The 68,940-nt window shown below is 38.4% G+C and overlaps 8 protein-coding genes across 11 annotated transcripts; 6 read left to right on the forward strand and 2 right to left on the reverse strand.

The window, feature by feature from the left end:
• Positions 1-14,204: 14,204 nt before the first annotated feature.
• Positions 14,205-17,886, forward strand: LOC134006559 (protein boule-like). The gene is made up of 11 exons (XM_062445475.1): positions 14,205-14,225; positions 15,168-15,314; positions 15,548-15,639; positions 16,103-16,157; positions 16,282-16,357; positions 16,513-16,691; positions 16,759-16,834; positions 16,913-16,956; positions 17,039-17,134; positions 17,299-17,391; positions 17,746-17,886. Exons 1-11 carry the CDS (start codon positions 14,205-14,207, stop codon positions 17,884-17,886), a joined length of 1,020 nt encoding a protein of 339 aa, XP_062301459.1.
• A 4,947-nt stretch (positions 17,887-22,833) lies between these two features.
• Positions 22,834-24,280, forward strand: LOC134006621 (gamma-crystallin M2-like). Of its 2 annotated transcripts, none has more exons than XM_062445555.1 (3): positions 22,834-22,842; positions 22,941-23,183; positions 24,005-24,280. In XM_062445555.1, the coding sequence occupies exons 1-3, from the start codon at positions 22,834-22,836 to the stop codon at positions 24,278-24,280; spliced, it is 528 nt and encodes a 175-aa protein (XP_062301539.1). The 2 variants fall into 2 exon arrangements, with proteins under 2 accessions (XP_062301539.1, XP_062301540.1); XM_062445556.1 differs by having other exon boundaries at positions 22,941-23,180.
• Positions 24,281-24,495: 215 nt separating this feature from the next.
• LOC134006622 (gamma-crystallin M2-like) lies at positions 24,496-25,275 on the reverse strand. The gene is made up of 3 exons (XM_062445557.1): positions 25,267-25,275; positions 24,857-25,099; positions 24,496-24,765 (listed from the first exon to the last, which is right to left on the reverse strand). The coding sequence occupies exons 1-3, from the start codon at positions 25,273-25,275 to the stop codon at positions 24,496-24,498; spliced, it is 522 nt and encodes a 173-aa protein (XP_062301541.1).
• Positions 25,276-27,745: 2,470 nt separating this feature from the next.
• On the reverse strand, positions 27,746-32,397 carry LOC134006560 (beta/gamma crystallin domain-containing protein 1-like). Its single transcript, XM_062445476.1, has 6 exons — positions 32,364-32,397; positions 31,767-32,086; positions 31,401-31,674; positions 28,723-28,756; positions 28,161-28,389; positions 27,746-28,021 (listed from the first exon to the last, which is right to left on the reverse strand). The coding sequence occupies exons 1-6, from the start codon at positions 32,395-32,397 to the stop codon at positions 27,746-27,748; spliced, it is 1,167 nt and encodes a 388-aa protein (XP_062301460.1).
• Positions 32,398-33,008: 611 nt separating this feature from the next.
• Positions 33,009-34,720, forward strand: LOC134006620 (gamma-crystallin M3-like). Its single transcript, XM_062445554.1, has 3 exons — positions 33,009-33,023; positions 33,134-33,382; positions 34,442-34,720. The coding sequence occupies exons 1-3, from the start codon at positions 33,009-33,011 to the stop codon at positions 34,718-34,720; spliced, it is 543 nt and encodes a 180-aa protein (XP_062301538.1).
• Positions 34,721-37,892: 3,172 nt separating this feature from the next.
• On the forward strand, positions 37,893-39,414 carry LOC134006619 (gamma-crystallin M2-like). The gene is made up of 3 exons (XM_062445553.1): positions 37,893-37,901; positions 38,023-38,265; positions 39,139-39,414. The coding sequence occupies exons 1-3, from the start codon at positions 37,893-37,895 to the stop codon at positions 39,412-39,414; spliced, it is 528 nt and encodes a 175-aa protein (XP_062301537.1).
• A 2,982-nt stretch (positions 39,415-42,396) lies between these two features.
• On the forward strand, positions 42,397-44,700 carry LOC134006618 (gamma-crystallin M2-like). The gene is made up of 3 exons (XM_062445552.1): positions 42,397-42,414; positions 43,626-43,868; positions 44,428-44,700. Exons 1-3 carry the CDS (start codon positions 42,397-42,399, stop codon positions 44,698-44,700), a joined length of 534 nt encoding a protein of 177 aa, XP_062301536.1.
• A 4,446-nt stretch (positions 44,701-49,146) lies between these two features.
• On the forward strand, positions 49,147-56,611 carry LOC133976527 (ETS translocation variant 5-like). Of its 3 annotated transcripts, none has more exons than XM_062414748.1 (13): positions 49,147-49,231; positions 50,895-50,965; positions 51,085-51,169; positions 51,364-51,429; positions 51,542-51,592; positions 52,969-53,077; positions 53,172-53,438; positions 53,523-53,800; positions 53,974-54,039; positions 54,129-54,197; positions 54,307-54,458; positions 54,747-54,848; positions 55,011-56,611. In XM_062414748.1, exons 2-13 carry the CDS (start codon positions 50,918-50,920, stop codon positions 55,242-55,244), a joined length of 1,527 nt encoding a protein of 508 aa, XP_062270732.1. In that variant the 5' UTR covers positions 49,147-49,231; positions 50,895-50,917; the 3' UTR covers positions 55,245-56,611. The 3 variants fall into 3 exon arrangements, with proteins under 3 accessions (XP_062270732.1, XP_062270730.1, XP_062270731.1); XM_062414746.1 differs by lacking the exon at positions 49,147-49,231 and adding an exon at positions 49,277-49,530; XM_062414747.1 differs by lacking the exon at positions 49,147-49,231 and adding an exon at positions 49,277-49,530 and having other exon boundaries at positions 51,364-51,411.
• Positions 56,612-68,940: the final 12,329 nt, after the last annotated feature.

Genomic DNA, 68,940 nt, shown 5'->3' on the forward strand with positions numbered 1-68,940 from the left:
TCAAAGGTGAGCGACACTGACCAGACAGACACAGCTGAATTCTTTACACAGGCTAATATCAGTCTAACTCTAGTGTAAGCCAGTGGAGTCGTAGAGGAAGCACAGCTGGCTGGGTGGCTGTGGTCTCCCGACACCAGCTGCAGACTCTTGTGCAGAAATAGCCACCAGGTGTCTGGGATTTCACGCTCCTTCCCTCCTCCACTGGTTCCCACTGCAGCCTGCTGAAGCATTACTGGGTTGAATTAACACCAGCTGTTCCTCCACGGTGCCGCCACGGACCCACAGCTCAGCACCGGTGCCCCGGCTCCCTCGCAGAAGACAGAACAGGGTGTGTTTGGATTCATTTTCAAGTTTACTTTGAGTCACGATTCTGCAACCTTTATTAGGTGAGGGGTGCAAGCTGTTCTCAATCTGGGGGCTTTCTCCTTGCAGACCAGCTAATCACAGTTGTTTCCACTCTTTAGGTACTTTTGCCAGGTCATGGAAAATACTTTCTAGACAATTCAATCAAATATAATTGAGAATAAGTTGTAGGATTAGAAGCATACTCATAACAATGCTTGTTCACCCAAATGATGAAAAGACACATTTTTCCACTTACCTTTAGTGGTATTTTACCATGAAAATTGGTTTTCTGCCTGCATAAACCTACCAAATCTTAACCATCGAGATGATTAGAAAATGCTTTTTTTAAATACAGTGTTGGTTTTGGAAGGCACTGACAAATTATATTCAAATGATCAGAAAACACTTGTCTGGAGGGCACAGACAAACTGCATTTTCTCATTTAATATTGTTAACTTGAGTCTAAATTTACCCGCATTTAATACCTGGAAAAATAACACCATTCTGTAGATAGACTGCAACATGATTGGTTGGTGTGGTGATTGAGCGTCGTTGCCAGACCCGACCTTTCTGCCCTCTCCTAATTTTTCTTCTCCCACCTTCCTTCATTATTTCCTTCTTCCTTCCTTTCCTCCCTCTTCTCTGCCTCTCCTCTATCTAATCACGAGTGTTTGAAGCTTAACTGGGATGTAAACAGAGAAAGGAAGTCTTCAGAGTAGTAATCACAATCTCAGATCATGCACACACATGAATACATTCACATACACACACGCACATACGCACACATAGTGGTGAATATAGTATACACATAGGCTCATATTATATCCAAAGAAACAAATACTAACCATACCCATACAGAACTTCCAGTCCAAGCAACTGCTAACAATTACAACAGTTAGTGGTTCGGCAATGCCAGCCAGCCGCACTGCCTGTCTATAATGTGATCGAAAACAAATGTCATAACAGTGAAGTTTTGAGACAATCAAGATGCATTATCAACATGATCTCTCAAAGTCAGAGAGAAGGTGAAGCAGATCTGCACATTTAACTGAATCCTCCGCGTGTGTAGACATTTATATTTACCATAAACTCCAGAGATAAGTTTGACACACAGGAATTTAAAGAGCTAAAAAAAGGTGAGACTAACTAAAAAGAATTACCTGTGTCTTGCCCCTTATTGTCAATTACCTGATCCTTTAGATTCGACATATTTTTTGATACATAATCCATCATGCACTCTTCAATCCACCGTCATCCATTCTGATCATGCAACTGGAAGGCAGTTAAAACTTTATTTATGTAACACTGTTCAAAACAGCAGTTATAAAGTGCTTCACAGTTGATAATAAAAATACATAACAGCATTAAAACAGCAAGTAAAAAAAATTCAATTTATAAGACGGAAACAGACACTCAGCAATAAAAGTGATATAAACAAACAAAACAAGATTAAAAGACAAATAAAACCAATAAGAATTGCAGAGAAACAAACTTATAAAAACGCCTGCCTATACAAGTGGGTTTGTAAAAGTTTATTAAAATGTGGTACCAACTCAGCTGACCTGACAGCGAGTAGGAGGCGATTCCATAGTGTTGGAGCTAAAATGGTAAAAGAACAGTCCCTTTTTGTTTTGAGCCCTGGACCGTGGGACACGTAAGAGCAATTGGTCAGAAGATCTAAGTAATGTTGGTGCAGAGTATTTAGTTATAGAAATATAAGAGGGTGTCAGACTATGGAGGGCTTTGAATGTGATCATGAGGACCTTGAACTGAATTCTGAAGCAAATAAGAAGCCAATGAAGTCGGCCAGAATCGGGGTAATGGCTCCCTTTTGTTAAGTGTTTGTCAAAAGCCTGGCTCCTGCGTTCTGGACTAGATGAAGTCGAGCACTCGCAGACTCGCTTAAATAAGAAAATATGGAGTAACAGTAATCCAGGCGGGAGGAGATAAAAGCATGGATGATTTGCTCTACTTATGCAGTGCTGAACTGATTTTGGCAATATTTCTGAGTTGTAAAAAAACAAGATTGAACCAATTTCCTAATGTAGTGATCAAAATGCAGATTTTGATTAAACCCAACACCAAGATTTATCGTGTTTGGGTTTATATTCCCTGCTTAATGCCTGGCATATGGACTAATACTCTTTAAAACTTGGTCTGGGACAATGACCAAGATTTCTGTTTTGTCCATATTCAGCAGTGACATAATTGATAGCAATGAGGCAACAGTGGAGGGTATCAAACAGACCCATGAGCCTCACGGAAAGTAAAGTTTTTAACACAAAGGTTAAATGGGAAATGAATATTGACTATGCTTTCAAGGACTCAATCATTCTACTGTAACAGTGGACACAAACTCTTACAGTTTAACCTCACACAAAGGGATCACTTGACACCTCAACGCCTCCACAAGATGAGTAACAGCTACTCAGAATACTGTCCCAGATGTAAGTCTGAAACAGGGTCTCACTGTCTTTCACAATAGAGAGAAGAGATGGAGTGTTGACTTCTAATACCTCTTTGAACAATCTGGGCGGTAGAATATCAAAGCCACAGAGGGATAAGTGCGTGTGACACAATATCAACATATTATTCTGGAAAATAGGGATACATTCATTTAACAATGAAGGAGGCAAATGGAGATGTTATACTTATCACAATCAGAGACAGACAAGGCCGAAACAGTTGAAGGAGGTGCTTAGTTTTCTTCCACCTTCATTCTGCTCCTCTACATGCTCTTTTTAATCGACTATATCCTCACTTACCAAAAGTGATGGATTTGACTGGTGCCTTGACTTTGCTACAATGGAAACAATGTAATCTGAAACTCATGCACATAAAACATTAAACTGAGTATTTCAAGTTATTTATTTCTTGAAATTGAGTTAAGCTGCTTCACTGAGCAAAGGCCAAGAGGTCAACAAAATCATTCAAATTCATCCAGAGTAAGTTTTGGAAACTTGACTTTGTAGAGCAAAAGAAAAAAGCAAGATAAAGGTCAAATCCTCAGTGCTTAAATGATGTGGCCGCAGTATCATGTCACATTCAGGTGGAGAGAGGATTCGGCTGCATCAGAGCACAGCAGGAGAGCATTAACGGCTGCTGCTGGATTGAGCAGTTTTAACTGGATTAGCCAGGGGAGGAGAGCTCGCAAGTGACTAAAATAAGGTTAGTGGGCATGAACAGGAGTGTGTGTGTGTGTGTGTGTGTGTGTGTGTGTGTGTGTGTGTGTGTGTGTGTGTGTGTGTGTGTGTGTGTGTGTGTGTGTGTGTGTGTGTGTGTGTGTCATGACTCCTAGACCGGCCTCGCTTGTGCATTACTCCTTCAAAAAACTCAGAAACCCACACACACACACACACACACAACTATGTAATTTTATTTCTAGAGGACAAACATAATGGGCCTTTTTCACGGGAGACATTTTGACATGTCACAGGAGGAGAAGCTCAGGTGTCAATAATAAAATTAATGATGGCTGAATTCCATTTAGCCGCTTCAGTTTCAGGGTCCTGCTGCTATTGTGCGTGCTGGCCTTCACACTGTCACACTGTCAGCGGCTTATTGGGACACTTGAACAGAGCAGAGCCATCGTTAACGTTATTAGTGACACCTTCTTTTCCTTCTATGAAAAGTCAAAATGCATGCTGTGAAAAAAGGCATATGGCTGAGCTAACACACAGGAACACACTGACTACACTGTTTTATTAGACTTCTTATTAGTTTTCTCACATCTGCTCTGTTCAGACACTGTGGTCACTGATATATAGTGACGTGTAGCTCAGGAGTTCAACTGATAAATGAAGTAATCTGCACAAAACAATGCCATGTTTAATTCAAAACGTACCAAATTATTAATTCATGTATCAATATTTAATATGCATCTGTATTCGTATAGCATAACTATTTAATTGTATTAAGTCCATGGGGAGTCTTCCTTTTGAAACAACTAGTTATGCTGTTAATTCTTTTATATATATATATATATATATATATAGTATTTGGCTGGATTAACACAGATATTTTAATAAATACATTGCTTTATGTGAGATCACCATTTATTAATGAATTAAATGTCTTGTCATGATGTCATTGCAGCACATTGTTGGTCTGAAAGTTTGGAGATGTTTCTCTCTCATGCCCAGCAGTAACGTCTCCATGTTGGCCATGCAGGGTCACGGGGGTGCCACTGTCTCTGAAGGCATGTGTTGCATTGGAGTGACTAGCATGAGCTGGTTAGCTGCAATTGTATGTTCATCTGGGATGTTACTCTTTTTTGGTCAGCTTTCAGATCTCAAATAAAAAGTTGCACAAAACTGTGAAACGACTGCAAAACTGTTTTACTCAGTTATCCGAGTTTTTTCTAGGATCACCGTCCCAAACTCGACAGTGGATCGACAATGATCCAGCTACATCTGTCTGTCCCGTTCTGTCTGTCCTCTTCGATCTCTCCAGTCGTCTATCTTCCTGGCAGGCAGCAGTCTATCCTACACTGGGACCGAAGCCTCCTCGGCAGACAGCGGCCCTAATTTCATTAATTATAAACCAATATGCTGCTGGCAGCCCCTCTGGAGAGGACTTTACCCAGCACTGGCATCTGTTCAGCACAAACACAGCGAGGGATGCGGGGATGGAGGGAGGAGAAAACAAGGACATCTCTGACTCCCGCCATGGGTGAAGCATGGTGCTGTGCAGGGGAACGCATGGGGCAGGGGGGGGGAATGGTTGGTGGGGTTTTAAAAGTTCACGTTTCTAACATTGATGCTTAAAGTAGCATCCCAAGATAGTTTCCTCCAAATAGGGAGACTGTGATCAGACCAAGTTTAGGTTTAGGAAGAAGCCTCTTCTCAACTTTATTGCAAACTCATTATGTTAATGTAGACATATCACCAGCCTTTATCACAAGAGTCAAGAAGAACCTGTATTGAGAAGGGAACTTTGGACACATCAAGCCAAATAATACATTTTTATTACTGGAATTTAACAATCTAGAGCTCAGACTTTCCATAAACTTTTAAAAGTTTTTTATAAACATAAAAGTTTTTCATTGTATTCCGATTGTCTTCAGAAGTACTTTGTAGTAAATTCCCCGAAATCACAGCAGGACATGAAACTATATTGTTGCTTTGTGAGTTATTGCACTACAAGAATTATGGATGTTAATTTTCTTGTTTCTTCTACACCTCTCAGTTTTTCACTGCTGATTCCTTGTGAAAAAAAAAATTCTCCTAAATGCTTATCAGTGCATACCGTTTGCCTGTGGGAAGCCACTGGCACTTTCCATTGTTCTCATTTGTGAAAACAGCAGTTGCTGACGCTGCAGATAGTGAAATGGCAGTTATTGTTTTATGTTTGTTGTAGTGATGTGACGGCATATTTTCTTCTGCAATCAGGATCAACATCATGGTTAGAAGTCATAATTTAAATCACATTAAAAAAGCAATGTAATCCCATTAATCTATGAAGTAGAGGAGGCTTGGTTGGTCAGCACTTCATGTGTGTGATTCCATAGTGTCCAGATTATAATTGGGCAGATGTTGGGATGAAAGCTGCATGGTAGCACCCAACCACAGTATTACAACACAGTATGATAAAATGATCCCTGACCTTCCATTTAATACAACCAACAGACCAGATGAAAGGAAACAAAGAAAGAAGGAAACAAAGAAACATATAAACAGGCTGCTAATTGATACACCAGCATTGCACACATACACATACACACATGCATTCAAAGTGCAAAAGCATGTTGCCAAAGTGGAAGCTGTTTACTTCCTCATCATTCATAAATTATACACGTAAACACACACGTTCACACACACATGCGCAGGATCACAGACAAAAGGTTTTGTTTTATTTCTATAAACAGCAGGACAAAAAAAAAAGATGAATAATCATTAGCGTTATTGTCATTGCTGCGGATTAACATGATGCAGCAATAGTGTCATTTGAATTAAATACACAATACACCAAACTTCTGGAAAATTGTGATTCTTGATTTGTAATTATTTTCAGCTAGTTATTGTTACGTGTTTGGTACTGTAGCTGGCAGGTCCCCATGCACTTCAAAAACACACCCAACCGCAACGAGTGATGGGAAAAGGTGAGCTACTTCCTGTATCACAGAGCAGGTTTAATGTGATTTTCAGCTCTAATTAGAGTTAAGTCACTTAGTGTGTTGTAATGTTGTTTGGCTCACAGAGCAGCAGACGCCGTCCATCAGCCAAATGAAATATTAAACTGACCTACCGCTGGATGGTGTGTGTGTGTGTGTGTGTGTGTGTGGATTCATATTTGTAGCTGTGTCAGGAGACCTCTATAGCACACTATGCGTCCACATACAGTAAGCACACATACATACACACACACACACACACCACGACGAGAGACAGACAAACACATACACAAATTTCTGACCTACATTCACCATACACAAACAACAGGGTGTCAGGAGGGGCAGGGCAACAAATGTGTGTGTGTGTGTGTGTGTGTTGCGGGTGAAAATCTGCTGGTGCACTGGGCCGTGAATCTAATGCAAAACTAGTGTTATCCTGCTGCCAAATAATTCATGATCCCGCATCTGAAATGATAGCAGAAGGAGTCGACATGTCATCCCCTCGGTCTTTGTCACTCTCCCCCATGAATGATGTTTTATTCAAAATGTCACATGAAGCAGAAACTAGTAAATAAGTACAGCTTCAATTGGCAATTCTCTGGTTTGGTCCCAAATGACTTTTAAGCCTGATTTCAGCAACATACAATATATAAAACCTTTATTTATGCAGGATATATAGGTAAGTATATACGGATGGACGATATATATGGATGTATATGCTTTACAATACAAAACGCCTCATGTAATACCATTTTTTACGGACTCAGAAATGTAGAAAAAAATAGAAAGCAGAGCTAAAACACTTCTTTTTGTATTAAATTGTTAAAGGTTTTGTCGCTAAGAGTCTACAAGTACTGGTACCCTCATCTGTTCCAGAGGCGAGAACCATCACTGTAGGCTCATCATCACATCATGCATCATTATCACTTTTCACTTTCATTTAGGTCTTATTGTATTAGAATGTATCATACAACCATCAAAAAGAAACTTTCAACCAGAGAGGGCAATGAAGCTTTGCCTTTAATCCCCCTATTTAGTAACTCTTTAAAGAACAACTTAACACCTCATTGTAGACTTGAACTAATCCAAAAAATGTGTTCAAACCCAAACACATCTTGTTCCCGTCTTGTGGTACAGTGTGTTTTCTCCTAGTTAGGAATGTCCAGTTGTCTCTGCACCAAAGTCGCTATTTGTCACTGCTAACTCCACTGTTGGCCTGTTGAGAGCTGCAAAAAGACATATGCTGCTTCCATGGCACAAGGTGTCACGGGCAGCCTGTTACTTTCCACCACTTTTCTACAGTTGTTATTGCTAATGAAAGGATGAGAACCTTCTTTTGACTTACCGCATGCCAGTACAATCAATTAGCATCCTTTAGAAAGCAAAGTTAAGCAAGAGGTACTACTGGGAATCAAACCCCAACTCTTTGTGGTGGTAGATGGTGGAACTTAAGCAAACAGTAAATGGCTGGGTCAAAAAATCACTACAGATAATATTATATTATATATTATCACAATCAAGTAATCTAGCAGGCATGTGTGATTTCATGTATTTGATTGGTTAATTCATTGCATTTCTAGATATTGCATTGAGTTGAGCCAGGCTCTACTTTTTTGCTGGCCGACCCAACAGCAGTCTGAAAATGACTTATGACTACTCGAAACTACTCTTCAATCAGAAGAGGTCAGCGAAACAATGATTTTCAGTTTGGCTTTAGGTCATTATAACATATCCTTCCTCCTCTGCCATCAACTCATCTACTGTGGGCCAATAGTCAATAAGGAAGTAACGATAGACTGATAGAACATGCTGATCCTTTTGGAAGGAACAATCAGGAACCCCTCCCCTGATAATAGCGATAATAACCGTTACCAGTTAAGCTCCCAGATCAAATAATTCAATGACTTGTGTAGTGGGAGTCACATAATTATCTCCAGCTGGATTGACTTCATGTCACACAACCTGACTTCATGTCACACAACCTGACTTGATGGGTGGGTGCAGTGACATCACAGTTTTGTACCTGCTAAGTTCAATAAAGGAACTACGAGAGGTAAAAGAAAACAGCAAGGAGAGTTGGCTTCATTTTTAGCTCACTGGCCAGAGCCCAGTTGACTGTGTTTACTCTATTATAGGTCAGTTTGCGTGCACACCCACTAACTATAGCCAGGGCCCCAGCATATAAAAACCCTAAATAATATGTCTACATTTAGAGAAATCATCGGGTGTCGCTGTGGAATGCAACACCATTGTGGTGAAGCATTTTCACAAAGGAACAAACAGAAATCCAAAGGAGGGACGATATATTGTAGTTATATAGATATGATGCAACGTGACTGACACGTATCTTTTATAGATTCCAGTCTAGTCTACGTGAATGCCAATAATGCATGTAGTCATATTATGTAGTGTATTTCTTAATATTCACTGCTTTTTAAATGTGTGCTTCTCTGATAAGAACAACTTTGGAAAATTAGTTTTATTTTCTTAATACCACTTGGAATGAGACAGTATAATCTGTGAATTTGATTATTAAAATGTCAGGTGAGACAATGTCATTATAGCATTATTTTTTTAAGCATATTGTAGCTTAATGTGCCACCTTAAACTTGGGAATTTGTTGTAAATATTGCAATGAGCATCAGTGAATGCTCAGAGAAATATTCATAATATTATCTCCCTAATTCTTAGACATGTTGGTCCCAGCAGCACAGGTGTAAACAATCAAATTAGCAATGGCTGACTTAGCTACTTCAGTTTCAGGCTCCTGGTATTGTGCATGCCGGCTCGCTGTCACACAGAGCCATCGTTAATGTTATTAATAACAGCTGTGCTTCTCCTACTGCCACAAGTCTGCTGGGGAAAACAAGACCTGTTATCATCCTCACTCTCTTTATTTTCTGTCATATTTTCTGTCTGTGAGTTAACCACACACTCTGACCTGCAGCCCTGCAAGGTTTTAACCTGGTTTCACAGAGATCCTTCACAAGACATCATACTGTATCTCAGCCATGCTACACTGCCATCTCTTGGGCACTGAGAAGATGGCAGTTTGCCATACATACTGGCACATAAACTTAATCTAAACTAAAAGAAGAAAAAACTGTATATATTGGACATTGATGGAAGAAGTAGGCTAGATAACTTTACATGAGCTAGACTGACTCAAGACTCTTGTGATAATGACACAGTCTCATTCATACAAAAACTGAAGCGTCAAAATGCCAAGTTGTTGTCTTAAGGCTGCAGGGCTTTATGCTAAGCTAACTGTCTCTTGGCTGCAGCTTCATATTTAACAGACAAATCTGGGAGTGGTGTCAGTCCTCTTTCTCCTGATACTTTTTAGAAGCACAACAATAATTTGCATCATCAAAGAGTACAGATTGTTTTAGTTCAGGTTCAAGTTCATGCAAGTTCAAGTGTATTTGTTATTTCCAACCATATCTATTAAACACATATAGTGGAAGGAAATTGCATTTCTCTTGCATTTATCTTACATTTCCATTTTAAGGAGTCAGTTTGATAATTCAATATATACAGAATACAAGAATAACTGAAGATATATCCTGTATAAAATCTGCACAACTCCTACAAAGATTATATGCAATAATCAGAAGAGTTTAACATAAATGATGTGGGTCATCTAGTCCTCTGCTGCAAAGTTAAAATGATGATTGCTTTATTCATTTCCCCAATGCAGCATTGTATGGTTACTGGTGGGAATGAGGTGGGTATGAGGCCTGGATGCTACGCAGGCTACATATAATCTTTGTTTTGTCGTGACCAACAAAAGTTGACTAGAAGCACAGTCAATAGGAAAGCCTTCTTTCCCTGATAACCTAAACACACTCGCATGCAAAGACACACATGCATGACTGCATATCATGTTCACACTCAGGGCCACATGTCTCAGTTGATCATATTTGCTAGTGCAGTCCCATGATTATAACGTAAACAAAATGGAGCACAAAGAGGGAGGTCTGAGCCCTGTAGTCACCTGAGTATTCGCAGACATGGAGGTGTGTGTTTACGACTGTTTTCTTTTGCCCGCTCCCTGCTTGTATGAAAACAGCTGACCTTGCTGTGCTCTGCCCGACTACAAAGTGATTTCATCTCGGCTTATACAAGTTCTTTTGTTGAACCATCACATCTTGCTCGCCACCACCCCTCCACACCTCCCCCGGCAAACCCACTGCCATTTAGAATAACAGATGAATAAATGGACGAGGGGGAAAAACAGTAGACTGAAACCACAGTGGAACTCAGTAATGGTCAGCCAGGCCCACCACGCCTCAGCAAATGTTTGTCCAAACCTGTTATTTCTGGCATTGTACTGTCTCAAAGAGATCATTTTATTCTCCGAGAGGAATGCAGCAGCTATAAATAGTCTAGAGATGAAGGAGGGGAAATCAGAGATTTGTAGAGTAATTACAGAGCCAGAGTCAAACCCTTCTGTTATGGCTCATTTTTCATCAACCTCTGTCTCCACGACTGTCTGACTGACTGACCAACTGAGGTAAAAGGGCCATTTTTCTCTGTGGGAAATGTGTGTCAGACCTGATATTTGACCTCGATTTATTCTATATCTGTTGAGAAAATACTCATATGAATTACTTATATAACAGTCACATGTTGTAGTGATTTGAGAAAGCAGTGACAAATGAAGGCTAATACACTATGTGTCATTTTGGAAGGCAATGACTAACGACATAGCATTTAAGCCCCTGAGAACTTGGCTTCAAATCTTAAGTATTTCTCAATAACATTAAATATTAATGACTAAATAAGCAAAAATAAAAAAAATCAAGAGTTATTATTAGCACTCAGCAATCAATTAATCTGCTTTGTCAGGACTATGTAGGTGAGTTTAAGTAAGTGACCAAGCAACCCACCAAATGCTCCAAAACCTGATTGGTACATGGAAGTATGTGACATAACTTTTTTCCAGCTGAGCCACTACAAACCAGTGAAAAAAGCTTATAAAAGTACAAAAAAAAAATAAAAAATCTCTGTAGCAAAATAACCAAAACTTGGGCGGAAAATTGTGTGTTCATGTCGGACCCACATCACTCACAATAAGAAGTTGATTGAGAAGTTTTAAGGGCCTTTAAGTTTGGAGGACGTGTTGTTATATTTCACCTATGTTGGCACAAAGACTCAAAGCAGAGAGAAACTGCTGCCTTTTCATTTAGTCCAAAAACATGAACGCCAGACCCCCAATTTCACAAAATAAATGCTGTTTGCTAAACAGTCGAGACATAAAACATTGCCAACTTCTAAAGACGCTGAGGCTAATTGGGATTTACCTGAATTCTAATTTTGAGGGGGGGGGAGTGTTTGGCATAGCCGCTTGGCCTGCTTGTGTCCACTTTCTCAGCTCAACGCTCACTTCAGAGCCTCATTACTCACATCCTGACATTTCAGGTAAACAAGGCAGATGACGAAATGAATGGCTGGAAACAAACGTTTGTAATGAAACATGAAGTCAAACTCAGAGATTTATGTCCAAATAAAAGGCTTTTCACACTTTTGCTCTAAGTAAAAGAAGAACATAATAATAACATAAAAAGAAATACACAATATTAACATGAAATCAAGCTGGAAACGAGTCAATACAAAAAGCAGAATTTAAAACAGCTGGAACATAAAACCCTGACACACATTGATAGCTTAATCTTTTTTTTTAAGTGAAAAACTCAAACAGTCAGGCATGTTGCCGTGACAGCGCTTGTGTCTTAAATCATCTTTGTGGGGTATAAAAGGACTTTTAGCTGGTAAATTGCTGTAATTATCAAACATGCCCTTCTCATTTTGCACAGTCAGACCTCGTTGGCAAATTTAACCGGCAATTAAGAAAAGCTTTAAATGAATGACAAGTAATGGTGTGGCCCACATTACTAAGATGAGGACAAACAATTTGGAGAAAAGAGGTTGCTATGACGGGAAATGTGCAAGACAGGCGGAGGGGGGATACTGTATACATCATGAGCTTTTTGTTGAGGTTTTTAAAATATTTATCCACAATAGTACATTTTTTAATCTTGTTCCCCCTGTTACATGTTTTTCATTCATCACTGGTATTACCAGCTATCAATCGGGTTCCTTTGTCTCAGTTGGAGACATTTTGTAGACTTTGCACTGTCGCTTTGTTGTGGTCTGAAGGAGGAGGAGGAAGAGGTGGGGGGCAAAAGATGTAAATGACAGTGTTTCAGAGCACTCTGTCGCCAATCATAAAGAAATTACAGCCCTGTCAGTCTTGTATGCAATGTCCAAAGTGGCTCCTTAAGGAACGAGAGGAGAAAAGTTGAAGTTCCAGCTGGTGTACATGGATTTACATGAACTCCTGGAGATTTCTCTTGCCTGTGAAATATGTCTCTTAAATCCTCATCTGTTAATTATCAGTCCAAAGTAATTCAGGTAACCCTTTCCTGATGTTAGGAAGGAAGATCTCATATTCATAAGTGAACTACATCTAAAAATATATATTTTAGATGGTAAAAAAAATCTTTTCAATTTACAATATTTGGTCACTTACAGGAAGATGATTTCAAGATGATTTTTGAAAGGGGTGTAGTTAATAATTGTGGGTTGACTATTCCTACAATAACCATCTTTAATTTCCCAACAAAATGGGTGAGAAAATGTATTGATTTGAGTAAAAGGAGAACAGTTTGAAGCTGTAAATACATACTTAGATCCAATTTGCAAAAGCTTTGACGTCACTAAAAATGTGTCAAGCAAATTAAGCCTTTAAAGAAACACTAGAATATTTGAATACTTAGAATTTCTTACATTTAATGATCAAACATACACAGTACATACAGCATAAAGACTATCTTTATGATGTTTATTCAGAGAGAAACAGCGCCGCTGTGTGGGGAGTTTATAATACTGCACACATCTGGCTCCTCACAAGACAGTTATGAATTCTTTGCTCCTTATATTTCCCATCTCTTTTCTAAATATATACATGTGTGCACAGCATTTGCCACAATTTAAGTTTAAACATGTATTTTTCTTGGATTTGTATCATCTCATTTAGCTGAATATCATTTGAACATTGATTTAAATGAAACCATTTGAGAAGTTTAGAGGTAAAAAGCATGTTTGGTGGAGCTGTAAACAACTTATAGACATCGGAAATGTGACCCAGAGTATACACTGCTTTTTGAGGGCTTGAGTAGAAAATACAATAATTCCCTTTGAAATGTAGAGGAATAAAAGTATAAAGAAGCATCAACTGGAAATACTCAAGTAGCCTATTAGGTCTGTGTGAGTTATTTTTAGTATTTAAATCAGGGGTGTCAAACATATGGCCCACCAAGGGGTCTGATCCAGCCCACTGGATAACTTTGCAAAGTATTAAAATTGCAGAAAAATAATTTTTTTCCCACCCAGACCAGAAAACAATTCTCTGAAAAAACTATGAATACATATTGTGGTCATATTTAAACCATGTATATATTGAAAATTGTGCAAAATAATCTGGAAAAAATCTGGATCAATGTCATTCTGACATGAATTAAGAGAAATAAACAACACAAAACATGAGGAACAAAGTGAACAAACCCCTGAACAGACCCCTGGACAAACTGGCCTGACCTCTGACCCCTGGTGGGCGGGGCAGCCTGGGGCAGCTCTGGCCTGGAGGAGCTGAGGAGCAGAGGCAAGAAGCAGAGCTGGAGGTTTTTAATCAGACATGGATAAATGTTTTTAAAAGGAAGACGTTGAGCAGATAAATGTGGCTATGGAAGAAGAGAGCCAAAAGGTGAGTGAGATACCAGATACCTTTTACTCTCTTGGTAGCAAATCAGCTAAATTCCGTCATTAATTAAAACGTCACAGTTAAGTTTTTTTTTGTGTTGTGAGATTAGTTTATCATACATTATAACTTTGTGAGATTAGTTTATCATACATTATAACTTTATAAACTGCATTTATTCCCACTCCTCACCTCAGTTTCTAAAAATCCGCAAAGAAAAAAAATACTAGTTTAAGTTAGCTTGTGCGGCTAATGCTAAGTGGTTTAGCCTGCTAGCTGTTAGCATTAGATAAGCTAAAAGATTTCATTTTGAAAGTTGCTGTTTGGCTGATTAAATATTGATGGTTGATGATTAGGAAGCTTTTGCAAAAACAGTTTGGGACTTTTTTGGCAGAAAAATATTCACGGTGATTCATTTTGTTGTTAAAGCTACCCTCCAAATAAGCTAAAAAAAAAAGGATGCTAGCTAAAGGAGAAGATACACTTTATTGAATAAGTGAATTAATTATTAAGTTAATTTTGTGTCTAGTCAATTACACTACCCCATTTTCATTGGATTTATTCAGTTTTTCTTGGTGGTTTGTATTCATATGCTTTATTAGATTAGTCAGCATCAAACTACATTACTGTCTATAATTTGAAGCTGCACCATTGAAATAAGAGGATGGTTTAAAATAGTGCATAAAATGAAAGATGTTGTAATCTTAATCTACTGGCTGCAGGTGCATCAACTATGTGTGACTTGAAAGACTGAAGGACTTAGTGTTTATAATATCATCAAAGACACTCTTTTTTCTTTTCTTTTCTTTGTTCTTTTTGTGCATAAAGTCTATTGGTAGGGTTATTTTTTGAGTGGGAAAGCGTATGAGAGGCAGAGAACTACACCACATTGCCTTGCATTTACAGTTGCTTTCTTTTCCCAAGTTGACATCCTGCTGTCCATCTCAGACCTGCAGCAGCTCCTCCACCCCTGATTTGCCCACTACTGGAAACCATAGCAGCAGCAGCAACAGTGACAGCACGACCCACCACCTCCACCCCCGCCTCGGCACTGTCATCCCTAATCGGATTTTTGTCGGGGGGATTGACTACAAGGTGAAAAGTGAAAACTTGGAGCATTGATTCACATTTCTGATAAGCGTACAAACATGCAGGTTTGGACACTAGAGAGCAGCAGAGCATGTGTATGAGCTACAGTCTCAGAATGAGAATGTTGATGTTATTTATGTAGATCAGATGTCTCTTGATTTGAAATCCAATCAGCGACCAGTTACTTTTGTGGTGAGAACAATGTGTGTGTGTGCATGTGTGTGTGTGTGTCTCTAAAGGTTAATGAGAGCGACTTGCGACACGTCTTCTCTCAGCATGGTGCAGTCAAAGAGGTGAAAATTGTGCTAGATCGCGTAGGAATGTCAAAAGGGTGAGTAAATTTAATTGACGTATACAGTGTGCATGCAACCATGACATAAAGCTTTATTCACACATTTGACATCATTCACTTGTTGTATGTGAGAGAAAACTTGCTCAATATACACATACACAGTTGCTTTAACAGTACTGAAGCACTGTAAAATCCCCTTTTAATGATTGAAATCATTGAAAACAATTACAAAAGCGCTCTGTGTGATCGAAGTCTTAGACATCTTTTTTTCCCCATTTGCACTTAATAAGCGTCATAAATTTAATATCTTTGGAGACATTATGATATTCAATGTGTTTAAAACTTCTTTGGGTTTGATCAGTGTTTTGGCAACATGTAGTCAATGAAATACCAATCAATAGAACCCAGAACAGCCAGTTTTTCTATTCTTTGTTACTGGCCACTGTCACAATCTTGTACTGTTTTTGGCCACTGAGATTCACGTTTCTGTCTCTCTGAACAGATATGGCTTTGTTACATTTGAGACCGAAGAAGATGCACTGAAAATCCTTCATGATGTAAGTAAAGCAGGCCATGACCGTATAATGAATATAAATCTAAACAGCATTATTTATATGTAGCTTATCTGCCAGACCCTATCATCTAATGTGGTTTCTAATCCTTCGACTGTTTTTTTTAAAGGCCAATGGAATCTATTTAAAAGACAAAAAGCTCAGCATTGGTCAGGCTGTCCGGAAACGGCAACCTTCAGGACAAAGTAAGTACCTTTTAAGTGAAATTGCCCAAAAAAAGTAATTGAAAATGTTTTTTCATTGGGACCACAATAGGAACCCTGAATTGAATGTTCTATTTTCTAAAGCATAATTTGAAAGGCTCAGTAAAAGATTCAGTATTACTGCTTTCTTCTCACAGCTAAAAATGTCCCTCTTGCTGCTCCCGACCATGCCGTGCCTGTTCCAATGTCTTGCGGGACCCTGCACCTGACCACCTCCACAGGTTATCCCTACACCTACCACAACGGAGTTGCCTACTTCCACTGCCCCAACATGAACCCTCCTACCCAACACTGGCCGGTCAGTTCAGAGCAGAAGGTTTTTTTTTGTCAAGGGAGCACCGAGATCTTTAACCAGGTATTGTGTGATTTTGTTGTGCTTGCAGCATACTCCTCCAGTGATGCTTCCTCAGTCCCATCAACCTGTCTACCAGCAACCAGCGTATCACCAATACCAGGTCAGATCCCGTGGATATAGTAGTGAGTAGCAGTTTACTGTTGTGGTTGAAATCAATTAATACTCTATTTCTCCCTCACTCCCTCTCCAGTGTGTCCCAAACCAGTATCAATGGAATGTCGTCCAGGTAAAATAAAGCTTTACCTCCCTTTTAAGTTCAGGAGAATTTGGTACATTGTTAATCTGTTGTGAATGTGTCTCTCATCCAGCCGCAGATGCCCTCCAGTCCAGTCGTGTACTCCCAGCCGTCAGATTGTCTGTACCAGCCCACTGATGGAGGCTTTGTTCTGGACCCCATACCAGAGGTAGGATGGTTGTTTGACCACAGCCGCAGTGGGAATCTCTCTTCTCTTTTTTACCCCTTACCTGACATAGAAAATTACTTAGAAGCACGTGCATTTTATTGTGACACTGCTGGTTATATGATTTGTCGTGGAGCTCACTTTGTTGTATTCTCTTCATTTTGCAGTTTGTGGAGTCCACAGCGCAGCAGGTTTACTCTGCGTATCCTCAGAGAACAGAGGGAATGACTCCCATTGCTCCGCAGCGTGATCCTGGAAAGGTAACTAATGAAAGCACTGAAATAACAAATACCTTACATTAGAGTGCATGGATTTGCATAAGTTTAGCTTCATTAACTTACCAAATAATGATGTTCAGTCTCTGTTTACTGTACTAAAAAACCTTACAAAGATGATACAAAGAAGAATACTTAAACACATCCTTTTAAACACATACATTTTTCCTCATTAAATTTTATCAAAGCAACATCAAACAAGCTTTTGCCTTCCTTAAGGTAGGTTGTAACCTTTTTATACAGAAAAATGTAGAGAAAGAAGACTTAAGTTGTGTTCAGCCTGGTGTAAGCACTGCTGTTTACTCAGTTTAAGAAATAATAATAATATTTTCCCCACAGAATCAGATGTTTCCACACTCGCGGATCCACCTGAAGTCAAAGTACCGCCGCTACGCCCATCACAAGGACTACCACTACCTGCCAGAAGCGACAGAACCACTCGACGCCTCCATGCTCTACACTTCTCAACCGCTTATGTAGGCTAAACCCACAGACAGCCTCTCAGGGGATTTCATAGCCTCTTTCTTAAGGTGATCATTTTGTTTCCCATCAATTCTCCACAACCAAGGTAAGCTTTCACCTTGTAAGCCTCACAGGTGTTACATAAACTCACAGCTCTGATGCTTTGATCCAGCTGGTTGAAGTTTAGTCCACATTACAACAACTCACATTGCACACTGTGAATTACAGTTAAAGTGGTCGCCCTTGATAGAACGCATAATATTTAGCAATTATACACATGCTTTTCATTGAATCAAACTCTGCATTAGCTAGTAGACATCATAACTTATCCATACATCATTTCTAATTATAAAACATAAATTAAAATGTCACTAAAAATCTGCAAACAATACTTTCAAGCAGCTCAAATCTACCGTCTCTCAATTTTCACTTGAACTTGAACTTTCTTTGTTTCATTTTATTGTTACAACAGCGTAAATCTCATAAAGCTCCACAAGCACAAACACCATGATGAGAATACCAGAGATGTATTTTCTTTATTTATTACCATGTCAGCTTGTTCTCTTTCTATCTTACTGTACAATGGAGCAATGCTGTCCACACTCAGTGTATCAGTGACCACATTTCTATCTGGAAGGATATGAAAAAACTAAGCTAAACTAATCAGGCTCACTGATTAGTAAAAGTTACCAGTGTCAAGTCAGCGACTCCCTGATTGGTCAACAGCTAATTCATGTTAAAAACAGTATTTTCTACAGTTTTCCAATATGATGATGTGAAGAAATGTGGTGTGAAACCTTTTGCGCTGAAAATGTACAACCAAATAAGCAGCTGTATCCTGCAGACTTGCTGAATTGTAATGTTGTAACAGTAGATGTTAGAGCAACATGACTTCTACAGTACGTTTTGTATATTCTATATGAAGCACACTGATTGTTGCATAATTAGCCGTTTCCAACAGTACGATTTAATGAGGATTGGATGAGTAGAGAGGTTACTCAGGAGTTTTTTATTTGAGAAATCATTTTATATTTGGAAATACATGGAAGTGCACTAAAAACAGAAGAATTGACAGGTCAGGATTTTAAAGTGGGGTAAGAAAAATACATTTTAGAGCTAGAGTGCCTCCAGAGAAACTTTGTCTCTTTAGTGTAATTGAGTAAGCAGAGGGACTCCTTCTGCATGCTGTCTTCAAGCCTGCTTACCTACATAGGGAACTTTTTTATTGTTCTTACACCAAATTTGCAAAATCCACTGGTTTTGACCCAGAAGTATCAAAACAGTCAGCAGTTGTTTGCAACCTTTTTAAATTGTTCAAGGGCTCTGAATCTCAGAAAATCTGTTAGTGCAGATTTGTTGCTCATTGCTCTCTGAACTTTATATTTTTTATTTCAGTTTGAATTTGTTTGTGCTTCTAAATAGTTATGTCATGAATAACGTTCATTAGAAATACGTAATTGAGTACTTTGAAAGAGTAAGTAGTTGGCAAATCCTTTTTTTTTTTTTCTTGCAAGGTTACATAATAATATCTGATTTTAATTTTTGGAGAATTGTCTTTCTCTCGTGGCTGTCCCTTGTTCCATGTCATTTGTCACTGTAAATTAGTTTGTATGTTATTTTTATAGTGTTATAAAAGTTCCTGCTGTGGTCCAGTTCAAGATTAAAACGTTATGTTGTTGAGTTCAAATGGCGTTTTCAGGCATTTTTCTTCCCATTACTGGTGCCTTGACTCTTCATATATAAACATTTGTATAATCAGTACTATATGTTACAAGAAAGAAATTTAAATAGTTTTTGCAGTACAACCTGAGCTATTTGAATATATATTCTGCAGTGATATCACATGACATAAAAATGTATAAGACTAAGTCAAAGAAAAAAAGTTTTTTCAACATTTTATACATTTTTCTACACAAGCTAACTTCACTATGTTCAAATGTTTACTGTCTTCACATTTCTAAACGTAGGCGTCAGATGAAAAACTATTCATAAAGTCTACATTACACAGAAAAACTGAATTATTTACATTATTACCAAAACTGTCCACTTTTGTGTTTTTATGTTTTGTTTAGATTTTTTGAAATGGAAACCAACATTTGCCACTTCACTCCCACTGAGCTGTTTGTTCCATTGTTTAGTTATAAAATATTTGCAAACAAAATAAAACATGTTTCACGATATTATAAAAAAAATTAAAACAAAATGTAGTGTAAATTTTAACCATTGACATTTATTTGCTTCAAATTTAAGAGACTCAAAATAACATTACATTTAATTTGAAACAACTGTGTTTTACATTCATGTGCAGCTATTCTTAATTTAAGTATACATTATATTACATTTAGTTATGTATAACCATTTAATTAAAACATATTTTCCATAAACATTTTACTGCAGAATCATTTGGTCATATTTGCTCAGTTTTCTGAACTATTAATGTTCATGATTCAGGTAAAATGTAACTAAAAGTACTACTGCATGTGTTAACTTACATATATGTATTTTTAGTTCAGTTTGGTCCTGGCGCTTGAATGGAAATAAATGTTTCCTGTGGTGTAGTGGCTGTGTTTTACATAAACAGCTGTTCTACATTTGTGATTGATTGATTGATTGATTGATTGATTGATTGATTTATATGAGAGAATGGAAACCAGTTGCCTCTGATCTGTAATCAGTTTGTTTATAGGCTAAAAAGTAACTAATCTCAGTGAGATTTAGGATGAGAAATGATTTATTTATATGGGCGTCCTATGGTATAACAAGAGGTGGGGGTCAATAATGTGCAGTCTAGCTCATGTGCATTGATGAATCAGGGTTTTTATCTGTATGAATGGGATCAAGATCTTGGCAGGGTGGCAAAAGCATCAAATGCTGGCTCATTAGAATGACAAAAGATGGAATCCTGTGACGTTGAGTTGAGGTTTTTAAATGAGCTGTGTGTCTCTGTGTCAGCTGTCTGTGCATGATGAACTTCATATTGTGTGGACTTTTAATATTTTAGCAGTTGACAGTAACCTGTCCATCGTGTGTAATATTGGACTGTAAAGAACATTATTCTAGATGCATAAACTACATTAAAAGATCTGTACTTTTAAAAATTAAAATAAGCTTGTGATTCATAAACAAACCAACCACACCAGTTTTTCAAAATTTGGAATTAAGATATATACAAATACTCTATTAGAAACAATAAATATATCATTAACTCATTCAAATCCATAAAATTACATCTACTTCTCCCTCATTAAAAATGCCAGAGTCTTTGAATACGTAAATATATTTATTTTCTAAAAATGTAACCCTAACCCTCCCTCATTGTGAAGTTCAGTCTTAGTGTTCGCACACTGGAGGCTTCAAGTTTCTACAACACACTTGTGCAAGTTGAATATTGGACCATGATTGGCTTCATTGAGTTGTGATGTCACAAATCATGCCCGTAGGCCCGCCCCTTACAGTATACAGTGAAAACATATAACACATAGTTTATATTATAGTGTACTTATAAGCAGATAAGAGCATTTGTAAGTGTATGGTATTTTCAACATTTATAAATCCCCCTATGAAAACACATTTTATAATTATATATAATTATATAATCATAATAATTCAATGTTTTATATTGTAATTCATTATTTTTGTATACCATTATGGAAGATTTACAGTATGATTTAAAGTTGTTGACATACAATACTGGCTTTTCTTTTTAGTTTTTTAAAATACTGTAAAGATTCATACTTTTTTGAAGTTTTACGTCAGATGACAGAGAGGAAATATAGATGATATTCCTCCAACTGCCTGTTTGAATGTTACTGTTGCACTGTGTCAAAGCTGCCTCCATGTGAAGTATTTCATGGCTGCAGTACCATAAAAGACCAGAGAGAGGAGCTCTCTCACAGCAAATACTGGGCAAGTTGCAGGACATGTTTCTTTTTCTAAAAGGAAAAAATAGGATTAGTCAATGTATGAAATGTTTCGTTGTAGTTGTCCTTGTGCTAGATGATTAAAAAAAAAAAAACATTAAAAAAAAAGCTGAATTTCTATGAATATCATTAGATAGCTCTAAAACAGTTGTAGCAAGAACACGACATAAGGAAGCAGGACAGAGGACAGCATGTACAAATACATTAAGTCAAGATAATTCTAAAGGTATTCAGTAATAAGTATGTACACAAATATCACATACTTACTGTCAAAAACATGGTCACTTGGATACTTAAAAACATACATTGTGGTTACTTTGTAGATAAAACCTGACACATGGCTTAATTATTAGTAACCCTGGTGCAGGAGTAAAAAAAATCACACCTTTTAGAGGCCATAGGAAATATTTTGAGGTTGTGTAACCAAGTTTTCTTTTTCTCAGTTTATTGTAAAAAGGAAAAAAAAGCTAAAAGTGCACATAAGGATGAACCCATTCAGAGTTATAAATGAATTTAGCTGGTTTGAACCCTGGACCACCTTGGGCCCCCCGATAAGAAAATTACAAGTACACACCTTTTATTCTGTTGACATTCATTTTTGTCTTTTGCAGTTTTTGTTGAGTCCATATACAACTGAATAAATAGCAGCTCCTTAAGTTTTTGTGTACAGCTATACTAAACATACTCTGACAGTGTGGAGGTGAAGGGGAGAAGTTACACTTGCGGCTCCAGAAACTTGCTCTCGGTCTTTTTTTGAATGAAAAGGACACAAATAAGGCCTGTTATTTTGCTGATACTGTGAGCAGTGACCCCCGGGTCACTAGCACACTGGTGTTTTGATCAATAGTGATGAACATGTGAAAACTGGACAACAATAACTCATCATCACACTGTGCTGCGTCGCTATACATAACCAGATTTGTGTTATAAAACCTATTTGGATGACAATACTTTATGCTGTGCCATCAGACAGCTACTTAATATAAAAGGACAGCGGCACCGAGAGCATCTATTGAGCATCGGTCAGGCCCCCACCAAAAGAACAATGGGAAAGGTAAGCTTATTATTTGTTGTTACTAAAAATTTAAACATGAAAGCATTGACATGTAGTAATAGTTGATCATTAATCAATGCAATATCAAACATTTGCAGATCATATTCTACGAGGACCGAAATTTCCAGGGTCGGCACCATGAGTGCATGAGCGACTGTGCTGACCTGCATACTTACTTCAACCGCTGCAACTCCATCCGTGTGGAGAGCGGCTGCTTCATGGTGTATGAGAGACCCCACTACCTGGGCCACCAGTACTTCCTCCGCAGAGGAGAATACTCAGACAACCAGCGCATGATAGGCATCAATGACTGTATCCGCTCCTGCCGTCTAATTCCCGCGGTAAGCCTCATTCAGCTGGTACGAAGGAAGTGTCACAGCATGTTTTATTACTGCTGGATGAAGTAAGGGACTAGAGGAGAAAAAAAACTATAATACATACATTAAACTGAATAATGAAACAGAAGGATAAAGCAATTAAACACAATCTTAGCAGTCAATCCAGCTATTATGAAAGGGTAGCTAGGAAATATGGGAATTTATAGGTAATATGTAATATGAAAGAAAGTGCAAAAATACAGAAAATAGATGTAAGTAGGTTTACATTAATGTACTGTTAGTTTTATGCACACCATATATCAGTTCAGACATATTGACACACAAAATGAATCTATTTGTGGCATGTGGCTTCAGTATGTGGTCACTGTGGTAGATAATTGCATGCTCTCCTTGAAGATTGGGAAACCACGTCTATTGAATTTGAAATGCAGTAAACTTGTGTTTCTAATCTGGTAATGGTATCAACAAACAAAAGCTATGGGTGGAGATCAATTTGAAGGACTTTTCTTAATATCAGCAATAAAAAAAGTAATGTGCTAAATAGAAATTCCTGAAACCAAAAACCTCAACCTTCTGAACTGGACAGTATGATATCTGCTGTTACCACATCAAGATGACTGAGGAACTGTTTGTTAAACTCCATCCATCCAGCTCTCTACTCAACTTAAAATAAACTGTTTACTTTAAACCTGCACCAAGACAAGTGGGAATTAACTCTTAAAGCTTTTCCCAGGATGTTGCATGTGTTCACAATCGACCACAAAGCATTACTGCACACTATTAAGACTAAACTGGCTGACTAATAAATGTTGCTCTTCTTGCAGCACCGTGGCTCCTACAAGATCAAGTTGTATGATCGTCCTGACATGAGTGGCCAAATGCAGGAAGTGAGCGACGATTGCCCCAACGTCCAGGACCGCCTGCGTATGTCTGACATTAACTCGTGCAATGTGGTTGATGGCCACTGGCTGATGTATGACCAGCCCAACTACAAGGGCAGAAACTACTACGTGAGACCTGGCGAGTACCGCAGATACAGCGACTGGGGCGGTGCCAGTCCAAGGATCAGCTCACTCAAGCGAATCACTGACTCCAACTAGAAGTCTTTCAAACTTTCTTCATCTCTCTGTTCTCAATAAATATGCTGGGCTTAAACTGTGTGTGTCTCTGTATCTAAAATATATTAGTATAGTATGTTTCCATCATGAACTCCTCAAACCAAAGAGTCTCATTAAAACAATACAAAGCAGAACAGTGTTTTCTGGGTAGATTTATTGACAGAACTTCACATTAACAGTGTGGATATCAGCATCGCTCACATAGTGATGCGTCTGACGGAGCCCACCCTAGGACTCATGCTTCCCCACTCATTAAACCTCCTGTATTCACCAGGGCGCACCAAGTACTGGCGACCCCTGTAATGGGGATGCTCATAGAAGATCCAGTAGCCCTCCTTCACATTGCAGGAGTGGATGTCGTTGAAGTGGAAGCGCTCATACAGGGAGGGGCAGTCATCACTCAGCTCCATCATCTGGCCACTGAACTCAGGGCGCTCGTAGATCATCATTTTGTGAGTGCCTTGGTGCTGTGGAAAAGATGGGGTTGATTTATTAGCTTCTAGACCAATGAGGGATTATCAAAAGAAATACCTACGAGGCCCTCTGACTGAGTCTCACCATGGGGATCATACGGCAGGAGCGAACGCAGTCGTTGAATCCCATCCAACGCTGGTAGTCAGGATAGTCGCCCTTCCTCAGGAAATACTGGTAGCCCATGTAGGTAGGTCTCTCATAGACCATCCAGTCACCGCTGTCAACTCTGATAGAGTTGCAGCGGCTGAAGTGGGAGTGCAGGTCAGAGCATTCGCTGCTGCACTCATAGGAGCGGCCCTGGAAGTTTCTGTCCTCGTAGAAGATGATCTGGAAACAGATAGAAATTTAACTGCAGATAATTATTGGTTCAAATGAAGGAACATATGTATACATCACCAAGTGGAAAACCCGCTTCCAGTTCATCGGTTTCGGTTGAGTAATCCACGCAGATATGCAGAAGCACAAAAGACACAGAGCAAAACAAGCAGCCTTACCTTACCCATTGTGTCGGCTAACCTTCGTCACACTGTAGTAGCAGCAGTCGTGGGCTCCGCGCTGCCTTTATAACCCATGGATGACCCATGTCATTGTGATTGAGGACAATGACCGAGCCCGTCAGCTTTTTCTCACTGAACATTTTTTTTTTGTATTTTGTGTGGTCAACATAGCATATCAGCTGTTTTCCTTTGAGCAGAGGTTTCTTTTTGAATTTGTTTCGGTTGTTGATGAAACACTCAGAGAATTTATATAAAACTGAAAAATATGAAATAACATTGTAACTATTATAGGATATAATTATATTATGTAATTCTAACTTTGAGATTTGGCCAATTGGTAATGTGTGAAATGTGTAGTTAGTAAAAGGTGAAACTTACATTTGTTTGTCCAAAGTGTATTTCTTCATCTCAGATTTACAAACGGAACCAGTTAAAAGTTTCTCATTGAAGTGAATGGGAAGGTGTAATTTTCATCTTTAGTGTCTTTACATAACAGAATAAGCAACATTTTAAAATATGTTAAATCCATTTAAATTCATTTTCTTAATGCAGATGATTGTGATACTGTACACACTGGTAATTTAAGACTAAGGCTGTCAAATCTATTGTTTAATATTTCTCATTTTATTTCACTGAAATAATACATGACATACACACATAATATATGTATACAACATATTTAATTGGACATTGTAAAAGCTTCACTTTTGAGAACATTTAGCCTGATGCTACCGTATAATCTGAAATCCTGTGAAGTGAACACAAGCACTGCCTTGCGTCTGCACACAGCAGCAGCTTTTATATGATTCACAATTCAAACACGATTAATTTCTTCATGTCAGCATTAACAACTTGTTTCTATACTGGCTCTAGTTTTACCAGATTTCCTTTTGTTTGGCCTCAATCCCCATATTGTGATATCCTCTATGGGGTCAGCTCTAGAATGTTATTTCAATACAGTCCGCACGTGGCAGATGTTATACAGTAGAGTCGCTCGACTGAGAGCATCAAGTCCAAACAGCAGTTAAACACACTTGTATCTAGATATTTAAATTGAATATGAGCGTCATTCTGTCTGATGAAATAAATTGAAATAATTTTTGGGTTTTTATACATCAAACATCCATCAAAGAGTGACGTGCTTGCATGTTTTATTGCATCAGTGGACATGCATTTAAAAAGCCAGTTACGGTCACACATTTACATACATTAAGCTGTCATGTAATACATCTGCAAATCACTGATGCCATCACATTTAAAAGTCGTATTCCCTCATATACAAAGACCTGCATTTCTTCTGTTTAGTGTGCTCTTAAAATAAAAACAAAAGTTCTACATCATTATTGTTATAATTATTATTATTATTATTATTATTATTATTATTATTATTATTATTATCATTATTATCATTATTATTTATTCTTTATATCTTGTTAAACTGAAAAAAGTTATATTGTCACAGTATCCCAGGTTCAAGTCTGTTTCCTGTCTTTCTATTATCAACTGTGTAATAAAGCCATATAATTCCCCCTTTATACTAATACATTTATATTTGATCTACAGTCTGTTTAAAACTAAATGTATATAGTCATACTCAGTATCCATAAATTACTGTTTGGTTTAATCTCAATTCATCTGATTTCAACCAAAATGTAATAGTAATGCTCCTTATAAATCTCTTGTTTCAGACAAAAAGGCAAAATCAAAACAGTGAAAATCTTAGAGAGACACCAGACTGAACATTGCTACACATTGGTACTGTATAAAGGTCATTGTAATGGGAAGCTCTCAGCTCACTGCTTTTTTCATTGTAACTGCAAAAGTGGCAGCCTTTGAATTGTTTTAACAAAAAAAATAGGTAAATGTATAGGTAATGCATTGAGGGTTTTCTTATTTATTTTTTTTACAAATTGTTATATTTGTAGTCCTGCACAGATATGATCCTCTAATATATCTTATGTCACATTATAAATGACCACAGACCGCATATATGTTTCTATAGTATAAGAAGTATAAAGTTATTGGCCCTGTTGTGTAGTCAGATATGGGTTGCTGTAAATCTGCTCTGTATACTTTATCCCAAGTTGCACAAGTGTATTTGTATTATATTGCATGTATATTTGCCAAATTTTGGGAAAAGAGCCTTATTCTTATCGTTTCCTTTTAGTGAATTCAAACATTTGCCAAACACTGCACTTAAGAGTTACAAATTACGTCTGACACGTAATTGCATTTGGAAACATATCACACAAATATGCAGCAAATCATTTTTTATTGTGCACATCACAGAGTATAAGAGGTAAATTCACTGGCTGGATTGTACAGTACAACTAGAACTACATGCAAACAAAGCACAAATCACAGTTTCAGGATAAAAACAGGGGTCCTTTTTTTGCCTCTCATTTTGACAAGTTGCTCATATCCATAAAACAAAGCATCTGCAAAATGTGTTAGCTGAATAAAAATCATTAGACATTTAAGATTCTGTGATGCGCCTGGTGGAATTGAACTTCATATCGTCGTCCCTGCTAAACTCCTGGAGATTCCTGTACTCTCCTGGCCTCAGATAAAACATCCTGCCCTCAAAGTTTGGCAGCTCAAACATCAACCAGTAGCCCTCTATCACATTGCAGGACTGCATGTCAGGCATGTGGTAGTTGTCCTGGATGGAGTCACAGTCGTCGGTCAATTCATGCATCTGGCCTTCGAAGTTCGCCCTCTCATAGATCCTCATCTTAAAGGGCCCCTGGTGCTGTGGAAGTGCAGAATGTCAAAATGGAATTAAATAAAATGGTAAGACAGCAACTAAACACATTTCTGATCAGACTGTTCCTCCACATCACTGGCTGCCTTTATATTTCCTAGGTTGATAGTATTGTGCACGTATTTACCACAGGGATAATGCGGCAGGACTTAATGCAGTCATTGAAGCCAATGGTGTTCTGATACTCAGGATACTCTCCTCTCGTCAGGAGGTACTGCTGGCCCGTGTAGTTGGGTTGGTCATAAACCATAAACTTCCCGCTCTCCACCCTGCAGGAGTTGCATCGGCTCAGGTGGGAGGCGATCTCAGAGCAGTCGCTGATGCACTCATACGAGCGGCCCTGGAAGTTTCGGTCCTCAAAGAAGATGATCTAGAGGGAGAGACAGATTGTGTAGAGGTTCAGCATTTGAAAACTTGCAGAGCTAAATATTCAAGTGAATTCTGATTATCAACTAGCATAACAGAATTATACAGTGCAATATTTTGGACAGTAAATTATGACTGAGATTGAGGTAGTATATTTATGATTATTCTGGCTGGTGCAGTATGTACCCTTCATTACCTTTCCGCTCATGGTCACACTATTTGATATCTGTTGTTATTCTCACTGGCGCGCTGCCTTTTATGCATCATGTGACATCAAAAGAATCTGCCTCTCAATTGTATGAAATAACTGAGTCAGCTCATCAGTCCCTACTGTATTATACATCAAAACCATGAACACTGCAATCACTTCAATTAAGCAATAGTGGTATGGATGTGGACAATGACAAAGCAAACTCTTTGAGTTATATCGTCAAGTGCTTTCGCAATTTATTGCATTACATTTCTGCACCATTATATTCATTGTTAAGTGGGACTCCTTAATATTTACAGAACAGTGTATAACACATTGACATTTAGACTGAGGCGAGATTAAATGAAATGCTTTGATAGATATAACATTCTGCACAGCAATATCAATAGTGATGGTGTTCTCTACATCTGCTCTAACAGCTCAGTATGAATCTTTGTGACAACATTTTTGCTGCAGTAGCTGCATGGCCTGAGATTTATCTATTTCCGTGACGAACAGCTGTAGATATTCATGCTGGCCAAAGGAAAAATCTGAATATTTTTACTAATCTTTCTTCTTGTGTCACCATCAGGCCAAAATGCCCACTTGCACAAAAATGGGTAGTTTGGTGTATTGTTCTTTGAGAACATTTATGCTCTCCAGAGGATGGACACTTCCCATTTTGGACACTGCATGAGCTTTCCTCTAGTGCCAACCTTAAGTCAAAATGTCAGCTTTGCATCTAATAGGTACATAGCAATGAATCATGCTCCAAAGAGAATAAAATATCGTCATCTTTATGATCTATATTATGACATTTTAGGCCCACAACTGTTAAGGCTCTAAGAATACAACAGTTGCCACTGTAATATCGCTGTTACATATAGATGATAAAACCAAAAACCAATCATGCCACCTAGATATATTCTGTAATGTTTTGCACACAAAGAATCTCTAAGTCATGTGCTTTTATTAATATAAAGACCTTATTTGTAGATTTGACAAAGGTGAAATGCACACAGTGTTTCATAACAGAGGTAAAATGCCAACACATTACAAAAAGCATAGAGGTTCTTCAAGTCAATCCATTTTTTATTCATATATCCCAATGTGACAAATCCCAAATGTGCCTTTAGGTGAGTTTACAATCTGTGCAGCAATACAACATCCTCTGTCTTCAAATGCAGAACTCATTCAGAGGCCTTGAGAATGCAAACAACCAGCTGTTGAGTTTATGGGAAAAACTTGCATGGTCCATGTTTGTGTTTACAATAATCCTGTGATGGATAACGTCAATTTTCTTGCACATTTTTTAAAATGTTGAACTACTAAAGAACCATTTACCTTGATACATCCACCTAATAGTACTTATTGAGATACCTTAATTCAAGATTCAGATGTTAATTATTTATTTTTAAAAAATATGCATATTAGTTTATTTATTGATTTTCAATATGCCAGAGTAACAAAATAAAATGCATAGGCAGTGAACAAAACAAAATAGAAATAACAGCAAACTGTAGATAAACAACAATAATAACTGTTCAATGGTCAAAAGGGGAGTAGGATGAAGTAATTCATTATTCCATTCCACCTCTTCGTTCATTCTTTCTGTCTGTTCAATATTTTATTTTTAAAGATTTGTTTAAACTTGCATGTTCTGCATGTTGTTGGTTGCTGTTTGGTAATTGTTGATTTGTAACTGATTTGAATCATTTTGAAGTCAACCTGGTCGTTTAATTGTATTACTTTTAGTTTGATGAAGAGTGGGTTTGTTGGTGGTTTTATTCATATTTTAGGGCTCTTTTTTTAAGAATGAAGATAGGATCTGTGTTTGTTTTGTATGTGTTTCCACACACTTCCACACAGTAAGTAATGTATGGGAGTATGAAGGAACCGTACAAGGTGTACAGTGGTGGTTGATTAAGGAGATCTTTTATTTTACACAATATTGCAGTTGACAGTGATATTTTTGCTTCAGTATAATTTATGTGTGGCTTCCAAGATAATGTGTCTATTATTATTCCATACTTAGAATTTCTATCCTATTTATTGCAAGATTCTTGCTTTTGTTGGATGACTGATTTTCAAATATCAATTTTGTTTTGCTTATATTAAGTGTTTGTTGATTCAAATCGAACCAACTCTTCAGCTTCTTCGATTCTTTGCCAACTGTATCCAAGAGTTGTTCCAACTTATCCCCACAGCAGATTCAATTTCTGTCATCTGCAAATAAAATTGTTTTTTGTTTTTTGTAAACCCTCACATATATTATTAATGTACAAAAAAACAGCTATGGTCCCAACACTGAACCACGGGGAACCCCACACTCTACCTTTAGCAGCCACAATGTGACATTTGGACAAAAGGTGAACCTCCCAAATATTCAGGATCGGGGTCCAATGAGTTGACTATAAAGAAAACATAGGCAGAGGATGTACCATAACTATGTATACTATACACATACATATACACATACACACTTTGAAGCTATAATACTAACATAATTCAAATGTTTTCATGGCCTGCATCAAACTGTATTGTGAGACACAGACGTTCTTACAACTGGAAAATCGCTTTAAAAAGTTATTCTGAATGAAAAGCTGTGTTTTTTCTTTTTTTTATAAGGTGTTTGCAATAATATGTACCATGTAGTATATGCATCAACAAACCAGGCCCGATAGGATTAAGTAATGACTGATTATTTGGGAATTAAAGTTTCAAAACTACATGCAAAGAAAGCAACAGAGATACTTTAAAATATGATCTTTATTTTTGACCTACAGCTTCTTTAAATGACTGACAATCAGCACATATCCATGATGCGTCTAATGGAGCTGATTCTTGTCATGTTGGGCATTCCCATATCTCTGAGGTTTCTGTACTCTCCTGGCCTCACGTACATCATGCGGCCTTTGTAGTTGGGCTGCTCGAACATCAGCCAGTGGCCGTCCATCACGTTGCAGGACTGGCAGTCAGACATGAGGTAGCGATCCTGGAGAGACTCGCAGTCATCCATCAGCTCTTGCGTCTTGCCTCCGTAGTTGTCCCTCTCGTAGATCTTCATCCTGAACTGTCCTCTGTTCTGTTGTGAGGAAGACGAGACATGATATCAGTCCACAGATTCTCAATGACAGTTAAAAACAACAGAAAAGCATATGCAACTAAATATCTTACCATGGGGATCATACGGCAGGAGTGAACGGTTTCCATCATGGGCATGCCCATCATGCCCATCATGCTTCCCATGCACTGGAAATCAGAGTACTCTCCTCTCCTCAGAAAGACCTGGTTACCCATGAAGTTGGCACGGTCATACACCATAAAGCACCCATTTTCAACCCTGCAGGAGTTGCAGCGGGTCAGGTGCATGTGGATGTCGGTGCAGTCACTGCTGCACTCGTAGGAACGACCCTGGAAGTTCCTCTCCTCGTAGAAAATGATCTGCAGCGAAAAAACATACCGTTGTGAGATGACAACTTCCCAATACAGGTCTTCTGAAAATGTATTATTTGGCTAGAACAGACTATGTGTTAGTATGTACTTTACTGTATATACCCGATTAGAACCAACTAATGAATCAGTGCATTAATACTTTTAAAGCAACAGTTTTGTTTTTTTGGGGTTTTTTTAGTTTTTTTTTGTAATTTAACCTTTATTTAACCACGAGAGTCCCATTGACAAATAAAAGCACTTATTTACAGACAGAAAATACAAGAGGAGACACATTTTAAATTATTTTTAAAATGTTAAAAAACATATGATGATTGTTACCCTGGCCATGATGACGGTTGTTGTTTTTGCCCATGGTGCCAACCTGATGCCACTTTTATATTGACCATCAGGCACAGGATACCTTGTGTACTTTTGTGTGAAACATCATGACTCATCACGAGGTTCACATGAACCAGCATTCAGTTTAACAACAGACCTCAATAGTTATTATTGTATGTTGACTGTAGGTTACTGTAGGGGCATATGAGGTCATGCCAGAAGCAAAACACCACTCAAATGACTCAATAATTTATTTATTTTACATTTCAAATGATACAAGGGCAATGCTTTTTTGTTGTTTTGTGGCTTTCATTGTGCATCTTGCAATCTGATAAATGCTTTTACTGTTACCACAAAGTCCAGTCTCATCCCTTGATATGATATTTTCACACCACATAGATTTTTACAGAAGAGATATTAAGTAAATAGTTGAATTTGCTGGAAGATTGCGTAAAACACAATAACTATTGCAGATTCTGACATATGGTAAAGTCTGCCACAGTATAGTGCTGCACTGTGCCACAATATAGAGTGATGAGTCAAAGGTTTCAGCCCAAGTCACGTGGAAACACTGCGGCTGTGCAATGTATAAAAAGGGAAAAGGGCCAACGTTGAAACTACATCTGAGATTTGCTCACTATTATCATGACCATGGGCAGGGTAAGTGAAGCTTTCCAAATCAGAGATTAAAGTGATAATTCACTGCTTACAAACATGCATCTAACAGGAGTCTTAAGTTTTCTTAAAATATTTCGTATTGTTCTTCACAGATTATCTTCTACGAGGACAGGAACTTCCAGGGTCGTTCCTATGAGACCAGCAATGACTGCCCTGAGCTGACTTCCTACCTGAGCAGGTGCAACTCCTGCAGAGTGGAGAGCGGCCTCTTCATGGTCTACGAGAAGCCAAACTTCATGGGTCACCAGATGCTGGTGAGGAGGGGCGAGTACCCAGACAACCAGCGCCTGATGGGAATGACCATGAGCGACTGCATCAGATCCTCTCGTATGATCCCCATGGTAGGTGCACGAGATTAAGCACTTAGCCACAGCAGAGATCACAAGAGCTAGATTACTTCACATTGCTGCAAGTCTGGGCAATGCAAAAAAAACCCTGCTGTATCAACAGCACCAACTAGAAAAAGTCTCAAACCTGGCAGTAAATCTTTTGCATTACAATTTTTAATCCGCTCAAGAGGAGTCCTGTAATACTGACTGAGCTAAAAGGGCAGCCTCCTCCATGTTGCACTAGCAGCTTTTCTGTTGGTTAACAGCACTAATTTATAAGTAAACCAAATGCCAAAGTCCTGGACAAACGGCTACAAGCAAATTTAAATAAGCATCAGACGTCAGACTGATTTCAGAGCTTTCAACTGTATCTCAAAGCTGTATTATGGCAAATACAACCTGCTCAGATGTCACTACATCACTTAAGTACTGGACTCTGGCTGCATGATGATACTTGGGCAGGTTCCACTGGTTGTAGGCTGCAAGATGCGGTCATGGAAAAACTAGTTGGTGGTGACCAAGAGTTTAGAATATATCATCACAAATTTCACAGAATTTGGTGCAAATATGGCTGCCATAACTGTTATTTGCAGTGGCTTAAAAATGGCAACAATCATTTTACGCTCTGACACTGGTCAGTCCAGTTTTGATTCCGCAGAAAGGGTCCTAATACAACATCTCAAGGATGAGACACTAGTTTTATGCACACACTGTGAATTTTAACACCTTTTCCACATTTCACACCTGAGACTGGTCCTGTTTAGGAAAATGTATATTTTAACAGCTTTGAAGAGCTGAGAATGGAATTTGTATTGTAACCGCTATTTATCTTTGGATAACAAAGTGTTTTTCTCGTGAAACAGGATAATATAAAACAAACAAACACATTTTTAAAAAACTAAAGGTTTTTTTCTTAAATGATGTGGTCAAATTCAATCATTGCGACCGTGGCCATTATCAGTTTCTGTATACCAGTGTCGTTACACAAGTATATATTGTAAAAGCTGTAATGTGCAGATGTGACGGTTGAAATCAATACCAATAATTTCCCTGCTGTTTTTTCATCTACAGCACAGAGGACCCTTCCGTATGAGGATCTATGAGAGGGAGAACTTTGGAGGCCAGATGCACGAGCTGGCTGAAGACTGTGACAACATGCAGGACCGTTTCCACATGTCTGAGTGCCAGTCCTGTAACGTGATGGACGGCCACTGGCTGATGTTCGAGCAGCCCAACTACAGAGGCAAGATGCTGTACCTGAGGCCAGGAGAGTACAGGAACTTCCAAGAGATGGGAATGAACAACATGTCTAGGTTCAGCTCCATGAGGCGCATCATGGACTCCTGTTAGTTCAAACTCTAAATGTACTGGTTGGAAAAATAAAGCAAGCTGAAATCTAATGTTTCTGATGGCTGTCATTTAAGTACAAAACAATTGTGACTCCTAGTGGCTGGGCATATGCAGTTGTTGTTTCACTTAATGGTAGCAAACAGTTTTGAAAATTCCTCACTGACTTTGAGAGGGAGCTATTGAAAAAAATCAGGATTTCTTGTTAAGGGGCTGAAACCTACAAAACCAACAGATATATAAATAATGTGTATCTGTTATGTCCCTTATACAGAGGACAATATTACAGAACGAAAGCAAAAATAATTGCTATTGTCAGTGTTTGATCTTCGAAAACCTACTGTAAATCTAACACACGTTATCAGGCATGTTTTTACCTTCCTGTGGTTTTTAATCTTAAAAGGTAGCAAATTTACAAGTGCTCTGGTGTTAATTTGCACTTTAATATTCAAAGTCATACACTACTGAGTGACATACTAAACATGGTGTAACAAAAAGTAACAAACCAGGAGACAACGTATTTACTGTAAATGAGTTAACCCTCTGCAATCAAGTATGGCATCAATGCTACATTAGACCATGTTCTACAAAACATTAAATAACTTTGGAACTGTTCATGATATCTACAAGCTTTTTTTTTGGTCTGAACCATGAGATTTTCAGCTTTCAATGGCACTTTGAATGGTGCCTTTATGACCATCAGGGCTGATTTATGGCGCATGCAATCTTGTTAAACTGGAATGTAAGCTTGCCTGGCTTCACACGAGTCACTGTGTGCACTCACTGCAAAAATAAGCAAGTTCAAACAGATTAGGCTATTTTCCAATTATATATAACACTGATATTTATTTTAGAGGCGATAGTGACCAAAATACAGACAGCACCAAAATGTATACCTACATTGTCTCACACAGGACAGAATGCAAATAAATGGCTGTAACTCAAAAAAGATGAATTTGCACCAAACTACACATGCAGCTCCAAAACACAAAATACTACTTTTCACTTTAAAAAAACAAAAAATCCTTACTTGACTATGTAGTTATCAACCAAACAAGTTTTCCACTGGGTGTTTTGCCTTGTCAAATATGATATGCTAACACAAAGGTAATGTATGATGGTGACTTTACACTTCACCAGAAAGAAAGGGCAGGATCCCCTGAATCATAAGATATATAACACTTAATACTCACTGAAAAAATAAGCTCAGAATTGGAGAAAATATAAAACTATGTCCAGGTGCTTTTTTCTATAGGTAGATTTTAGAAGGATAATCACTTAAATTGCTTTTGATTTTCAAATTTTATAATGTGCAAAAGTGCAGAACAATCAACTACAATTCAAATCAGAAAACTTGGATAAACAGTACCTCACTCAGTAAAGTTTCTTCTTACCCCAAACCCTAACCCTAATTCTAACCCTAACCCATAAAAAGATAAATGCAAATGTGACAAACAGACAATACTAAATAAATACTTCAATAATGACATAAAATGAACAGAGGAACCTGCAACAAATAAAATATAAAACTTTTATGGAGGCAATGTCGGTTAGCATTGAGCTAACTTACCGAAAAAGACAGAGATTACGCTTCCCTCGGTGCACACTTGCCTCCATCCCAGCTGCTATCTTGAAATATATCGGACATGTCTCATTGGTGAGTATTTCCTCAGGTTAAGAAGCTGTAATGTTAACTTTAAACCGGACTCTGTGTCTGTCTGTCTTGTGTGCACATGTTTACACCTCTTTGTGTCCAACGTCATGGCCTGTTTCACTCCTGGCCAAGTGATAAGCTTTAGTTGTTGTTTTTACCTGACTACGGGTTCAGTGCCAAGAAACTCCCAAACAAGCTTATCAGAGCTCTCTGGTTTGTACCAACCATAGCTGAATACTGGACAGAAAATGGCGCCCATCCAGTCCAGTACGAATTGCTTGGGTGGTGCATACACCAAAAAAAGTTTCTCGTTTCCGTGTTTGCTTACGCTTTGTTTGGCTCGCTGAATTTGCACACTAGTTCCTACTTGTTACATTGTGGTGAAGTCATGGATTTTCAAATCGCTTTCAAATCTCAGTACGAAGAAATTGTCCTGTCAACAGTTTTGCAGACGTCTCTGTTACACTGGTGGTCTATGGGGATTATTCGCTGCAATGCTGCAAGTGACCACTTGCCAAAAATTGGCCGTAAGGCTGAGCAGCGATGCCATATCCAGCGCATAATAAATCCATGACCACAACATCCTAATATCATTGCAGGACTGGTATCTTTATTGGCATGTTTCAAGACAGATTCACAGAGAGTGTGTTGACGGGGAAAGCTCCAACCAATAAATTGTCAATTTCATTCGTACAGTAGACTATATAAACCAGTAGTATTAGCTAGCCACCCTGTTATAAACATAATAATGCGTTTTTGTGTGATTACCATTTCCATAATCCTTGTAAGACATTTCAATCACTCTTACGGGCCCTCTGGTGGCTACGGGGGGCCTAAACAGGCACTTAACTAGCAGGCAAACCAGCTACTAGATTACAAGGACAGGTATAGTTTGGAGAACTAGAGTTCCGGACCAGAGTGAGTTTGATTTTTGACGAAATCATCCAAAAACATTACCATACAGTTTGCTGGCCAGAGGTTCACTAAACTATAAAGTCATATTTCTTATATGAACAAAACAAAACTTGGATTTTTGTACTTTTTTTAAACAAATCTAGAAAGGTACTATTTTATTCTGCAGAGTGATGTTAACTTCTCAAAAAATGTAAAAGAAACCATCCAATGTATGTGATTTGCCATTATTTTTATTTCCTGATTCACCACTTTGTGAACAAATTTTTAGTCCCAGTGGTTAAATATTTCCAGTCAGATATTTCAGAGCAGCTGTCAATAAAATACAGTTTCATTTTGTATTATTTAACATAGCTGTATTTTTTTTCCCATCACTGTCCAGAGCAAACTGCTCTGAGGACACCGCTGCCTTCACTGTTCCAGCATGTGTTTGATACAGAGTCATCATCAGACTGGAACAAAGGCAAATCAAACAGCACCAAGCCATTTTGCTGATATGTAAATCTACCTCATTTGGCTATCAAAGACTTGCCACACTCTGCACATTTTGTTTATCGATAAATACTTTGATGGGGCTGCAGCAAAGAATGAGTTTTACAGGGCATCCAAATGGGGAAGGTAAGATAAAACCTATTACAATTTGTATGCTTTTTAAAGACACTTTCTTTTTTCTTTTTTTCCAGGTGCATAAACTGCTCACAATGTCTGAAGCTAATCTTGCCTCTTACTTTTCCCACAGATCACATTTTATGAGGAGAAGAAATTCCAGGGCCGCTGCTATAACTGCAGCAGCGACTGCGCAGATCTGCACACATATTTCAGCCGCTGCAACTCCATCCGGGTGGAGAGCGGTGTGTGGGTGATCTATGAGAGACCCAACTACAAGGGTTTCCAGTACATCCTCAGCCCTGGGGAATACACCGACAACCAGCAATGGATGGCTTTCAGTGACAACGTCAAGTCCTGCCGCCTCATAAAGAATGTAAGAGCCCTCATTTAGGTTTCGTCAAGCATTTATAGCAAGTAAAACTGGATAAAGGGATTATAGGTTAGACACATAATGTTTCTGGTAAGAGAAAAGTGCCAGAACATATGTTTGGGCAGTGAACAGCAGGACAGGAATGCACAAGGGCACAAGCTGTGGGAACACTGTTAAGCCAACAGCCTACACAAGCAGAGAATAGCAAGCATTTTTGGCAGAGTTTGCACGCAGCAGCTTTTGCCAAGAAGTTTGCCAAGAAGCTTTAACATCTCCCAACACATTGTTTTGGTTCAGTCTCACAGCTCTCATCAGCCTTCTTCCCAGGAGCAGCAGGAAACTGTTTTCATCAAAAAAAGCTCTGATAAACCCAATAGCTAACAGACAAAGTTGGCAGTTAGCTTCTGTACATAGCGCATTTAACACGTATTTATTGGGGAATTGGTCAAAAACAGCTGAAAGGTGAATGAGTGTTAACACAGCTAGCACTCATCAGGAGTAGTCAAAGTGATGTTGCTCTGTGTCTGCTGATTGTGAAATATTTTTGCTCGTATGTTAGCCATCAACTTTAGAGTTTTAGCTTGTGGTGGAGTTCTTCGCCCAAACGGCAAAAAAAGCAAAGATCAATGCAGATTAAATTGTTCTTATTATAACTATACTTAACTACAAAAGTATGCAGTACTTCCACTTTTCCACTTTTCTTTGACCAGATATTTCCTAAAATTAACATTTCTCGAAAAAATGTGTTCATGTTTCTTATAGTAACGTATTTAAAAAGGGTTTGTTTTGGTTTATGTTCCGAAACAGGAAAATACTGCTGAGCTCTAACTAGCAGATGTGAGCGCCTTCTTAAACACATCTGTCTTGTGTTTCTAGGTTTACGGCAGTGCTTGGAAGCTGAGGCTGTACGAGAGGCCAGACTTCGGAGGGCAGATGGTCGAGTGCTCTGAAGACTGTCCTTCAGTGTACGATACCTACAAGCTGCGTGAGGCTTATTCCTGCATGGTAACCGATGGCGCCTGGGTGTTCTACGACCTTCCCAACTACAGGGGGCACCAGTACCTCCTAGAGAGGGGCGAGTATCGGCAGCACAGCGAATGGGGGGCGACCTCTCCTGGTGTTGCTTCTTTCCGCAGGATCACAGAGTTTTAATTCTTAGTTTTGACCAGAAAATAATGCAAGATCTTTCCAGATGCCCAAACTGACATCACACAATAAATAAACAAGAAGCAAACTATAACTGTGTTCTTATGGATTGTCTGTAAATATGTCTCATGCTGGATCAGTTAGATTTGAAGACTATAGCAGCAGTGGTAGCTCATAAGGCTAATTATTTTCTTTCATGATCAACTTATCTTTCATTAAGAAATGGTTCTCGTATTTTCTTTTCTTAATTAGGTTTTAAATACAACATAATTAAATGATTATACGTTTTCATTTTCATCACTGAAACATTGTTTTCTCATTCTCACAATAAGACTCCAATAATGTAGCGTTGCTATAAAGCCACAGAAGAAATTGTATTATATACGCTGAATACTCCTTACTAGCTAGTAAACTGACATTGTGTAAAATCTAAGTAAAATACATACTAAGCAAAATCAGTGAAATCACCTTAAGTCAATTTAGTCAAGTAATTTCTCTCAGAAAGGTCAAAATAGGTCTATTAGAGATAATTGTCTAAATTGGAAAGGGTTTATCTTCTGATAATGCTAGATTGACAGATTAAAAAGATAAAAGGATATTCATTCAAGCATTACATTCACCTTTGTTATTGTTTAAGAACTCTATTACATCTTGTGCTTCATTAACGTCTGACGTCCGGTTTCATTACATTCTGTAATATTAATGACTCACGCAGTATATGAATCTATCATTCAGTTATCTCCTATAAAGTCTCTGGAGCCTTCCTGACTTCCTGCCCTGTCACTGACTCAGCTCGATGGTTTCATATCACATCAAATGTCCTGCAGTGCCCCTGTTTTTGTCAGCACGCTCTGCTGCACCCAGTGGCTTTTGGGAGGCTTTGCACTTTGCATTTGCATTGTTTAGGGGAAACTGGATTCACTGCTTCAGAACAATGTGATAAGCCTGGATAAATATTTAAATCGCTGATTGAATAATCCAATTCAAACTAAGCAAACAATGCACTTAGTTTTGTTGCTCTTGTTCTGTATAAAGAGAAGATTGGAGGATGTTTTATACAAGTAATCAAGCCTATTGATATTAATTATGGAGAATGTACTTTTCACATACAGTCCTACATATTTAATGCGGTTCCACACAGAGTATACAGATAAATGTGTGCAAAGTATGTGCATCTTTATAAAAATGGACTTATATAAAATGCACTTGACTTATCTTCCTTTACTAAATAATTTTCTATGAGGATGGAAACCTGCAGGTTCAATTTCACAAATGTGAAAATGAATGTGAATGATTGTGACTCCACGACCTGCACATGTACCTCTGTCGCTGCAACTGCATCATAGTGGAGGGAGGATTCTGGGTAATTTAGTAGAGACCAAATTACATTGGCTACCAGTATGTGCTGCCCAGGAGGACTAACAGGACTATAAGTTAGTAAGTTAAGTAATCTCTCATGCTTAATGGAGCAAACTAGTGTTTTTCATTGTTTAAGCCAATTTATCCTTTATAATCACTTTACAAGTATAAGACAATATATTATAACTTCATGCTGTCATAAAACAAAGCTTTCCCTCCATAGAAGCCTTGAAATACAAATATTAAAGAAGCCAATAATGTACATTTTTTCCTCTACTTCTTTATTGTGGCAGATGTTCAGTATACTACTTTTTTTCCCTCCAGGATGTTCAGGCTGAAGGTTTGGGAGAGGACAGACTCTGAAGGCCAGTGGATGGAGGCAGCAAACAACAGTCCAGTGCTGGCTCCATCCACTGTTAAGGAACACTAACCATGTGATCTTTTTAAAAGTGTAACAAGGATGAACATAAATATTGAGAAATAAAATGATGATACAACAAAAAGATGCTGTAATTGGTTATTATTTGGAGTGTTTCAGATGTGTTGCATTCTTTAAACATAATATTGGTTATTTTTTATATCAAATGTAAACATATTAATATAAAGCTACAGCAGATATTAACCTATATGTTAAATAAAGTTTGGTTAATTTATTATAACATATAATTTAGGGTAGATTTTTAATACATTGCAGTGATTACATGCGTTACAATTACCTAACATTTTATCATTATACAGTATTAGTACGTTTTTTAGAGCTTAGCATAACTCTTATTTTATAGCCTTGAACTGTAGATATAAAACAAATTATAAAGAGGTTGCAGAGTATATTTAAAAATAAAAATGATGAAAAATATAAAAATGTAATGAATTATAGACAGACATACAACAAAAATAAAAATATAATTTATCAATCCCTGACTTTATGCAATGTGGAAATACAAAGACCGGTAGAGTCTGGAGCAATATTTGGCTTTTCACTCATTTGAATATAAGTTTGTGTATATTTACTTACTACTCACATACATACTGTATCTGTCCCTGCACAACCTTTCATCAATGGAAACTTAATTCACTTTCAGGGTAAATAGGACCTTTGCACCCGCAAAAGCACAAGGATAAAGATGTAATCAAATCAGGCATTTAAGTAATAATTCATTAAAACTACGACAGAAAAATGATGAGGTTGTATAAGAAGGCTTGTTTTGTGGACGGGTGATAAGAACTTCTATTTGTTTGCTTTGATTTTACATATTATATAAATATGATCTAAACATTTGACACACAGGAGAGCAATGACCATGATCTATAGATAAATAACAACACAACTGATTTGAACAACTGATAACACCATTATTCAATGCTATAAATCATAACTCAACCTAATCTTTTTCTAGAGTTGGACAGCATTCAGTCCAAAGTTCTGCATCGCTACATATAAAGGCCATGTACTTTAAAACAATTGCAGCATCAGCTAATGTGTCAAAGTTAATGTGGAGCTCATTTGAATGACAATCATTTTACTGGCAATGCATTTCATCACCCTTTATATAAAAGTAGACCATCAGTAATGCAGTGTGAATGAAGGGCTTTAATTTGATTGGGTGAGGAGAGGAACATAAGGTGATCATGGAGCGCACAGGGAAGGTGAGTACTGTAACTGTACAACACAGTAACACTATGGTACTAACTGGTGGATGGTTTGTTACTAAATGTCTCTCAATAATACTTTGTAAAAAGTGTAAACAGCTTTAAGGAAGCTATGATATCTACATTTGCTTTGAGTGAAGGAAAACACATTGATTGCAGAAAGAATGCAGGTCTTTTTAAATGCAATACTCTTCATTTTAGTGGACCAAGACTCATTTAAACGGCAAATGTTTCTACCATGGGAAATTTTTATTTATTTATTTTATTATTTTTATTTGCACAAAATGTAAATGCATTTTTTGTAAACCGTTAAACCAGGGAAGTCCTGACAAAAAACACCCTTAAACTGCTTTATTTATGGATTTCTGGTCACTTGGCTGTCCTTATCCCTCTAGCTCTGTTTGGAAAGTTTTATAACTCATATGAAGTGTTTGATTATTTTCACATATCTTCTTTTTCTATTCCAGATTTACAGCAACATATTTTTACTATATTTCTCTTGCAGAATGAATCCAGTGATTATTAAAGTGTGTACGTGCCAGAGTCACATCATTTTAGAAGATAAGGTTGTTATAAACTAGAATGATCCTTTAATAATGGTGTAGTGATGGTATTAGTAGACTAGTAATAGCACTAGTGGTATTACATGCAGTAGTTGAAGTAGTTGTATTGATAGTTCTATTTATTTTAGCATAGTTTTACTTGTAGTGGTTGAAGTTCTCTTTGGACAAGTAGTTGTAGCAGGCCGTGGGGTCTTGCACTGGGCCTTCAATGGTCAGATTGCGTTAACAAAACTGCCAACCCGGCCTTCCAGTGGCCTACACATTTGTGCATGTTGCTCAATAATCAGCTGACAATAATGGGAAGATTTTTTTAAAGATAGAAATTAGGCTATATACTGTCAGTTATTATTTCACCGCAAACCAAAATCTTAATCAACTCTATAGACAATTGATACAGCAGGAGTCACTTGAAAACAAAATCCATCCTTCGTTTATTTCTGCAAAATGCCTGCCTGCATGAGCCCTGAGTGTCCCACAGCATGAAGAAATGCCTAAGCTTATTGGTTGATATGATGACATCACCTGGGGCCTGCTTGCATTTTTCATCATTATAAATAATTTCAACAATAACATTATAATTACTTTTCAATTTATAAGTTTCAATTTATAAGTCAGACAGCTTCTATATCAGAGTCTTTCTTGCAGATCTACTTCTACGAGGACAAAAATTTCCAGGGCCGTTACTATGAATGCAGCAGTGACTGTGCCGAGCTCAGCTCCCACTTCAGTCGCTGTAATTCCATCCGGATTGAGGGTGGGGCCTGGGTTATCTATGAGAGACCCCAGTACATGGGCTACCAGTATGTCCTCATGAGGGGGGAGTACCCAAACTTCCAGAGCTGGAATGGCTTCAATGACACCATCCGCTCCTGTCGCCTTATCAGACATGTAAGTCTGGCTTTTTTATGAGCATGCTGTCTGGTGTTCGTATCAGTTATGTGGCTATGAATTTATTTAGGTATTACATCAGTCTTCTTAATGATTCCTTTAAAAGCACAACTCATTTGTCAGAAAATCTTTGCAGTTGGAGAAGATAATAAACCATCATAATCTTGGCAGGGATGTTTGCACTGAGAACTGACAACAACAAATTTATAAAGAAGGGACATTTTACCTCAATTTTACCTGCAAATTTAAAGGTACCCTGTGGAGTTTTTGACCACTAGTAGCACTATTGAGCAATGTTTCTCTCCACTAGCTAGCGTAATGTGCTGAATCAACTGTAGTAATAAAAAGTTGCTGGTAAAGCTGTAGTACTTTTCAGATTTTACATGAAAATCCAGAGCTTTACAACCCATTGCATTAAGGCTGAATGTTTGACAATACTCTCTACATCATAAAAATGTGTATTAAATGAGTGTAGCTCATTAGAGGATTATATCATATGGTGGAACTTATTTTAATACCAATAAATTAACATTTCTCATCAATATTCTCAATGTTCAAGCCTTCCAGCAGGCACAGGCTCCGTATCTACGAACGTCCAGACTTTAAGGGCCAGATGATGGAGTTCAGCGAGGACTTGCCCAGCCTGCTGGACCGCTGGCAGTACCGTGACATTCAATCAGCTCATGTCCAGGACGGCACCTGGGTCTTCTATGAGCATCAAAACTACAAGGGGCGCCAGTACCTGCTGGAGAAGGGCGAATACAGACGGCACACAGAGTGGGGGGCCCTTCATCCATCTGTAGGCTCCATCAGACGTGTTGCAGACAATTAGACAGCATCTTTAACCAAATCACTTCCCCCACTCATTGTCCCAACACCAACTCTCCTGCAAATAAACGCACAAATGTAGGCAAACTGCAGCTGAATGGGTGTGATTTTATTTCTTTTGGTTACAAAACATAACAAAATGGGTATCACATCACTTAACACAAAAGCTCAAGTTGCGTCAGTTGTGTGTCAACAACTTTCATCCACTGATCACCAAGGCAATAGTTACATTTTTCAATTAGGCTTAGACCATAAACTGTAATTGTTAAGCTGATATGGTTAGGGGAATGATATTATTCATCAGTGGTCCAACAGTATCAATAAACTATAACATTTGAAGCATATCTGTATATATGTGTAGATATATGTGTAGTTTTTCAAATATGGACAGTGAGATTCCCATGTGCACGGCTGTGAGTTGAGTGCTGGTGGTTACAGTATATGGAGGTGAGCAGTGGGTGCTCACATCTGGTAGCTGATGGCAAAGCCCAGAAACAAAAAGGCTGACAAAGCTCTTTGATGATTCATCAACAAGGACCAATGGTATGCCAGCAGCCATTGTTCTTAAACGGCCGACTGTGCCAGAGGGCAGACAAAGTACAGCAGAGCAGGACATTACCGCCCTGATGCACAGACACAACAGATTCTAAAAATTAAAGTTTGTTGGACAGCTTCTTTAATTTGTTAATGTATAGTATCAAACTACTTTTAGACCTCTTATGATTTAACTCAGCTGCTTCAGCAACATCCATTTTACCAGTGCTGAAACTGCTCTTAAAACAGCAGATTAATTCCTTTAGTAGCGACACTTTACAAATGGTTCATACATTGTGAGATTAAATGCAAATGATGTTTCCGTGAGTGCAAGGGACATTTAATAGAATAGAATAGGTAGTATGAAGCACAAAGCACAAGAGACACCCAGTGGTGCAAAAGCCCCATTACACAAGAGGAGGATTATATACAGTATATAGTGTAGCTCATAGGATATAAATACATAATAATTACATGAATGGAAAAAAGTTGGGAATGAAACCCCACCAGTATCTCATTATTATTAACTCAGTCATTCAACATTATGAGTCTCATAAGCATGGCTTAATACTGAATGGCGACTTAATATACCAGTCAGTATCAGTCAACAGTTTGGACACACCTCTCCATTCACTTGAAACTGATTTGCTTTTGATACTTTAATAGATCCTGCAGCTAACTGTTGACATCTTAAAGCCTGTCTCCCTTAAACACCCTTGAGCCTGAATACTGCTGCTAACAGAAGAGCTAGTGACACAGGAAGAGAGGGTGAGGAGAAGAGAGAAGAAGGAGAGGAGGGGAGAGTAAAAGAGAAGAGAAATATCCCAATATAACTGTAAAGACTATGAACCATGTAATGCATACTTATTTTGGTACATTTGAGTACACTTTTAATTGAGCAATGATGTCACGGGCAAATTAAAAAACTAAACCATAAGATTAGAAAAAGAAATAGAGAAGAAGTTTTGCTCATCCAGTCAGGGATCAAAAGGGCAGGTTTGAGCACCACCTGGGGTCTATCTGTTCACGTGCCAGTACAAACACGTTAGATAAGAGACTATAAGACCATGGTTTCTAATTTCCTGATCGAGATATGTTAGATTGTTCTATATCACACTGGTTGATCTGCCAAAACGGAAGAATGAGAGATCGTTGATATGATATGTACTGTAGACCTACATAGTAATACACGTGGTAGTCAAGTAAACAGGAGACATTGCAAATCAGTAACAGAACTGCTGAGCTTAGCTGATGTTTGAATGTGAAACTTTTATCACACACACACATCCGTTCTGGCATTCCCCGACGCTGATCAAGCAGTTTGTAAGTAGAAGACAAACAATCACTGCACCCTGCAAAGAAATGTACAATGAACACGTCGGTCTGAAGTCTTAAGATGGGACTTTTAGGCTTACTTTGAAAAGTAAAGTCTATCAATGGGTTTTCCAGTGCTCATTGCAAATAAAAGGCTCTAAAACTATATTCTATATTGTCATTTAAGAGGAAAACTATGTTTAAACCGGCATTGAGGGGTGTTTTACACTGATGGTTGTCTTCTAATTAAGTAGTTAAAAGCTATATCGTCTTTTGTAAAATGTGACTTGAATTTTTAATTGTAGTTCAGTTCAATCCTGGGTGAATTTCTAGCTTCGGGCAGACATCATTTAAAGTAGGTGTGCTTTGGATAATTGGTCATTCTGTGAACACCTTACTATAAAAACTTTTGTTCATTGTTTCAAATTTGAAAACTTTAGAAATATATCCTTCCCTCTGAGTAGATTTGATGCTAAACAAAAGCTCCTAGTTGCAGAATCATGCTTCCCTTTATGTCTGCAATAATTAGTTCTGCATGAAGGGAATGGATAGTTTCTTTGCCTTTTCCTTTAAAAGGACAAAAAAATGTGCAAATACAAACATTTTGTTGGTGCTGCAGCCTACAAAGCCTTTCTCAAGACTACACAGAGATCCACTAACTACACTACTGGTTGCAGATGTTTTAAAAACTAGGCAGGATGTTGCAACACAATTCACATTCATTGATTGATTATAGCCAGGGCTGATAAAGACAACATTCATTAAGAAACATTGCAATGTGCCTTGCAGCTGTTGAACTTTACACATTTAACCTAATGTTATTGTTATTTTTGGAGAAAAGTGTTCACAATAACTGTGTTTTTTTTATACCATCTCTCAGATTTCCATATCAAGAGCCATCAGTGGTCAACAAAGTACTGTATGAGAACCTCAATGTTGGCCTATGAAAGCACTAAATACCAGATTTACCACACGATCAGGTGACACACTCTGTGATCGCTCTGTGTGACTGTTAATGAAGTAGAAAGAGATCAAAGTGGAATTAAAAGTGGAGAAACTATTCTGCCACCCACTGAGAGAAATGGACTTAAAAGCAGTCATGTGTGATGTTGGATTAAGTCGATGAAACATGCAACAGTTACAAAAGTGCAATATGTGTGTCTCAGGAGAGGGAGTGTAGTATTTCTACACTTCTGTAGAAGCATCGAAACCCTTACAGATTAGATATCATCTTTGCTGGAGAGACTTTGTAAATATGTGATATCTGCCTATCATAAAAAATGAATGTTGGCTTTGATTCTAGAAATGGATGCAAGTCAAATCAGTTTGCATTTGGTTAGATGTTAAAAAATAGAAGCTGTATAAAATCACACAAAAAAGGAATAATCCATAAAAGTGGGGTTTACAGTGTGAGTCAATACTGTTTATCTCAGCCTGTACTGCATAAGTTTAAAAGTGAACAAACTTTGTACAAGGGTACAATGTGAGATTGAGTCAAAGTTTTGCATGGTGAACTCTTTGAATTTTACAACAACAACAAAAAAGACTGTCTCACTTGATTTGGAGACACAACTGTCTGCACGTGCCAAGGAAATGTCACAGGATACAGTTTTTGGAGAGAGCTGCAGCAGCTGCTTGGCAGCATGATGGAAAATGCATTCAGTAGGCTTATCAACAGAGTAAATGGTCACCAACAATAAAATGTCTTCTAGTTCAAGATGAACTAATAAAACTTGGAGGGATTATGTTCAACCTTACACAATGTTTAATATGTTAATCTTATTTAAGGCTGAAGCTAAATATTATTTTTGTCATCAATTAGTTCTTAACTGATTAATAATTTAATGTATTAAATGGTAGAACATAGTGAAAAATGCTCATCAGTTTCCCACAGCATAGACTGACATCTTCAAATATCTAATAATAATACTATAGCAACAGTATTTTGTAATTGCTGTGATTATTGCATTAACAAGAATCAAGGATTGTATGTATATGTAGATTAAAATTAATACTGCCTTACACATTTCCACTTAATTGTCAGTTATTGGTGTTATACTGTAGTGCCATTATGTCAGTATACCCAATCACTATTTGTAAGTAAAGATTAAGTTAAACTATATGACCTCTAGAAGAGATGGTCACCATAAAACCATCACCAATTTAAAAACAATAAATTATAAAATCTTACTAATGGTATTTATACATTATATTAGTAACTGCATTGTTAAATATATACATATAATTATGTAGTAACCAATTAATTAATGTAGTTTAATAGAATTCAGTATTTATAACAAACAATACTAAATCGCTTAAGATACTCCAATTATTTATTGCTGCTTTCAGGATTTTTAAAATGAGTTTGAATGCATTTTAAACTGAGAAGTAATGCTGTGGCAGTTCAGCACTGGCCCTTTAAGAGAGCTGTGGATACATGAATGAAACGCAGCCATTCATAAAAAAAAACACCAGGGACGGGTGTCAGAGCAGGCTCAAATGGGATTGGCTAGTCTTTTGACTGACTGGTGTAACAGCCAATGGGAGACGCAGCACAGGGATCGGTTTAGCTCCTGCGACCAGAGCTCCTCATTGAGAAAAATCCACAGTACTGCAGCAGGGGATGTAGGGGAGGAAATCTGCGTCGAGTTCATTTTTTCGTACTGCCAAGAAACTTCACTTACCAAGTGAGTGCTGCATTATTATTCTCCCACTTTAATGTAACAGTAAGGGGTAAATGTAAGGGCATGTTTTGCTTTGTTTGTGTGCATCAACCGCATCGTCGCGGGTTGTTACAGGCAGTGAGGGGAGCAGATGCGGGTTCAGAGGCGAACGCCATTTTCTGAAAATCAAAGGCAACATTGCGTCCATTTCCCCCCGCATCTGTCCACTTTGCAGGGGTGGCATTTCCGTTTGCAGCAGCTGTCTTTACGGCCTGTTAGCATGGTGAATCTTGCTCTGTGCTCGTTGGCAAAATGTCTCAATGGTGAGCCCCCCCCCTCCACCTCAACCTCAACCACCACCTCCTCCTCCTCCTCCTCCTCCTGCCGGGATCAAGTTACAGTTCATTGAGAAAAACAAGAACGTCACGCCAAACTCCATTCACAAAATGTTTGAGTTTAATGTGCTGTTTATAGTCAACATCCGGGCGGAAAACACCCTCAGTAGAAGAGTCATATGATTTAATTTGTGTTGGTATAGAAACAGCAATTGCACCAAAGTTGTGTTACAAGTTTTCACTGTAATTAAAACCATATTCCTCAAACAAAGGTACTTACAGTCAGAGGAGATAAGGGAGGGAGTTGCTCTTAATGTCATTTTACAATTGTGTTTAATAGGCAAGAAGGACTTTTGGTAATCTTTGTTAACCAAAACTTAAAGACCTATACCAGTGTTTTCCAACTTTTAACCCATTTTACTATTACTATTTAGTAAAGGTTGAAAAACACACTATATGAACTATATGCTAGACACTATATATTCTATCAATATCGTGATAAGAAACTAGATATCGTAATATCTTGAGATGGTATAACTGTTGTCTTTTCCTGCTTTTAAAGGCTGAACTCAACAGACTGTTCTAGCTGTTATCTACGCATTAGATCCACATTACTGATGGTTAATTATTAAAAACGATGGGGGGAAAATCTAAATCTTTTCTGAGATTTCAACCACATCTCATAGTCATCATCATCATCACGTATTTGTGGGCAAAACCTCAGATAAAGCTGATAAGTGGAGGTTTGAGTTCAGACTATTTAATCACACACAGTCATAATGATATTTTCAGACATTAATACGTTGCTTTAAGGATGTATGTTTTATTGATATGTACTTTATTGTTTTTTAGAAGTTAAAATCTGTGCCATATTATCAATGTGGCTCCATGTTGAAAGAAATAGATCAACAATCTGGGAAATACCCCACTAGTCCCCAGCAAGTAACCAACCTGGCTCACAGCTAAGCTTTGTGCGCGGGCCGGAGGGAAAGGCGTCACGTTTTATTGGCCTGTACAGCTGCTTACTGTTTATCTCCTCAAAACTAGCGTCACCTATTCAAACGTCTATTAAAGATGCAGTTCCTCCTGCAGCGTGCGTTCATGTCAGGGTAAACTTGCAGGAGGTTGCATAACGTTACTGACAGCAGCACTTTTTACAGCCACTGTAAACCCTCCTGTAGGGTCATGGAGGTTAGAAAAGCATAAACACATTGAGACACATGAAAAGGGACAGTAGTTGTATGGAAGGAGAAGGTTAGCAGAGCTGATTCTCCGTGGAAAAAGATTCCATTTTCATCCTAAATGGTTTTTTTTCTGACTGCTGATTAATCTGTCTCCTATTCTTCTTTAAGTCCAGGGTGAAGACTCTTGCAACATGGACGGCTTTTATGACCAGCAGGTCCCTTTTGTGGTGCCAGAGAGTGTAAGTTTGACACTTTAGATTCATACATTGATCATCCTTTGGAAAAGACAGACCGACAAATGATTCAACTCCACAATTTCTGCTCATAAACAGTTTTGTTGTTCATCTTGTGATTGTAGAAATGTCACACAGCGGAAGCAGACATATGTCTCAGCGACAGGAAGAGGAAGTTCGTGGACACTGGGCTAGCACAGGACACAGAAGGTTAGTTGGCTGATCATTGCATCATGTCCCATATGTAAAACTGTTTCCTGTGTCAGCATTTAGTGGTTATTCTTAAGTTACGATATGTTTGGGAAAAGTTAGTAAAAATGTCTTGTCTTTGTAGACAAAACCTAATAGGGAAACATCTTATTCAGTGTTAAATCATTGTATGACCATTTTATTTCATTTTGCAGAACTTTTTCAAGATCTGATCCAGCTCCAGGAAATATGGATTGCAGAAGGTGAGACCTGCAAAAAACGTAAATCACCATTGAACACTGCATGATCAATTGCACTTTGGGAAATGTAGGAAATCACTAACTGAAGGAAAAGAATCAATAATTTTCTCCTTTTTTTCTCTCCCCCTGACAGCTCAGGTTCCTGATGACGAGCAGTTTGTCCCAGATTTCCAGTCCAATAACTGTGAGTAGCATTTTCTCCTCTAATATTTATAGAGAGCACTCAGAGCTGCACAACACAGAGTGAACATTTTGCAGTCTTTATGTATGCCTCTATCTCCTAATGAGTTGTCTCTGAAAGATTGGAGTGAAACAAACAGTACTCTGACTTGCAGTGTTTTTCTCTCCTTTTATTGGTCTATATTCAAACAAGGTCACATGAGTGTAAAGTAGTTAATTTATTGCAGAGATAATTGCGGCATCATGTCTCATATGCAACAAACACTAACCATGTCTGCTTGTGTTAAAGGATAATTATGATTTATTATAACTTAGCTTTCATTTTCACAGTTTCAGAAAGCTGCTGTTGTGTTTTTAATAGTGTTAAAGTTTACTGCTAACACAATATATGACCCTCAAACCAGCCAGCACTGGATCTGTGTCAGCTCAATGATAACAATCACGTGGAACAGGAAATGTGGGGGCCATAAAAAAATGACTTCCAGGCACTCTGCATGTACCTTTCTTTTATTTAAAAGTGATGATGTCAGAAATATTCCATTTGGCGCTGCTTCCAAACACGTACGCCACTCTGCATTTATTGCAGTGTGATAACTGCCTCTATAGATCAGCTCCCTGTTCACACAATAAAGCAGAACAGAGACTGTGTTGCAGATGGAAACATTGCGATGAAGATTACAGGAAGGGTGAGACCAGATACGGCGCTCTTTTTCTTTCTTCTGCTCTAATATGATAATAATAATAATAATAATAATAATAATAATAAATTAAAGGCTGCAAATAGTGTTAAATAGTTGTTGAACTGTGTAAGATACAAGATTAGTGTATGTAGTAATAAAAGCTTGGCTAAAGGTCACTGTATGTAAGAGGTAGAGATTGCTCTTTAGCTAGTAGTCATTAATAATATAGTAATAATTACCTGTTCCTGTACCTTTTAATTGTTTGGTATACACGGGCTCACTACAACTGTTCAGTCCTGTTCAGTCCTGTTCAGTTTTAACTATTGTTGGGGGGGAAATGTCAAAATGTCTTTTTGTTGACTAAATAGGCCCAATGAACATTTTAAACTAATATATCTGCATGACTAGATGATACAAAATGTTTTTTCTAGAGTGGGATTTTCACATGTTCACATTTCTCATGTAGAAAACCCACTTGAAGGATAATTTTGGCTTATTTTAGTTGGATACAAAAATCATTGAAAGAAGCTATAATCATGCAAATTGTGCACATAGTGGCTTTAAATGAGCTTCGGAAAATGAGTTGTTGCTCAGGATGACGTTCTCACTGCTGATGATGCATTTACAATCTAACACCTGTGTGATCTCCAAAGCAAAGTGATTAGTATTCATGAGTGTGTGTGTGTGTGTGTGTTTGCAGTAATGTTTCATGGACCGCCTGTGAGCAAAGTGAAGCAAGAGCACAGTCCGTCCAAAGACCTGTCTCCCTGCAGGACGCCTCACGCTGACATGTGCCTTTACAGTTACAGGTACTGAAACTACTCCTAGGTTTCTTTTAAATTAAATACAATAGGAGGATGATGTTTTAGAGTGAAAACTGAATCCTACTTCTTCTCTTCTCAGTGCCTGTGACAACAAGCCAACTGGGCTCGCAGGTGTGACCCCAGCCTCCTCACCCGCAGTGCAATGTGGTGCCACCCATCCTTCAGGACCTCCACCCTTACAGAGGCAGTTACACCCATCCAACCCTCAGCTGACCAACAACCACATTTCTTCCCATAGCCCCTCCCACCACCACCGCAACCTCCCACAGGCCAACCAAAGCCAGCACTTTGCGCTGCCACGCCCCCCCATCAGCTGCTCCGCTGGATCGTTCAGTACAGAACAAAGGTGAGTTCATATTTTTCTACGATTTAAAAATAGAAACAAATCCTCGAATATTTACTAAAAGTCTGTTGTTCTCCCACGCGTCAGGTTTCAGCGACAGCATTCAGAGCCCAGTTTGTCTTTCCTCCCTCCGGAGAAAACAGCCAACACAACGTACCCCCCCTCGAGTCGTGACAGCCGCCCACTGTACCAGCGGCACCTCTCAGATCCTTTGGTTCCCCGTGGCCAGCGAGTCTTCAAACAGGAGCTGGTGGATCCACGATATCCGGAGCCAGGGCCGCCTGGTCCAGCTCTGGCCCGGCCTCAGACCACCTTCAACCACGTCACCATCAAACAAGAGCCCAGAGACTTTGGCTTTGATTCAGGTGTGTGTGTGTATAGACTATGAAAATCATTTTAAAAGGACTTGAGACATAACTTAAGACCCCAAAAATCTATTGTGATAATGTTACAGGGTTGGTCAAATTACATTTGTGTATATATGTATGTTTTCCTACAATAGAATCTAATAACACCTCTTTACTTTTGTGTCTTACAGAGGTTCAACCCTGCCAGTCAACATCATTTGGGAAGTCTTCAGTCTTGTACCAGAATAACCGTGTTGGTGAGTTTGTGGTGCCATATGAGGCCGCTAAGTTTCTCCAAGGAACAAATGTGAACTTTTCTAACAATGTTTCATTTTTTGACTTGCAGGATTTGGTCGTGACAGAGAGCCACATCTGTACTATGACGATACTTGTGTTGTGCCAGACAGACTGGAAGGTAAGACTGAAACTAGATAGTAATAACCAGAAGGATGATATGAATACTGCTGCTGATATCTTAGGAGGAATAGAACTAAATATGACGATGTGTCTGAATTTGTAACCAGCTAAAGTGAAGCAGGAGGGTTTGCCGTACCAGCGGCGCGGCTCGCTGCAGCTCTGGCAGTTCCTGCTCACGCTGCTGGACAACCCAGCCAACGGACACCTGATCGTCTGGACGGGACGTAACATGGAGTTTAAACTGATCGATCCTGAAGAGGTCAGTCATCAATGAACCCCACAACTTTGCAAAGATTAAAAGGAATCTCAATTAGGTTTTTTTGTTTTAATAAACACTGTGGAAATAGTCAAAATGGGCGTTAAAGTGTTAATATTAAAGTATTTTTTAAAGATGGATTAAACCTTGCTTGTGCTTTAAGAAACAAAAAAATATACATTTATTTAGGAAGCAGAGAAATATTAAATAATCATGTTATGTTCTGGGCAAAATAACTGAAATCCAGCTGGATGATTTATGAAGGGTCTCTTGTCCTGCTCTTGTGTTCAGGTGGCTCGGCTCTGGGGGCTCCAGAAAAATCGGCCGGCTATGAACTACGACAAGCTGAGCCGTTCACTGAGGTACTACTACGAGAAGGGCATCATGCAGAAGGTAAAGGGAGTTCATGTTTAAGTTCTTCTATTACTGCAAAAAGTTAGTCAGATAGTTATAAGTTTGATAACAGAACACTGTAATATTACAAGTTAAAATCTATACTTGAAAGCTACATAAAGCTAAATATAAATTCTCTCCTCTGATTGGCTTCTCCTGCAGGTGGCTGGAGAAAGGTACGTCTACAAGTTTGTGTGCAACCCCGAGGCGCTGTTCTCCATGGCTTTCCCAGACAACCAGAGGCCGAGCCTGAAGGCCGACCCAGACGCCCTCCCTCCTGCCACTGAGGAGGACGGCCTCCCTCTGCCCAGCCACGAGGAGGAAGGTCCTTACCTGGCTGAAGGAGGAGAGCAGTGCATCCAGGGACTGGCTTTCCCTGACAGCTACCCATACTAGACTCAACAGCCTGGCAGCTGGAGTGAACATGAGATATTTTCAACAACAGGAACCTGAAATTACTGAGCAGTGTTCAAAATGTACAGCCACATTACATATGTAACTAAAAAGTTTTGCTTACGAAATCCTGATTCTACCTAAATCTCTGGGACTGTTAATTTGAAGTCACTCCCTAAGCAAACATGCAACTGTTTGTCCAGAATTACTGCAGCTCTGATTTGGTTTCATATGTTACGATGGTTTTAGGGCCACTGTTAGCAAACACAAAATTCTTAGATCTCAAAATTGCATCTGAAAGTTGTAATATTTTGAGAAAAAAAGTAATATTACCAGAAACAGATATAATCTTAAATGTGCAGTGTGCATAATCTAGTGACATGTAGTGGTGGTGTTGCAGACCGCCGTTTTTTTTAATGTCAAGTGATTATACAATAATTAAAACTACAAAAACAACAGTCTGACAAAACAGAATATTGTGGGGAGAAAGTCACAATATGGATAAAGTTTAACTGGTTTGACTGGTGATCATATTTTGAAAGAAAATACTTTTTTGAGAAAGTGTCAAAATTTAAAACATTGGAGTAATTTGTAGTCTTAAGAGAATTTTTTTTTTCTCAAAATATTTGACTTTTACTCTGTCTTATTCCTCTATCACAGTGGCCCTAATACTCAGTTGTAATTTGTAGCATGGCCGTCGCTGTAGTCATAAACTCTGGGATCTGTGTTTCAACCAAAAAATATCTCCAAGCCATGTCACTCCTTCACTAATTTACTTATAATTGTTTTTTGTGGGGGAGTAAACCTTATACTGCTTGAAAGGGACACACGTATTTTCCAGATGTTTTAGTCCTCCTATAAACATGTATATTAAAATGTCTTTTGTGTACTTTTTTTCTTGTTTTCAAAGCTAATATTTTTGGCATTATATGGACTTGTAAGTTTTTCCTATAACTGTTTTATGACAAAGGTACTGCTACTATTTTTGATTCTGTAATACTGCCACGATGATGCTTCTATTAAGCATGGACTTTCTTACAAACAGCTCACAGTTAATGTACCGACATAGTTTTCTGCATTTTGTATAGTTGATTTGCTTCAATGTGTAGAAAAGGTGTATAATTATATATGAATATATTTTTGCAAAACGCCTGCGTTTGCTTGAGCTCCGGAGTTTAGCCTGCTAATGTGTTGCATCGATTTCTGCCTCTCCAAGGTGGAGTGACCTTATCCTTTGAGTCCTGCAGATCTGCAATGGATGTAATGGTATATTTTGCTATATGATCACATGACAGGCTGGAGAAGGATTACTGACACTGGTGTGACGTCTACCCTCAGATACTGTATGTGTGCCTTCTGTTGATCTTTACTGATACAATAAACTATTTTACTCTTTTCTTTCTCATCACTGCAGATCATTTCAAAAGCACTTTTATCTCAGTGACTCAGGTTTATACATTTGGTTAATTTACTCTGCAGAGACACAGATTAAAAAGCAGGTAGACTAACACATTCCTCCTTGCCTCCCTCTTGCTTGGTCTCCTCTGAAGAAACAGCAGCGCCCTCTGCAGGTTGTAAAGAGAAGTGAATAGTTTACAGCACCTGGTATTCCCAGGCGGTCTCCCATATATCTATGGTCTCCCATCCAAGTACTAACTAAAAGGCCTCCAACATGATGTCTGACCTCTCGTTTAGCAGCAACACAACACAGAAAACAATATTACATTAAAAAAAAAAAATATGAAAAATAAAATAATATAACATAAAACCATTGATAAATACAGTTAAACCATTAAGATACAGTGAAGTTAAAAACACAATCAAATAAAACTAGGTTGAACAGTTGTATTTATGGTATAAAAAAAATCAAATTTTAAGGCCTTTTGAAGACTGTAGAAATATAAAATATAATATGAACTATTCGGCAGCTCATGTTAAGTGTTTTTTCATCAGATTTATTGACAATAATAAAAAAAAAAAAAGGCGCACACATTAAAACCGTCAGGAGCCGTTCAATTAAACTCCATGGTAACACTTGTCGGAGCATTTTACCAGCGCGCTCCTCGCAGACAGGAAGTGACGTTGAATGAGTCACAGAACATTCGGCTGAGGGCGCAGTACACGAGACCACAGGTGAGGAGGGAAGGTGATGACGTCACCATGAGAACTAGATAGATAGATAGATAGATAGATAGATAGATAGATAGATAGATAGATAGATAGATAGATAGATAGATAGATAGATAGATAGATAGATAGATAGATAGATAGATTTACCTAACTGTGACAGGCCACAACAACCCAGCCAGTTATAATCAGAGTCATTAATAAATGAATCTGGTTATTTATCATGATGTAATTATCTTTGAGCAAACAGTGGTTTGAGGTGAGTTACATGTAGCTGATGGATACATCTGTTTGGAGACCAATCATAAGAAAAACGAACACACATTTAAATTAAAACAAACAAACAAAACGAAAAACATCAGTCAACATCATGTAATGTGTTTTATTTTTATTTTCAGTCAATGATTAATTTGCAAATAAGTTGACAGGGTAAAATTCACTTCTTTACTCCTCACTTTACTTTTCACCTGGTCTGCACTGCAGCTCCCAGTGTCACCAGTATGATGAGCAGTAACACAGCAGCAGTTTCACCTGGAGTGGGCTGTTACCCACCCTGCTGGTAACTTTCTGACTTTGTTGAAGTTGTGGGTTCAACTTTGAGATACTCAGCTGTGTAGAAAATTAGCTCAGTGTGTTAGCCAGCAACACTAAAATGTAAAGGTTGTGGGTTCAATCCTGGCTTAAATCTTTGAAAGTTTGCGTCTCAATTAAGGATTAAACAACCTTTGGTAAGAGTGACTCATGGCTCACTGTGTTAAAAGTTTCATGGTTGCTGCCTTTGGTAATGTTTGAAAATCAGAATCTTGATTAAAGACAGAAATACTGTTACTTTTGTATTAGATTTAAAAATGATGTGAAACTGTCTTGCTGGTCCACTAGCTCAGGTGTAGCGACGCCGTCAAGTTGAGGGTGAAGTTTTTGAGGTCGTGGGTTCAAGTCTGAGTGTGTCAGTGAATTTTGAAATGGAGTCACATGACTGAAGGTTGAAATCGCCACAAAAGCTCGCATTGAATGTAAAACTATAGCTCAGTGTGATGGACGGCTGTGAGGAAGTTTTAGGGTTGTGGGTTCGATTCCAACTGTGCTGTTTAGTTTTTGTAAGTCAGACAAACTGCTGGAGACTAAAGCTGATGAAGACTGATCTAGTTAGTGTGAGGCTGTGGTTGAGTGTGTTAGACAGTCGGTTTGAGCTTTAGAGGTGGTGGGTTCAATCCCCGGCCCGCTCATATACTTCTGTGTGCGTGAGGTGGCTCACCGCCTGTCTATAGTCCTAAAATCCCAAATCCCAAATCCTCAAATGAGGAGTGTGGATGTTGTTCCTTTCCTGTGGCACTTTAGTAAAGCAACACTTCTCACTCAGTCAGAGACTCTGAGTTCAATCCCAAGTTGCTACTTTTAAAGTCAGAAAGGCCAAATACAGACTGAAAAGCTCTAAAAAGAAAACTGACAAGAGTGTGTCAGTGCAGGTAGCTCAGGCTGTTAGGAGACTGCTTGGGAAGCTTGAGGTTGTTGGTTCAAATCTTGCACAGCTCTGAGTAGTTTTAAAGTCCAAAGTGAAAGGATACCTGGTGCTTCAGGCTGTTAGAAGACTGCTTGGGAAGCTTCAAGTTGTTGGTTCAAATCTTGCAAACGTTTAAAGTCCAACATCAAGAGGACAGAGCCAAAAGTGTGAGAGAACCTCTGTCACCACTGAGGATCCGGTGGCTCAGTGGTTAAGACATCTACTCTCTCACTAAGAGGTTGTGAGTTCAATCCCAGGGTGCTACTTTTAAAGTCAGAAAGCCCAAATAAAGACTGAAAAGCTCTAAAAGACTTACAATAAAGAGTCAGTGCAGGTAGCTCAGGCTGTTAGAAGACTGCTTGGGAAGCTTCAGATTGTTGGTTCAAATCTTGATGTTCACTTTTAAAGTCCAACATCCAAAAGTGAGAGGATAAATGCGCCCGGAGAAAAGGTCTCTATGTAGACAGGCTCTGTAGTGTAGTGGGTTTGTCCGAGATCATAAGGCCATAGTGAAGTAACGATAGGTTTGAAGCCAGGTCAGAGCTAGGAACAGGAGAGGAGTGTAGGAAAGGGTGTGTGAGGGGCTGTTGGTCCCCGATGTTTCTGAGAGGTGAAATTCAGGGGTTATGACAATTTTGACATTTTTTTTGGTAAAAGTGCAAAGTACAAAGTACAAGCTAGATAGATAGGCAAAAAAAAAAAAAAAAAAAACCTTTCCTGTCTCAACCGTCCCCTCCTGCCTCCCCTCCCCATCTTCTTACCTGCCTCCCCCTCCCTGGTACTCCTACCTCCACCTCTCCCCAGTACAACCACCAATTCCATAATTGTTATAATCAGATTAGAATATACTCACCTACTGAAGAATGTGTCCTCCGATGATCCAGATCCTGTCCCCGGGCGGAGTCGAACCAGCCGATGTTCAATCCATGACGGCTTATGGCAGCAAACTAACCCACTACTCCACAGGGTCACTGTCAAAAACAACCGGGAATCTCCCCTATGACAACTACATAATTTTCATTCATACTACTTACGATATATTACTAAGTATAAAAGGTGAAAGAAGAAGATTTGTATAACATAAACATTTCAGAAGTCAGCCTGCAGGATAGCTCTGTCATATAAGTGTTGGCCATTAATTACCTGAGTGTAAAGTTATTGGTTCAATCCCCACTTGGGGTCATTGATCTTAGTAGATCTGTAATGTTGCTTTACTAAAGTGCCACAGGAAAGGAACAAGGATCAACTTTATTATATTCTATTTAAGAACTTAATGTTAATTAAAAAGCTTGAATTTGGGGGATTTTTGACCCTGTGAAGCTGTCAGTGTGATGATGAATCAATTAATAGATATGAATAATTCATAATTATTCATTATTTATATAAATATAGGTAAATTAAGAGGTTTTTTTGGTTTGTTTTGCCTAAATGAGCAGTACTATAGTGACAAATGACGGACATCTTGACCTCTGCCTCCGCAATTGACAGGAAGTCACGTTGTTTAATAAATTGTTTTTTTTAAATAAATTGATTTAAAACATTACATGAGTGTACCTGAGTGTGAGGTTATTGGTTCAATCTCCACTTGGGGTCATTGATCTTATTTCATCTGTAATGTTGCTTTACTAAAGTGCCACAGGAAAGGAACAATGACAGTGAAACACAAGTGACACAATCCACCTGCTAATGTTTAAATGTTACTCTTTGTCTTTCTTTGGAGCTTCAGATGTTACATATTTATCTGTCTGCCACGTTCTCTACAATCAATATCTTCAGTAATGTTGTTAAAGTGTGGTTTTAATGTAGGGTGTGGGATCCAGGAGATGAGCTGGAGGAGCAGACGTGTTGGTGGGAGGTGCTTCATTAATAAAGGGAGGTGCAGCACAGCTGGTGCTCCTGTTGTGTGAGATTGAGGGTGAAGCTGAATGTTTGTATTTCTTCCAGGAAAGATGGTTTAACACGGTTCCCAGGTGTAATTATGGTGATTTAAAGTGAGATTAACAAACAAAGACTAGTTTATAATAATCAGAACTTGACTGAAAATAAGAAAAAAAAGTGATGTTTAGGTTTAAGTATATAATATATGTAAAATATTAAGTTTTAGATGCTCTCTGGTGTTGACATGTTTCATTAAAGCTAAAGTTTCTCAGCAACTGTTTTCAATCTAAACAATTTGATTTATCCTTTTCTTCAGTCACAGTCTTTGTAAATATTGAGACATTAACCTTCATAAAACAATCACTTAACTCTTGTACTTTTAATTACCATTAACTGTGTATGCGGGGAACTTATTAAACCAACTTTCTGAGAAGAAACACAAAGATTTGTCTTCATTTAAAAGTTTGAAACATTTCTTACCCTGAATCTGGGTGTGCCGAAGAGACAAAGAGACCTCCATGTTGTCTCTGATTGCTCTCGTTAACACACCTGTTAGATCCAGCTGGGCCTGTTTGAAGCACTTTACTATGAGCTGTATGTAAAAACAGCCTTAAGAGCCGACTTGGGGGTAAAAAGTCCAGTGAAATAATAAGTCAGATGTATGAGATGAGTCAAAGTGTTGCTATAAACCTTCAACTCTAAATGTTCATGTGATTAATCACATGTAAGCTCACAGATGATGAGCCAATCAGACACGATGATAAACTCTGTGTGATACTAACAACAACTTAATATATTTTAAAATACATAAGAGGAAGTTCATCCGAGGAGTTAAAGAGAATCTGTAGACAATAAAAAAGATTAGAAGACTGCGCTGCAAATGTAGAAGTTGTGGCTTTGATCCTGGGACACTTTTAGCAGTCTAACATCAAGAGGACAGAGTGAAAAGTGTGAGAAAACCTCTGTTCCAGGTGAAGATCCAGTGGCTCAGTGGTTAAGACATTCTCTCTCAGTCAGTCAGAGGTTGTGAGTTCAATACCAGATTGCTCCTTTTAAAGTCAGAAAGGCCAAATGAAGACTGAAAAGCTCTAAAAAAACTAACATTAGTGAGTCAGTCCAGGTAGCTCAGGCTGTTAGAAGACTGCTTGGGAAGATTGAGGTTGTTGGTTCAATTATTGCACAGTTTTAAAGTCCAACATCAAGAGGACAGAGAGAAAAGTGTGAGAAAACCTCTGTTCCAGGTGAAGATCCAGTGGCTCAGTGGTTAAGACATTCTCTCTCAGTCAGTCAGAGGTTGTGAGTTCAATACCAGGTCGCTCCTTTTAAAGTCAGAAAGCCCAAATAAAGAGTAAAAACCTCTTAAAAAAGTGAGTAAAAGTGTCAGTCCAGGTAGCTCAGGCTGTTAGAAGACTGCTTGGGAAGATTGAGGTTGTTGGTTCAAATCTTGGACACTTTTAAAGTCCAACATCCAAAAGTGAAGGATAACTGCGCCCGGAGAAAAGGTCCCTATGTAGACAGGCTCTGTAGTGTAGTGGGTTTGTCCGAGATCATAAGGCGATAGTGAAGTAACGATAGGTTCGAAGCCAGGTCAGAGCTAGGAACAGGAGAGGAGTGTAGGAAAGGGTGTGTGAGGGGCTGTTGGTCCCCGATGTTTCTGAGAGGTGAAATTCAGGGGTTATGACAATTTTGACATTTTTTTTGTACCTCAGAAAGTACAAAGTACAAAGTACAAGCTAGATAGATAGGCAAAAAAAAAAAAAAAACCCATTCCTGTCTCCCCATCTTCCTACCTGCCTCCCCTCCCCATCTTCTTACCAGCCTCCCCCTCCCTGGTACTCCTACCTCCACCTCTCCCCAATACAACCACCAATTCCATAATTGTTATAATCAGATTAGAATATACTCACCCACTGAAGAATGTGTCTTCCGATGATCCAGATCCTGTCCACGGGCGGAGTCGAACCAGACGATGTTCAATCCATGACGGCTTATGGCAGCAAACTAACCCACTACTCCACGGGGTCACTGTCAAAAACAACCGGGAATCTCCCGTATGACAACTACATCATTTTCATCCATATCACTTACGATATATTACTAAGTATAAAAGGTGAAAGAAGAAGATTTGTATAACATAAACATTTCAGAAGTCAGTCTGCAGGATAGCTCTGTCATATAAGTGTTGGCCATTAATTACCTCAGTGTAAAGTTATTGGTTCAATCCCCACTTGGGGTCATTGATCTTAGTAGATCTGTAATGTTGCTTTACTAAAGTGCCACAGGAAAGGAACAAGGATCAACTTTATTATATTCTATTTAAGAACTTAATGTTAATTAAAAAGCTTGAATTTGGGGGATTTTTGACCCTGTGAAGCTGTCAGTGTGATGATGAATCAATTAATAGATAGATATGAATAATTCATAATTATTCATTATTTATATAAATATAGGTAAATTAAGAGGGTTTTTTTGGTTTGTTTTGCCTAAATGAGCAGTACCATAGCGACAAATGACGGACATCTTGACCTCTGCCTCCGCAATTGACAGGAAGTCACGTTGTTTAATAAATTGTTTTTTAAAATAAATTGATTTAAAACATTACATGAGTGTACCTGAGTGTGAGGTTATTGGTTCAATCTCCACTTGGGGTCATTGATCTTATTTCATCTGTAATGTTGCTTTACTAAAGTGCCACAGGAAAGGAACAATGACAGTGAAACACAAGTGACACAATCCACCTGCTAATGTTTAAATGTTACTCTTTGTCTTTCTTTGGAGCTTCAGATGTTACATATTTATCTGTCTGCCACGTTCTCTACAATCAATATCTTCAGTAATGTTGTTAAAGTGTGGTTTTAATGTAGGGTGTGGGATCCAGGAGATGAGCTGGAGGAGCAGACGTGTTGGTGGGAGGTGCTTCATTAATAAAGGGAGGTGCAGCACAGCTGGTGCTCCTGTTGTGTGAGATTGAGGGTGAGAGTGAAGCTGCATGTTTGTATTTCTTCCAGGAAAGATGGTTTAACACGGTTCCCAGATGTAATTATGGTGATTTAAAGTGAGATTAACAAACAAAGACTAGTTTATAATAATCAGAACTTGACTGAAAATAAGAAAAGTGATGTTTAGGTTTAAGTATATAATATATGTAAAATATTAAGTTTTAGATGCTCTCTGGTGTTGACATGTTTCATTAAAGCTAAAGTTTCTCAGCAACTGTTTTCAATCTAGACAGTTTGATTTATCCTTTTCTTCAGTCACAGTCTTTGTAAATATTGAGACATTAACCTTCATAAAACAATCACTTAACTCTTGTACTTTTAATTACCATTAACTGTGTATGTGGGGAACTTATTAAACCAACTTTCTGAGAAGAAACACAAAGATTTGTCTTCATTTAAAAGTTTGAAACATTTCTTACCCTGAATCTGGGTGTGCCGAAGAGACAAAGAGACCTCCATGTTGTCTCTGATTGCTCTCGTTAACACACCTGTTAGATCCAGCTGGGCCTGTTTGAAGCACTTTACTATGAGCTGTATGTAAAAACAGCCTTAAGAGCCGACTTGGGGGTAAAAAGTCCAGTGAAATAATAAGTCAGATGTATGAGATGAGTCAAAGTGTTGATATAAACCTTCGACTCTAAATGTTCATGTGATTAATCACATGTAAGCTCACAGATGATGAGCCAATCAGACACGATGATAAACTCTGTGTGATACTAACAAAACAACCTAATATATTTTAAAATACATAAGAGGAAGTTCATCAGAGGAGTTAAAGAGAATCTGTAGACAATAAAAAAGATTAGAAGACTGCGCTGCAAATGTAGAAGTTGTGGCTTTGATCCTGGGACACTTTTAGCAGTCTAACATCAAGAGGACAGAGTGAAAAGTGTGAGAAAACCTCTGTACCCAGTGAAGATCCAGTGGCTCAGTGGTTAAGACATTCTCTCTCAGTCAGTCAGAGGTTGTGAGTTCAATCCCAGATTGCTACTTTTAAAGTCAGAAAGCCCAAATAAAGACTGAAAAGCTCTAAAAAAAAAAAAAACTAACATTAGTGAGTCAGTCCAGGTAGCTCAGGCTGTTAGAAGACTGCTTGGGAAGATTGAGGTTGTTGGTTCAATTCTTGCACAGTTTTAAAGTCCAACATCCAAAAGTGAAGGATAAATCCGCCCGGAAAAAAGGTCCCTATGTAGACAGGCTCTGTAGTGTAGTGGGTTTGTCCGAGATCATAAGGCCATAGTGAAGTAACGATAGGTTCGAAGCCAGGTCAGAGCTAGGAACAGGAGAGGAGTGTAGGAAAGGGTGTGTGAGGGGCTGTTGGTCCCCGATGTTTCCGAGAGGTGAAATTGAGGGGTTATGACAATTTTGACATTTTTTTTTGGTAAAAGTAGAAAGTGCAAAGTACAAAGTACAAGCTAGATAGATAGGCAAAAAAAAAAAAAAAAACCTTTCCTGTCTCAACCGTCCCCTCCCGCCTCCCCTCCCCATCTTCTTACCTGCCTCCCCCTCCCTGGTACTCCTACCTCCACCTCTCCCCAGTACAACCACCAATTCCATAATTGTGATAATCAGATTAGAATATACTCACCCACTGAAGAATGTGTCTTCCAATGATCCAGATCCTGTCCACGGGCGGAGTCGAACCAGCCGATGTTCAATCCATGACGGCTTATGGCAGCAAACTAACCCACTACTCCACGGGCTCACTGTCAAAAACAACCGGGAATCTCCTCTATGACAACTACATCATTTTCATTCATACTACTTACAATATATTACTAAGTATAAAAGGTGAAAGAAGAAGATTTGTATAACATAAACATTTCAGAAGTCAGCCTGCAGGATAGCTCTGTCATATAAGTGTTGGCCATTAATTACCTTAGTGTAATGTTATTGGTTCAATCCCCACTTGGGGTCATTGATCTTAGTAGATCTGTAATGTTGCTTTAATAAAGTGCCACAGGAAAGGAACAATGACAGTGAAACACAAGTGACACAATCCACCTGCTAATGTTTAAATGTTACTCTTTGTCTTTCTTTGGAGCTGCAGATGTTACATATTTATCTGTCTGCCACGTTCTCTACAATCAATATCTTCAGTAATGTTGTTAAAGTGTGGTTTTAATGTAGGGTGTGGGATCCAGGAGATGAGCTGGAGGAGCAGGTGTGTTGGTGGGAGGTGCTTCATTAATAAAGGGAGGTGCAGCACAGCTGGTGCTCCTGTTGTGTGAGATTGAGGGTGAGAGTGAAGCTGAATGTTTGTATTTCTTCCAGGAAAGATGGTTTAACATGGTTCCCAGATGTAATTATGGTGATTTAAATTGAGATTAACAAACAAAGACTAGTTTATAATAATCAGAACTTGACTGAAAATAAGAAAAAAAAAGTGATGTTTAGGTTTAAGTATATAATATATGTAAAATATTAAGTTTTAGATGCTCTCTGGTGTTGACATGTTTCATTAAAGCTAAAGTTTCTCAGCAACTGTTTTCAATCTAGACAGTTTGATTTATCCTTTTCTTCAGTCACAGTCTTTGTAAATATTGAGACATTAACCTTCATAAAACAATCACTTAACTCTTGTACTTTTAATTACCATTAACTGTGTATGTGGGGAACTTATTAAACCAACTTTCTGAGAAGAAACACAAAGATTTGTCTTCATTTAAAAGTTTGAAACATTTCTTACCCTGAATCTGGGTGTGCCGAAGAGACAAAGAGACCTCCATGTTGTCTCTGATTGCTCTCGTTAACACACCTGTTAGATCCAGCTGGGCCTGTTTGAAGACCTTTACTATGAGCTGTATGTAAAAACAGCCTTAAGAGCCGACTTGGGGGTAAAAAGTCCAGTGAAATAATAAGTCAGATGTATGAGATGAGTCAAAGTGTTGATATAAACCTTCAACTCTAAATGTTCATGTGATTAATCACATGTAAGCTCACAGATGATGAGCCAATCAGACATGATGATAAACTCTGTGTGATACTAACAACAACCTAATATATTTTAAAATACATAAGAGGAAGTTCATCCGAGAGTTAAAGAGAATCTGTAGACAATAAAAAAGATTAGAAGACTGCTCTGCAAATGTAGAAGTTGTGGCTTTGATCCTGGGACACTTTTGCAGTCTGACATCAAGAGGAGTGAGTTCAATCCCAGGTCTTTTAAAGTCAGAAAGCCCAAATAAAGACTGAAAAGCTCTAAAAAAAAAAAAACTAACATCAGCCTGTCAGTGCAGGTAGCTCGGGATGTTAGGACACTGCTTGGGAAGATTGAGGTTGTTGGTTTGATTCTTGCACAGTTTTAAAGTCCAACATCAAAAGGACAAAGTGAAAAGTGTGAGAAAACCTCTGTCACCAATGAGGATCCAGTGGCTCTAGTGGTTAAGACATCTTCTCTCTCATTCAGTCAAAGATTGTGAGTTCAATACCAGGTTGCTCCTTTTAAAGTCAGAAAGCCCAAATAAAGACTGGAAAGGTCTAAAAAAAAACTAACAAAAGTGTGTCAGTCCAGGTAGCTCAGGCTGTTAGAAGACTGCTTGGGATGCTTCAGGTTGTTGGTTCAAATCTTGGACACTTTTAAAGTCCAACATCAAGAGGACAGAGAGAAAAGTGTGAGAAAACCTCTGTTCCCAGTGAAGATCCAGTGGCTCAGTGGTTAAGACATCTTCCCTCTCAGTCAGTCAGAGTTTGTGAGTTCAATCCCAGGTCTCTACTTTTAAAGTCAGAAAGCCCAAATAAAGACTGAAAAGCTCTAAAAAAAACTAACATGAGAGTGTCAGTCCAGGTAGCTTAGGCTGTTAGAAGACTGCTTGGGAAGATTGAGGTTGTTGGTTCAATTCTCACATACTTTTAAAGTCCAATATCCAAAAGTGAAGGATAAATGCGCCCGGAGAACAGGTCTCTATGTAGACAGGCTCAGTGGTGTAGTGGGTTTGTCTGTGATCATAAGGTGTGAGTGCTGCAACGGCTGGTTCGAATCCGCCCGTTGGCAGCACATGGATTGTCTAAAGTGGTTTGTGTAGAGGTAGGAGGGCAGGGCAAGACAGGGAGGGACAACCTGGGGGCACTGACCCCCGGAGTTTCCGAGAGGTGGAAGTAAGGGGTTATGGAACCATTTTTTTTTTTTATTAAAAAAGTTAAAATAAAAATATTAAAAATGCCTCCCCTTTTACCTCTTCCTCTCTCCCCCCTGCCTGCCCCTCCCCCCCACAGCTGAAGGTTGTCACGCAGCTTCAATTCAATTCAAACTTTATTTGAATTCAATTGAAGCTGCGTGACAACCTTCAGCTGTGAGGGGAGGGGCCTTGAATACAGCTGCAGATACCTACCTGTGGTCCTGATGATCGTCTTCGGCAGCAGCAACAGCAGCAGCAGCAGGGATCTACAGCTCAATAGAAACAGAAAATTATATTAACAATGTTTCAAGTTAAACTTTCACTTTTACCAACTTACTCACAACAGCGGGAGGTGCTGCCACAGGTTGAGGAGGTGCTGGTTGTTACACTGATGATGCTGAAGGAGCAGCAAGGAAGGAGGTGTGGTATGGGAAAGGATCCTGTAGAGTTAGACAGGCATCAACAACTTATTGTGTGTGTTTATATGCTGTAATACATTTGCATAAAAACAAAAACTTGGATTTTCTTTTACCTGGGAAGATTTTCTGGTGGTTTTGCAGCTCTCACAAATATATACATAGTAGAGTATAGACTCAAACCTTGCCTTCACTACATAATACAATATTCAGAAGCTTGAATGATAATTAAAGAATAACTAATAACACTGATGAGTCTGAAACTTAAGATCATATTAACCACTGACAGTTATTTTACCCCTTTTTTTCACATCTCCAGCGTTGGATGAAACTTCTCTGGGGAGCAAAAGATGAAGTGTGACCTGCAGGAGGCTCACATGGAGCATCAGAGGGTCCCTTAAAAATACAGCACACACATATACAGACACATATGGATTTATGGACTTGAGAGTGATGGTTGCATTTAATACAGATGAGGTGTGTGCTGGACTCACTGAGTGGATGGATGTGTGCTTGGTGAAGCAGCAGGAGGAAATATTTGCAGGGTGTATGTACAAGTAAGTTATGTCATTTATTTCAACTTGTTTTTATTCATTCCAACTAAATAAAAAAGTGCTGTTTAAGGATTTCTCTATTTTTAGATGCTCTTAAATTCTTTCT

This window comes from Scomber scombrus, chromosome 24 (genome assembly GCF_963691925.1).
Source record: "Scomber scombrus chromosome 24, fScoSco1.1, whole genome shotgun sequence".
In the NCBI taxonomy this organism is placed as follows: domain Eukaryota; kingdom Metazoa; phylum Chordata; class Actinopteri; order Scombriformes; family Scombridae; genus Scomber; species Scomber scombrus.

Bases quoted from the DNA above. Each gene is read 5' to 3' on its own strand.
- LOC134006559 (XM_062445475.1), top strand. From the start codon at position 14,205: ATGGAAGAAGAGAGCCAAAAG. The intron at 14,226-15,167 runs GTGAGTGAGATA...TGTCCATCTCAG, and splicing joins TGGAAGAAGAGAGCCAAAAG to ACCTGCAGCAGCTCCTCCAC. The intron at 16,358-16,512 runs GTAAGTACCTTT...TTCTTCTCACAG, and splicing joins ACGGCAACCTTCAGGACAAA to CTAAAAATGTCCCTCTTGCT.
- LOC134006621 (XM_062445555.1), top strand. The intron at 23,184-24,004 runs GTAAGCCTCATT...CTCTTCTTGCAG, and splicing joins CCTGCCGTCTAATTCCCGCG to CACCGTGGCTCCTACAAGAT.
- LOC134006622 (XM_062445557.1), bottom strand. The intron at 24,766-24,856 runs GTGAGACTCAGT...TCTTTTCCACAG, and splicing joins CCTGCCGTATGATCCCCATG to CACCAAGGCACTCACAAAAT.
- LOC134006560 (XM_062445476.1), bottom strand. From the start codon at position 32,397: ATGGGCAAAAACAACAACCGTCATCATGGCCAGG. The intron at 31,675-31,766 runs GTAAGATATTTA...TCCTCACAACAG, and splicing joins CCTGCCGTATGATCCCCATG to AACAGAGGACAGTTCAGGAT. The intron at 28,390-28,722 runs TGATGAGCTGAC...CATCTTCTTTGA, and splicing joins ATGTATAATACAGTAGGGAC to GGACCGAAACTTCCAGGGCC.
- LOC134006620 (XM_062445554.1), top strand. The intron at 33,383-34,441 runs GTAGGTGCACGA...TTTCATCTACAG, and splicing joins CCTCTCGTATGATCCCCATG to CACAGAGGACCCTTCCGTAT.
- LOC134006619 (XM_062445553.1), top strand. The intron at 38,266-39,138 runs GTAAGAGCCCTC...TTGTGTTTCTAG, and splicing joins CCTGCCGCCTCATAAAGAAT to GTTTACGGCAGTGCTTGGAA.
- LOC134006618 (XM_062445552.1), top strand. The intron at 43,869-44,427 runs GTAAGTCTGGCT...TCAATGTTCAAG, and splicing joins CCTGTCGCCTTATCAGACAT to CCTTCCAGCAGGCACAGGCT.
- LOC133976527 (XM_062414746.1), top strand. From the start codon at position 49,359: ATGCGGGTTCAGAGGCGAACGCCATTTTCTGAAAATCAAAGGCAACAT. The intron at 50,966-51,084 runs GTAAGTTTGACA...TTGTGATTGTAG, and splicing joins CTTTTGTGGTGCCAGAGAGT to AAATGTCACACAGCGGAAGC. The intron at 51,170-51,363 runs GTTAGTTGGCTG...TTCATTTTGCAG, and splicing joins GCTAGCACAGGACACAGAAG to AACTTTTTCAAGATCTGATC.